General features: G+C 34.9%; 2 protein-coding genes across 3 annotated transcripts in view; one reads left to right on the top strand and one right to left on the bottom strand.

Annotated features, from left to right (window-relative positions):
- The window catches only part of LOC119828299, a 14,204-nt gene extending 12,708 nt beyond the window's left edge, over positions 1-1,496 (bottom strand). The window contains exon 1 of one of the 2 annotated variants that reach the window (XM_038350418.1): positions 1,205-1,496. In XM_038350418.1, the coding sequence (XP_038206346.1) occupies positions 1,205-1,246 (42 nt within the window). In that variant the 5' untranslated portion in view covers positions 1,247-1,496. The remainder of the gene's footprint in view (positions 1-1,204) is intronic. The other variant, XM_038350419.1, reaches the window with a different exon arrangement.
- An 8,125-nt stretch (positions 1,497-9,621) lies between these two features.
- Positions 9,622-49,235, top strand: LOC119840885 (zinc transporter ZIP11). The gene is made up of 7 exons (XM_038367662.1): positions 9,622-9,906; positions 9,982-10,216; positions 16,070-16,257; positions 16,735-16,925; positions 33,255-33,353; positions 41,547-41,705; positions 48,292-49,235. The coding sequence occupies exons 1-7, from the start codon at positions 9,799-9,801 to the stop codon at positions 48,368-48,370; spliced, it is 1,059 nt and encodes a 352-aa protein (XP_038223590.1). The 5' UTR covers positions 9,622-9,798; the 3' UTR covers positions 48,371-49,235.
- Positions 49,236-61,321: the final 12,086 nt, after the last annotated feature.

Below are 61,321 nucleotides of genomic sequence, written 5' to 3'. Positions count from 1 at the left end.
GTAATTAGACCACTGAAGAACCGCCATACTGGTACAAATGACCTAGTAATTTGTGTCACCATCTCCCGGTCTATATAGTCACAGATTACGAAATATTTACATGTATTATATTATTCTCAATTTCTCATGTATTATATTAATTATCTGTGTACATGCCAAAATCTTTGTTCGTTGAGTGGTTTCATGAAATACAAACGCTCTATTTTTAACATAAAATACTAAAAATACTAGTCCCATCCTAAAAATATTTTTATGTTTATATACAAATGTGAAGATAATCAGGTTCCTATTTATATTTCTATTTCAATAAAATTACAAGCAAGGTAAACAGTTTTCATTATTAATAAATAACAAAATTACCGTCTGTTATTTCCTGGTATACCATCTTTAAATTATAGAAAAAAGAACTTTTTCAAAAGCTAAGATTGCACTTATATGGCTGGGTTTTTATTCGCGTAACGCAATCTACGGAGCGTGAAATCTAATATCTTTCAATCACGTGTATACAATGCTCAAGTAAGTCCATTTGTTCATTTTACAGTTGTACATTTAATTTGATCACGATAGCCCGAAAATTTATTAACAAAATTACAGAGTACCGTACACTTTATTATGGATTTGGTGCATTTGATTGATATTTAATTACTAAATTTATTTCTAATTGCATTATTTCATCCGAATTTCCTTTTCGTTTCAATCGTTAAGAAATATATTGAAATCCGATTTGAGCTTTTAAATATGTACTTTATAGAGTCTTATATCTTTTACAAATATCATGAAAAAAGAAGGTATTATAATAACAAAATAACATATCAAAATTAAACAAGTTTAATCAAAATCGGTCCATCCGTAGAGGATTAATGCGATAAGCACATAAAAAGAATAATTCAATCTATATACTATAGAAGATATTTACTACTAAGTATTATAAATCTACGCATCTGTTTATAAACAAGCAATATGAATCAAGCAGAAACGTGCTAATGTGGGCAAAGCTTTCCACTTTGCGGTTAAACTCATCTCATGTAGGTAATGTTTCATTAGACGAAGATTGATGACACCCCATCATCTGGAAGTAGGTAACGAAGCTAATGCCTAGATTAGCCTTACTACAAGAATTTGCATGCCAACGGCGACAGTAAAAGCTATAACCTATTTGTAGTGCAATTTAAACTTTAAAGACATGAAATTTTTTGGAACATACCAAGTAGATGAGCACGAGAGCGCAGCCTCTGGCGCTCGTCATGCTTGCGGTCTGCCACACTCGAGCGCGGAGCCAACCGTTAATGCTATCTGCCCCGATTACCTTACTGATGCTACCACAAAATGTTGACAACGGATATTAAATACAATCACAAGTAATACAAGAACAACACAAGAACTGCGGAAGTGCGTGTTTATTTTCCCGCGCGATGCAAGCTAGCAGAAGCTTTTGCTAGTGCGATGCGATAGCGTACCGGGCCGGGACTGCACGGTGGTGCGCGCGCGCCTCCGAACAGTTAGCACTCGCCGGATGGGGAGGGTACCACCTGTACCCTACCGTTCTCACGACACGATCACTGATTCGCTTCGCAATTCGACAATCTCGTGATCTACATTATTGATTGGCGTAGGATTCGAGGGAACTAGGCTCCGTCGTAGATGACTGCGGTGCCGTGACATTCGCATGGAGAAATCTTCGATAACGCGGCTATAGGTCGGCGAAGGCATGTTGGATGCGAGGCGCCGCGATCCAACGATAAGATAACTAAATACACTATTTGTCCGAGCTCACTGGGTCTATCGATTTGATCCGTAATTATAGCGACTGTAGAAAGTCAATCAACTTCCCAGATGAATATCGATAAACATTTGATTCACTTACCCAAATTCCATTACCTTATAGACATTCATTGTTTGTTTCGCTGAACTGTCTATCTATAATAACCGGTCTAAGAAAATTATAAATGTGTTCATTCAGCAACATAAGAACAGATAATTAATTAATAGTAGGTAGTAGGTTTTACATTGATAATTTTTGAGAACACGCTCGGTTTTGGGAAATATTTTAAAGGTATATATTATTTTTGTGTTTTAAAACATATTTTTTCATCCGGCGCCACATAAACAATTAATTGTGAAACTAACTACTTTAATATATATTTGGGTACACTCATTTCAAGCGCATCTTATAATGTATTAATTAAATGGAAATTTGTATGCATCTTCCCATTATCTCTAGATCGGATGAAGTTTATGAAGCAAGAGCGTCGGCACTTGCGAAGCCATCCATGACAATGACCGCAGTGACGCCCTTTTTTATTTACCACATAACAAAGGTTCTACGAATTTCTTTAGCCGATGCTAATTATTATAACAATGTCCGTTCCGTATCTTCGGAATGATTTCCGACGTTTCGCAACTAAATACCGCAGAGAAAAAGCTTAAAAGCTTTTATTTTTCAGTAGCTACCGTTCGATAGTAACTTTAAGTTTGTATATATTGGTAGTAAATAAACCTTGATCATAACGAATAACATTTTATTTACAAGTAGGCAAGAAATATAAACACTAAAATTATAAAGTTAAGGACAATTAAAGTAAGCAGGTAGTTTTAACTATTACATAAAAACACAAACATATCATAGATAGGTAGATTAGGCTTATATTACAGTTTTATATTCAACTAGCTGCGCCCCGCGGTTTCACCCGCGTAAGTCCGTATCCCGTAGGAATATCGGGATAAAAAATAGATGTTGGCCGATTCTCAGACCTACCCAATATGCTTACCAAATTTCAGAGGAATCGGTCAAGCCGTTTCGGAGGAGTATGGCAACGAAAACTGTGACACGAGAATTTTATATATATAGATTATCTTACCAATTACAATTACTAAAAGATCGAATTTAATGAAGTATTAATTATATAGTATCTTAGGTATGTTTTCGTCTAATTCTTATATATAAGTTCTTCAATGTCATTTTTTTTGCTTTTTTGTTTGTAATTTCACCATGGAGTTGATTAACCTAAATTCACTGATACTCAGTTTTGTTTTAATCTGTAGTCATGGAATGATTTGATACCTTTTGATATCACGTGCGGTGATCAAGTTTTTAGTGGACAAATGTAATGAAAATTTAAATGAAAAGTATAGGTAAAGAAAATATATTTTTTTTTATTTCAGTATCTACTTTCACAGATTTATCAGTTCAATATGAAAGTAACAAAAAATAGCTTATTGTTTATGATTAATAGTTAAATTAATCTAGTTATTCTTTCGTTTTCATCGCGTGGTGAAATGTTATTTTCTATATTTAATAGCAATTTTATTCCAAAGAGATAATTTTTATGATTGCACGTTAAAAACTTTAATGATAACACCAGTATTGTAATGGTTACATTGATGTAGAATGTTTTATGTATAATATTTTATTGTTTTTGTCAGTGTTATGCATATGGGTGGTGATTATTTACAATGCCTTTGAAATAAAGACCTAAAATATCAAACCTCAACAAAGATGGTAGTTGAGTATAAATTTATTCAAAGTCACAAATACTTATCAGCACCTAGCAGTATGTAACAGAATATGAATAAGAATATCAAACACAACATTGTTTTAAAAATATGTACATTAAAAACCTTTTTTAAAAAGTAATTGTCATGTGCTGTGCAATATGGATGTTTTATGGACCTAAAAACAATCTTATATAGATTTTAATAAAAATTTTAATACTTTTCATTATCAATTCTTAAATATATAATCATGACCAGAGGAGCATTTGATAGAATGCTTTTAGTAAGTATAAGATTACGTAGATATTTACAATAAAATTGTTTTGTAAAATTAAAGCGACTTGGTTCTATGCCGACCACAATAAATTCAGATCACGTTAGCAAACCGAACTGTGGATTAAAAAAGCACGATATAAAAAATATGTTAAATAAATCTCTACTGATAATATAAGTGCGATACTAACTCTGTCTGTCTTTACGTCTTTCCTCACCCCTGATCTAATTTTTATGAAATTTGGTACACAAATAGTTCGAGTCCCGAGAAAGGACAAAGGATTGTTTTTATTAGGATAATCCCACAAAAACGGGAGCAATGCAGTGAAAATCGCTATTATTTTTTCTCGCACGCGGATAGCTAGTAGTCTATAAATATTAAACTGCTTTTACTAATAGTAATTGGAAACACGCCTGTGGGATCACATTAGAGAAACTATTATTATTAAAATATTTGCATATATTGGGTTAGGGGTCGTGAGTTGTTCCTCTAATTAAAGATTTTCAAACGTTGCATTTTGTGGCAGTTAAACTTTAACAGTCTTAATTATTTAAATGAAATAAAGATTGTATGACAGAGTAGAATAGGGTTAACTTACCAAGAAATAACATCAAATTCCATTGGAAATACGCGCATTAACTGCGATGCATTGATTGACTTAATGAGACGAGGGAAGAGTTGCGACAATATAATAGATAAGAGCGCTACTATTGTTGATAAGTTTCGGGGAAAATAATATAGGCCATATTAACCGACTAGGCCATAATACCCGAAAATACTCCATAATTTTTATCGGACCTAACTTTAAAACTTTTTTTTTTGTATTAATTTACTCATTTTTGAGTTAACTTCATGAATTTTAATTTTCACTACTTAAATGATATTACATAGGCTAAGCACATAGCTCAAAATATATAGAGAGAATAAACTGGTTATGATTTTCGTTTACAATATAGCGTCGCTATACAATGTCAATAAAATGTTCAATTTCCAGTGCATTCTCTGAATCGCAAAGCAATTGAAATCATTAGAGCAGCGCGTGCCGTCGACACGTTTTTGCCTCCATCACATTAGTGCGGTCCGAATCGAATGCTGTGATTGATGGCCAACCTTCCGCGTGCTCTCATGACATCACGACTATATGGATGCCTGGACCGAAATCGATATAAACAGTAAAACGCGAGCCCGTTACACAATCGCCGGTGTAATCGCCCATGCAATTATGTCTGCACGTTCGACACGTCATACATCACATCTTAATCAACATTTTTATTCTGAGAGCATTGCCCTTGAAATATGGCGAGCTATTAACCTAATGTGTTATACTTAAAACTACTGTAATGTACTGTAAATGACAACAGCTGGAACATTAATTTGATTTATTAGAGAGAAAGGTATGAACATGTCTTAGACCATATAGATTTCAATGGCGATTTAAATAAGGAAAGTAAGGTCTAAATGTGGTTATTTGGAACATTTCCGGCATTTAAATAAAATACGAAGAGAAACGAAGTGTTAAATTTAAGAAACAATCATGAGATTCTGCGGTTAACAATTTAGACGGTGTCTCCAATAGACGACAAACCGCGCAAACTGTTTACTTAACGGACTTCTCACGGCAATCTCGGATGACCGCTCGGAACTTTATTTCGATGATCGTATTTAAGTCAAAATGGGACAAGAATCAAAGGCCGGAACAAACGCACAAGTAGAACATCGAAAATTTGAATAATGACGAGCTAGCGGAATATTTCGTTTTTTTAACGCTACGGTGGCTGCGCTGACGGGGAAGACTAAAGATATACGCCGAGACAACGTAACGTACAACATTGTGATATCACCGTTATGAAGACGAACATTGAGGATTGGTCTTAATTTACCTCATTTTATTAAAAGTAAATGCTATTATTATAAGAATGATATATTTTATCAGATAAAATGCAGTTGTGCCTATAACTAGAGGATCTTAAGTACCAAAACTACAGCCAATCAAAAATAAAAGAGAGATTTAAGTAATGGTATTGCCGGCTGTGGAGAATCGCTTAAAAAACTCATTACAAAGTTTTAAAGATAAATTGTATTTACACTATTTATGCGTTCTAGGTCCGTTAATAACAACATAACCCAATAGATATGCCGTTTGTAGAGCATGCGGGATCAAGTGGAAACTTTGTATATTCCCTACTTTGTTGTATGTATAATAATACTTAGTGAGTTATCTGCAAAAGGCGTACTCGGGGTTGATTTTAAGCTGAATAAGAAAATAATGTTCACAGTTACAATAAGTGGGTTTTTGATCTGCGTTCTTGTGTTCTTTCTACATTTGCTCTTGCATATATGCAATATAGAAAATATTGACTCGAGGTTATAGATAATGCCGTTTATCTAAAACTATAGTGAACACGCGGGATCGCGTCAATTTATTTTTTTTTGTGAAAAAAAAATTGATATAAAGATAAATTGGTTAATAATTGCAAATTAATCGGTGGTAATGACCGTTTAAAATGGGTGATGCATATACTGCTTAAGCTCACCTGCCATAATAATTTACATAGAAAGCTGGTCACCTACGAGTCCATAAATAAAATTTTCAGAACCTAAATACCTTGCAAGGAGACAATCGACTGCTCTGTTTTAGTAGAAAAATCTGTACTCGTCTAAAGCCGGTAAGTAGATTGAGAGATTGTATTGAATGCCTTAAATCACTTTTGAGAGGTGAAACCACATAATATCAGTCGTTGTTGGATATTTAAGGATCTGCAAGTACATATACAGGATGTCACAGAATCAGTATCAGCGTATTTAATCAGCGTATGCAAAACTATAAGTTACATTGGGTACAGCACACTCCATGTGGGACATCCTGTATAAAATTATTCTAAATACGTGCGTTTAGTTCAATATTTCACTAAGTATCATCTAGGATGTTTTTGTATTTATAGAAGCATAGCAAAGCTTAATATTTAGGTATGTATATCATATAATATTTTTCATCGTAATAGTCACCTTTTCTTTCTTTTTTATTTGCATAGAAGGCAACGGAACAGACGCATTACTTTCGGTAGATAAGTGATCTGTTACCTAACTAGCTACTTTGTTTTTTTTTGTTCATCATTCCGAATCATTCAAATTTCAAGTCAATACTGCCTGTAGTCAAAATTTTCTCAACGCAACTGTCTGTCACACTACTGTTCTTAATCACATATTTTTACTGTGAACTATCGCACTTGCCACTTTAAGGCGCTTCCCATTTTGAAAAAAAAAACAATCTATGTTAGTAACAAGCTATCCTTGCGTGCATAAAATCTAAAAATGCATGAATAGAAGACATATGACTGCCACCATCCCAAACCAAACCAAAGTTGCTGGACCGCTTTTAATAGGCATTCACTGGAACCATTTTACTAATTATATTTCATTTTAACAAGACATTCTCGTGACAATTTTACGGGAAAATAAAGAGACCGAAGCCATTTACGCGGGAAAAGCTTCCAAGTGACCGTCGTCGCAGGTTAGCTAGTCAACGCTAATAATCCTACTCCTACACTAATCCTTCTAATATTATCCTACCCTAACCTACTTCCTACTAATGTCCTACTTCTTATCCTATCCTATCCTACTAATATTATAAATGCGAAAGTTTGTAAGGATGTGTGTGTGTGTTTGTTGCTTTTTCATGCAAAAACTACTGAACCGATTTCAATTAAATTTGTTGCGTAGATATATTTTTATTCCGATATTCCTATGGGATATGGACTTACAAGGTTACCGCAGGACGCAGCTAGTTTCCTATTTATTCTTTCTTTTTTCTTTTTTCAATGTTGCTATGACTACACGTATTTAATAACGAGATCTGATAGTATGCAGATATACTAATTATACCTATTAGAAGACATATTTTCCATGTCATGCTAATTATGTATGGGAATGTTAGTAATAGTTTTTATGTTACGGTATTAGACATGTTATCAAAGATACATAACGGTGCGAATTCATTGCCATTTATGGTTAAGGAATTGAATAGACCGTGTCTTATTAAAGTCTATCAAATAAAATACTCATACGCTAATTACTTTCAATGAGGTATCAATATTCTTTTGACGTTGAAACTCGCGAGCAGGAAAGAACCACTTGCAATCATGAACCAAGCAGATAAGTATTTTTCAAACTAGTTCATATCTCAATCAATAGATATATATTCATAAATTCGATCTATCGAGAAACATTTTGAGCACATATTATATTTAAAAAATGTTCGAAATGGTAAAATGAAGAAGGTACCTACTAGTAATGCTTTCAGGGGAACTCCGAAAATGAAAATGCGACAGCTCGTCTTACACATGCTATAAATAATAAAATTCATACAATTTCACAGTAATGAGTCACTGCTTAACCGCCGTTATAACGATACTTGTACGCAAAATATTAGTACTTTAATATGCACGTCATAACTAATTTAATATATACTTAATTGTCCAAACAGTTTTATCAAGAGCGGTAATCTGTCACGTAGCCTCTGTTTAAAAAATTTAGCCAGGTATAAGTACTGTTTATTTAAGTATAGTTGTCTGTAGTGTGTAGATACACATTGATTAACCTAATTATACTTATCAATTAAATGATAAACCATGTTTGTCGCGATAATTTATTCCAAGCTGTTCCACACAGTTTTATCCGTGGATGCAATCACGGCCCATCAAAAACATTGACATAAAATGAACAAATTTCCAAAAAGAAGTATTTCTATCTACACTACCTATAGGAAAAAGATTGTATTTTTAATTAACAAATTAATTAAAAAATTACTCTATTGGTTAAAAAAATGCGAGCAAGCAGCTAATTGCTTATCTGTACCATCATAAAATAGTAAGAACCATTAGATATTAATCTTACTGGCGATATTATAATCAGTCAATATACTGTCATAGACTACAACATGCTGCTTATAATTTAATGATGTTCACATTAATCACGTTCACACTAATATTATAAATGTGAAAGCTTGTTTGGTTGGATGTTTGTCCGTTAATCACGCTGAAACTACTGAACGGATTTTGATGACATTTGGTTTACAGACAGGTATGAGCTGAATTGGATGATAGGATACTTTTTATCTCGATTAAATCTCCCTTGGTATAAAACAGGAATATTAATAATAGGGCGTAGCTGGGACGAGTATCTAGTTTTTGATAAATGAAAAATCTATCAATGTGAAACCTTGATCCTAACCGACATTTGGAAAAAGTGAATGCTCGTGTAACGAAAAATAATGCTATTTTTTATAATATGTTTGCGTTAAATTTTAAGCATAATATGTTACCAATCACAATTTACCGAGAGTTTATAATATCGCGCATTGAATCTAGCCATTTTTGTAATGGAAAATTTTTGTGGGCTCTGGAGAAAAAGTACTTTGAATTACCACTAATTCTCATTCACGGAGATAGCAAATTCTACAGAAAAAAAAACATCAACATTCAACATAAAAAATGTTTCATACCATAAATTTTAACGACAATATTCTGCTTTTTTATTTTTCTTCATTTTAAATAATGTTTTTAAGAATAAAAAACATAATTGACATGACATGATTTTAATAATCAAAAACTGAAATTTTTGAATGAGAATTAATGTTTAAAACAAACAATTCTAATTCAAATATCATGTCTATTAATAAAATGTGATTATAAAGTGATGAAAATTAAATTAAAAAAAAATATTTATTATTTTAAATTCGATTGCTTATTAAAATCGTTCGTTATTCGAACCGACTTTACCAAGATAGTACATCACTAAAACAGTATTTTGAAGTTGACGTGAATGACGTCGTAGTGTCAAACTCATTATTTTGTCAAACAATAATTATGAATTAATTCAGTCAAACTTTATACGATAAACATGTGCTGTGTGGGTATAAAAAGATCGTAATTGATGATATAAATTTAGTATAAAACTTAACTTGAGATGTTTTATGTACATAGTACTTAACAAGACAACTATTGACTTAAAAACGTTTAGCCTATTTAGCCAAAATGTTACCGGGATACGGTGCTGTTACACAAGCCCTTTTGGGCACGCTTCTGACGTGGGGTTTGACTGCAGCTGGTGCCGGCTGTGTATTCTTTATAAGAGGGAAACATGTGAGAAAACATAGCTTTTGTTTTTGTTATTTAACTTCTCTGTGATTGAGTTACAATGATATTTTTCAATTCCAGAGGAAATTACTAGATGTGTCTTTGGGATTCGCTGCAGGTGTTATGACAGCCGCATCCTATTGGTCTCTATTAGAACCTGCAATAAAGATGTGTGAAGAATCAGGAATGTATGGTGATGAAGGACAATATGCCTTTTTACCTGTTGCCGGAGGCTTTTTATTTGGAGCAATTTTTGTCTTTGGCACTGACAGATTCTTGGATTATTTAGGAATTAATTCCACCAATATGATGATAAGTAAGTATTGTTTCTATTTTATATGCAATCTTTAAATATAATATTACTTTACGTTTACAAACCCTACTCATTTATTTAAAATTAAAATTCCAAGGTTGAACATTATTTCTACAAAATTTAATTTAATTAATAAAAATGTTAGGCAGTTATATAATTAAATAAAAAAACTTGATCATCATAAAATTTCTGCTTTAGTAAATGATTCATATACTTCAAAATACAAAATATATTACTTTAATTAATTTATTCATTTTATTTTAGTAGATACTTATGAAAATAATTACAAGAAAGTCAAGTGAAATTAAGGTTAAATTCTAATTAATAAATTTAAATTTATACTGATACCTAAAATATCTTGTCTAATTCTTAATATATTGAACCAATTGTGAACTATTGTCACATAATGTAAAGTTTGAAAAAATATATTTCTAATATTCTTTAATAGCGTTGGAATATCAGTTGTATCCATTCAGAACTTAGTTATATTAACTGAACTCTATGAATGAGTAGAAATTATGCATAATTAACCACTTGTCCCCGCTGCACCCAAATTTATACTGGACAATGAAAAAAATTCATATTAAGTTACCCCTTAATATGTTATATGTTCCATTAAATTTAAATTGATAAAAATACACCCTCAGCTACTTGATAAAGCTGTTATTTTGTAATGGTACAAGAAATTTATAAAATGAGATGAATAATTTTTGACTCAAATAGTAGAACACACAATCAAATTCTTCATGATAAGTCGAAAACATATTTTCACTTCTGTTAATCTTGTTTTGAATCTAAAATGTGAAGTGTCTCTTTTGTAAGATTTCTGCTTGCTTCATCTGTTATAAAACTTCAGAACAAAGTAAATGAAAACAATAACTTATTTGAAGTCTACAACGCCAGACCAAACATTGCCAAATATCTGTTGTTTGTTAAAGTATTGAAATTTAGCAATGACCTCTATTCAATGCAATAATCAATAACTTTATTAATAAATAAAAATACAATATATTTGAAACAGCCCTGTTAAAAAATAGGAAATTATTATATTACCTAAAATTCAAGCTAAAACAAGGTTATTATAAGTAGGTATAAAATTATTTATTTTTTCATTATAGATTCTTTGAAATTGAGAATAATGTATAATTGTTTTACATATATCCACAACAACATTGCAAATGTATCTTTTCTGTATATATAACCAACTATAATGTGATAAAAAGTGAAGTTCCTTGTCCCCTAGTGGGGTATGGGGCAGATGATATTCATATGTTTCACTGATCGACTTTCTTTATGGACAAGTAGGTGATCAGCCTTCTGTGTCCTGCCAGACCGAGATATTTTTTTGTTTGTGCATTCCCACCTGGAATTGAACCCAGGACCAGACCGGACACGCTCACATGTTAACCACTGTACCAAGAAAGTCGTTATAATGTGATAAGCCAGGACAAAAATCCTATCTTAATTGATTTTGTTCTTTTTTACTTCAACCGTGAGTATTTTTTTTTCTTGTACTTTAATTAGTACACATTGAATAGGTCTGGGTATCTGTAAGTAAGCTGAGATCTGGGATGATTTCAACTTTGATTGTGAGTTGCGAGACATACATGTATTATTATAATTAAACTGAGATCAACAAATTTCGGAGTTTTTCTATGTTGTTTTTGTTAACTTTTTTTTATCAATAGTACAAAAACATCCCATTACAGATAAATTACATCAATAATGTTCTAAATGATATTTTCTTGAATGATTACTTTTATGCATTGTTAATTTAGTTTTGAAGTAATTTAATATAAACTAAGGGTTTTTTTTTATAGATTGCAGAATATCTGTCGTCCTCATTTCTTTTTCGTTTTTCATTACCATGTTAGGTCATATATGGCCTGGCTTGGCCTTGTCTTAATATAGATATCAAATAAAAGCAAATAATTTAATTCTCAAACAGACTACCACACATTTACATATTTTTTGTATAAAGTTAATTTATATATTTTAATATATTTATGGCATAATTATATTGTGTAGTAAATAGTTTCATTTGCCTCTTTGATAAGGAACATTTACATTATGATACTGTTTTATGATTTTTTGTTTTAAATATTTTGTTTGTGTTAATTGATGTTGAGTTAATTCTTAACTTGACTTATAGCTTAAGAAAAAAATTATGTTTTTTGTGTAACTAGTTTTTGCACCTTAAATTGTTTTGCACCTTAAAAAAAAAGGAACAAGTCCAATGATTGTTTTCTTAAATAATATTTAATAAAAATAGGCTTGTGCAATATTTATCCTTTAATTTATATATTTTATACTTGAGGATAGCAAGAAAGTTAAATGTTAATATTGTATCCACTTAATCATAAATATTTTAACAAGGCTTAGTAGATTAGATAGATAATCTTTTTTTAAAATGACAGTATTTAGAGTGTTCTTATAACTATTTTAAAAGCCATTTTATTAAATCAAATAGTAATCACTTTTGTTAATGACTCAGCACCTGATTGAAGGATGAAATTAATGACCTTTATGATGTGTTCAAACAAAATTTTATTTACATATTTATCCCGTTTTTTTATATTCACACGAAATGATAGTTCCAATAGCTAGACGTGTTTTCTTAATGATTTAATATTAAACATATGACGTCTATATATCTATACCTAAGTAAAATTAAACAGCGTCTGTACATTGAATATATTTAAAAAAATGATTATTTAAGGGGACTTAAAAAAAGTAATAGATACAAATCTAAAAAAAAAATTGTGTCGGTTTGTTTGTACATGTTGATCTCTGGAACTTCTGGCCGGATTCGATTTTTTTTTTTGTTTAGGTATTAAGTCTAGGAAACTCATAGGCTATATATTTCGGAAATTGAAACTTCTAATTCAGCACCGCAACGGACCTGCTAAATTAGAAGAGATATTTAAATTGAGCCATAACAAGAAAAATTATACGTGATGAGTATTTTCTGTTGACGTATAAGAATCGAAGCTTTTAAATTCCATACGTGGAACTCCAAGAGCCGCTCTACGCTATAACATAAATAGAAATGATGTTTTAGCAAATAGTGTTCAGTCTGATGGGTTTTTATCTGTCGACTTATAATAATAGAGATGTAGATCATTTGATGTAGAAATTTAAACAATTTTAAACAAACAATTTTATTGAAAGCCTCCAGTTTTCCACGCTCAAGGGTCACCCGAACGAAGTGTACCGTACCCGGGACCAGCTAGTTAATATAAAGGTTGAACTCAATAATGCAATAACATATTGACTGTTTTAATTGTGTGAATGTAGAAAAAAATTTGGGAAAAATATACTACGCACATAAAGTGAAATTAATAATACAAGAAGGTTAAAATTTATGAAAAGAATTGGTGATATATGAATAGGTCATACCTATTACTATATCTTTTATAATATAAAGTATACTCGTACGTATTAACATTATAATATACTTTATTTCATGTTTATTTATTTAAATTTATTCAATAATTGTTAATTGTACTTTAATTCACATTGAAAAATAGTAAAGTTTGTTTCACTTAAAAACTTATGATATCGTAGTTAATGTCTGAAAAGCAGATAAGTAATGTGTAATTTGGTCTACTTTCTCATTTCCAAATTGTACTCTTCGAAGACATGAGTTCAATGTACTTAGATAGGTACATTTTTCAAGTATTTGAAAATACAAAGTCGAAGTATTTACAAGTTCATTGCAATATTATACCAAATTCTACGTGGGTTATGCGTGATGAATTATTCACACTAACAAATCCCCACTGTAAATGAGGAAACTGGCGTATTTTACTTGCAACTGTCGCGATAACCAATATCTCAAACCATATCTCTTAATCAAATGTGATCAGTTGTTCTCTCGCATACAAAGAAAACGAGATCCGTTTTATTTAATGATTTATATGATATCTTATCAAATATGTTTGGACAACTACGACTCGTGTTTTATAGTACTTATATTTTCCTAGCTGTGCCACGGTTTTATCCACTGACGAACCCATAAGAACAAGTAATTCCATGGCTGACGTGTTATTCTGGTACATAAGCTACATCACTGCCAAATATAACCAAAATCCGTTCATTGGTAATCGCGTGAAAGAGTAGCAAACACACATTCAGCTTCATAAACTTTCGCCTTATAATACCATTAGGATAGGATACCACCATACTTAACATAATATTTTTAACAGTCTCAGTTTAATAAATTATGATTGCATAACCATTAATTTTTATAACGGAAAGTAGGTATCATATTACATCAAGGAATTCCACTTTGTTATTGCTTATTTTTTGAATACGCTATCAGAACTTGAACGCAGTAGTAGAGGCCCTAGATTATCTGCCGATTTATAAGCAAAAACGTAAATTTTGTCACATTTGCATATTATGTCGATAAAATATGTGTGTATAATATACCGGTGTGTTTGATGAAGTATAAGGAAAATGGGGTCAAAACCGCGATCCATACAAGCTAATATAATAAATGCGGAAGAACTTTAATTTAGATACTTGTATTTTGTATAATATAGAGCATAAACATCTATCATATTCGCATCGGATATCAAAAACATGATTAATTTGAACTTAATAAAGATATTTCAGATCAATCAATAAAATGGACCATTCATATTCATGCCAGAGAATGCTTTGAAAGTAATTTATCTTTTGCAATTCGCATCTCTTAATTTCTTTGATCTATGTATCCCTGTTATCGTGAAAGCTCTCGACATTTGATTTACTGCCTATTTGCATTAGGCGATAAGTAGGCTTGTATTAATATTGTGATATAGATGAAGGTACCTGTAATAAATATAGCGCAATATTAATATGTATTTATTCGCAATCTAAACAAGGTGGCACATTTTTTTTATCAAACCATAAAAAACGAGTTATCTGTACTTTTAACTTTGTAACATTGTTGTGTGTTTGGTGTGCATGGTTTATTTGTGCTAAAATAAAAATGTTTACTTCGAATTCCGACTTCGATTAATTTTAAAACCGTAAGAGATCGGCCTTTTTTGCAAATTCGCGTGAACGATAAACTCTTATGAGATGATCGATAATGTAAATATAAAGTGTGAATGTTTTTTAATAATTTACATAGCATTTTAGTTTTTGTTAATTTCATTTTTACACGCTTTTTATTAGCTTCACCTGTATGTTTGTATGTTTGTTTGTATGTTTGTTTGTATGTTTGTTTGTTTGTAACCGACTTCTTTGGGCGCGATTTTGACCCACTTTAAACGGCCAGATTTCGTTCAAACTTTGTAGATTTATTGAGGACCGATGACAATACACTAATTTGATAAAATTATTCTATTTTTCAATTTGCAAAATATGTTGTCTATTTTTTAGTTCGGTTTTCTATAAAAGCGTGTTTTTTAGTTTTTTTAAACTATTATTATTTTTTTAAATGCACGTGCAAAGTGGCTAAAGCACGTAGGCAATTAGGCAAGGCGGCAAACTTCATTTACACTGTGTAAATAAATTAAGGCCCGCTTGTTTTACTGGTGTCGTATATAAAATGTTATCGGCGGGTCTATTACCATATTTAACAAACCGAATTGATTTTGTGCTCAAGCATCTTGTACAAGGTGTCACTTAATTTAATTTTTGACTAAAATTATGATGAGTTAATAAGTAATGAAGTACGAGGATTGCACTGTATTTATAATTAAACTATAAAAACTACAAAAATATTAATTGCATATCTATATCACAAGCGTAGTTTTCTTATCTTCCGATTTCAGAACAACGTATTGATTTTTTAAAACACTCTTGGCATCTTTCAAATATTCTTTTCCACTAAATATATTAATTGTAACACACACCTTTCAGCAATCACGAAGAGCAAGGATTCCAAAGAGAAGTTAGAGGACTTGGAAATGATGACGGCACTCAACAGGCGGCCGTCGAACCCCACCGTGGTTACCATGGAGACGCAGCCTGCTGAGTTCGCGGACTGCATATCGAATCAGCACACAGCACAGAGAAGGCGGGGCCATCATCATTCACAGAATTCCCTTGTGAGTATGATGATATGGTGTACTATGATTGCTGTGCACTTGCAGACATGCAAGCTTTCATGTCTATTCCTTTGTCTTTTCAATATAAAATGCAGTTTTGATAGCGATAATTTTAATTAATTAAGATAAATTTTATAAGATAATATTTCAAATTTCAATATACAGAAGTAATAACTTTGCTTTCAAGAGTACGTGAATTGAGTATCATGTTTTCATTGTGATTGACGTTTTACTTAGATTATAGAAAATGTATAGAAAAATCGCTTGACAATGTAAAAAGACGTGGAATTATCTCAACGCATATGTGAAATTTGTTTTATCGTCATTTTCTTGCATTGTACGGGTCTTAAATACAAACCCTTAGTCTATTATTGATTTTTGGCAAGAATTTATAATTAAGCGATTATATATGAAAATGCGGTATTTCATCAATCATACACCTATCGAAGTTCCTGACACACACGTGGAACGTTCCAGAAAAACGAAGTCGGCGAGGGAGACCGACGCGACAGCATCAGCCGCTCGCTGGAAGCGCGCCAGTCGCAGTGGAAGAGGATAATGCTCCTCGTCGTGGCCATCACAGTACACAATATCCCGGAGGGTCTAGCGGTGGGAGTCGCGTTTGGCGCGTCTGCTTCGTCATCTAAAGCTTCCTTCCAGAGTGCCAGGTAAGTGAAAATTTAAGAGCTTTTTTTTCCGGAATAGCCCGCTAGTCGCATCCCGGACGGTATTCCTTCTAGAGTTCCAGGTATAGGAAATTAACGAAACATCAAAAATTTAAGGAGAAGTTTTCTTCAGGAATGTTCTTTTATGTTTTAATGAGATGGCTATTGATATAAAGTTAGCAATCACTATAATTCGGGTTATATAATTTACCGCTTGTCCGGCCAGCGTGTCTAAGCCTGGTAGGGCAAAATCCCAAAGGAGATTGCCCAAATTACCTTTTCCAACTCCAATATAACAAACTAATAAGGATACTAAAAATGCCTTTGTTTCAAAAGTTGTTACGCATTTTCCAATAATGGCATACGTATATTCTTTGTGTCTGCATTAAACGCTAAATGAGTGAGTTATTCAAATGAATTTATTAGCTACTAATGTTTGTTAGTAATGTACGTTCAGTTACCCTTATCAATTTTATTGCAAGTGAAAGTTGTGATATTAATAAACATTTATCCCATTTAAGTTTAACATAGAGGCCAGCAATACTGATGTTGATGGTCGCATCGCCTCCCACTCATGACCCGATACTGTCCATCTGTTCGTACAATAATATTAAATTAAAATAAAAAAGACCCTGGTCAGCCAACTTGAATTTGAAGTTTGGTATAGTGTATATTCATTGAATAATCAAGACCTGTAATTTGACACTCATATTGTGGGAGTTGTAAAATAATTATTTGCGCCAATATTTAGTTGTGGCTGTGGTCCTTAGCCGATTTTCTTCAAACATCGCTAAGAATCACAGCAAGTATGCTGACTTTCAAATGAATACAAAATCACATCGATTCATCCACTTGAATGCTACGACAAACATAGACAAACACACTGATAGTCAAACTCATTTTCCTTTTTTACTTGGAGCTTCGTTAAAAACGAACGTGTTATATGAATTGTTTAAATTATGTTAATATAATTGATGTCGTTACCATATGTATATAAAAATTTATTCTTATGTACGTGTCAATGGTCCTTAGATAAACATTTTTTCTGCTGAGGAGACAAAAGTGTGATAATAACGGGGTAAGATTTCTTTCATTCCTATGCATAGTCTGAATTGAAATGCATTAAGCATTTTACACATACTAAAATCGAAATAAATTTTGTTATGCCAACATTTAGTCATGGGTACGGTGACCTTTATTGAATTGGCAAACAAAAACTTGTATGTCATTAGAAGACCTGAGTCACATAAGATATATTGTTTACGCCAGAAATATACATTTTGGTAAAATATTTAAAACATTTGAACACAATACTGACGGCATTAGTGTAAAGAATTTTATGATCATCACTAAACGAATACAAAACTAAATAAGAACATTACATAATATATCTGTAGGGATAACACGTGTAGATTTTTATTTTTATTTTAAAATTCATTCACGCCTTGTCGCACTAAATTTGCATTATTATTTGAGTGCCACTGATTTTTCCAAATACTCGTTAAGACCAAAGACAATGTGTCGTGTGCAATTGGTTATGTAAATATGGTATTATTATATTGTCTAATATATATAGTAATATATATAGTAAATTTTGTTATCCGCACCAATCCTTAAATTCGTCGGGAAAATTACACTGCAACAGCAATCATGAAACTATGATTTTCTTTCTTAATATAATCGAGTAATTAAAATTTATTAGTCTTAAAAATTATATTTGAATTTCATTTAGTATATGTTATTTTAGATGATAACGTTTCCAAGGCATCAAATATAATCAAGCCCTCTTGTTGGGTTTGTGTCGAATTCCTGCTATATAAATGTTTGATTAATGTTTTCTATTGCATCGTAAAGAGCGCCATCTCGTAGTGTAATAAAATAGTAGTAGTATTCGACTAATATTTGTCAGTGTCAGAATCTCCTAACATCACGGCCATCTATTGACGATTGCAGAAACTATTTTGTTATCGCTATTTGACTTTAACTATTATTGTACTGTTTCATCCAATGTGACGATAGAGGGCAGTAGTAGTAGATGTCGTTACCAAAATGTACCTACTTAAAATTTCACAGACATCCTTGTATGGTATTGTTGGACTTTTCCATAGATAGGAATTTCCTATTCTAGATGTTATTTTAGTTTTGCACAAATAGTTGTCATCTGTTTTAACTAATGTATAGATGTAAAAAAGTTTTTTACATTTTCCAACTTGGCTATTATATAAATAAAAAAATCTTACAAAATCCATACACTTCTATTGATTTGCAAACTTCGTAAATATATCGAAAACAATAACGTTTCAATGCTATTTAACTGTGAAAAAAATAATAAAAACATTTCAAAAATATTTAACGAATGCGGTACTAGATAAAGTTTAACATGTAAGTTGGTCGCCATTTTGTTACGTCAGATGTAACGCGAGGCACCGGAGGGCGCCGGCATTGGTGCAGGAATTTCATTGATAACTCGGAGCGAGCGGGATGAAACTAGTTGCACTATGGACCCACCGTTAACTGGATTCCAATTAGTAGTTTGTGCGTCGTAGGGTCACATTCGTTCCTTTGAAGAAATTCTGTTGTGCGCTCCGACACGTTCGCCTATGGCGTAGTAAACGAATTACGTTCCAAATTTTGTTTCTGGGCTTATTTGTTGCTATCGTATTTTAAAAGTTTTGATGATAGCGTACACTTTATTTGAGTATGAGAAGCCCTCTAGAGATGACCGTTGGCTTAACAAAAGAGTTTTATGTCCCCTAAATATTCGCGTTTTACAGCAAAATTGTGAGATAAGTATGAGTTCTAATAATTCCGTTATCCAAATACTAGTTATCAGAACAGTTAGAACAAAAGCTCCCAAATTAAACGTTACCAAAGCATCAGGAAATGTCGTCAGTCGGTTATCTAATGGTATTTCTGATAATGGTTTGTTTGGCAGGAGCCGTCGCACGGCCACTTAGTTCGGGGTGATCCGACTGGCTAGAGTTAATTTCGAAACGTTTAACGCGCTGTGTCAGTGCTAATTAAAGCTGACACAAGCTACTGGTTGAAATTCTTTTCAAATGTTTCCGTTCGATATGTGAAAATTATATTAGGTTGGTATTACTTTTTTGTAATAAGCCCACAGGTGGTTATTGTGGGTAAGCTGTTTTCTCTTTATCAGAGTTGAGTTCGGTATGAAAGAAAATAATGGAACATGTTAGATTTGATGGCATAGATTAAACATTTTCAAATTATTTGATACGATATAATGAATGAAGTCGTAATAAAGACATGTAGAAAATGCACTTTGTTAAAAGCGTATTACGAAACTAAAGTATGTTGTAATAAAGAAAATATATATACTTAGTATTTATATGAAAATTTGTAAAACACTGTCGCCATTACCATCGACATCGTTATGAATGAATACAAGAATAATTTTCAAAGTTTTTCCCACATTACCTTAAAAGGTATTAACATTGCAATCGTTTATTAATTCTAATCAATGAAATCACTATGAAGGAATGTCGTCGTCATTGATTATGGTCTCTGCCATGGAATTTCATACAAGGTGAATCGGTCAGTTAGTCGATATGACGTTTACGTTGAATCACTGTTATAATCATGGTAATTAGCTGAAATATTTATAGTGTTCCAATCTCATGAAGGCGGATTGTTTGTTTTTAGTTTGGATTTCATATTTTGTACTATATTTGTTTACGTGTTAGTCATTCGCCTTGGAATAAATAGTTAATAATGGAAATGAGACACCGTTATAAGTTTGATAGTGAACGCTTTTATGCTATGAATTTTCCTGAAATATATCGGATATGCATCTCCCTTGCTTGATGCAGCAGCCTGTTCAAACTGTTTTAATATAGATGCTATGGTTGAATTCTTAATAATAATCGTCGCGATATAGAGAGGGTTCAGTAAGTCCAAATTTAAAAAAAATCTTTGGCATGGTTAAAGCATAGCCAGCACAAATGATAAGAATGCTTCCCTAACTAATTATAATAATAGTATAATAGATAGAACTCTTCTAAATATAGAAGTTCCCTCTCACATCCGATCATCTCGTTCAAAACTTTTCAGCCGTCTCATACTTAACTTTATAAACTCTTTGCTGTTTGTCGTTAAGAAACTCAACTCAACGGCAATATTTTTTTACTCTGAAACCTATTAAGCGTTGAATTTGAAGACAGAAAGGGCGATTTGTGAAAATGTTAACATCTATACCGCTTTGGAAGGAACCGGACACAAAAATATATTCCGATACATCGAAGACTGTAGTTTCTTTAGGATGAAAACAAAAACAAATCGTACTTCAGTTATTGATCATTGACATGATTTCGTCACGGAACAGTGCTGGAAGAGGCAAGGAATGTTGGTGTTAGCGACCAAATGTCGTGTCGGGGGCAACGACCCGCCACCGCCAGACTGCCGACACAGCCATCCGATGAAACTATTTCACTGAAAAATCCGGCGCGCCGTATCATTGAAGTCAACCTTGACGATTTGTCGCGTCGTCTGCGTAGCCGCGTGGGTGCAAGGCCTCGTCCTAGTTCACTGAATGATCGTAAGCGTCGCTACGATTTTTTGTCTCTAGGACAAAGAACTCGCTGAAATATGTTCACAGTTTCTTGACGGGAATGTCATAATAACAGATAGCAAGCAAACTCAGCAAAGTCCCAACCCCAACAGCGTTGCGTTCAACGCTTAACATGTTATTACAGTGCAATGTTATTTGTAACATTATATTAACGCGTATTGACTGAAGGGATTGCACTGAATATGGTTTAGCTCCAATCTAAGAAAAAGAATGTTTAAGATATTAAAAAGAATGTTTTAGGTATAGAGGAGAATATTAAAAACAAATAAGCGAACATGATTGTGACCTAAGCTTACTGAGCTATGGGTGATAATTATCACATATCTGCAATTTATTTACAAATTAACTGTACCGTCGATGAAGTCTTGATATAAATTTGACTGTTAGTCCCAATATTTCAGACTTTATTGTTAATTATATACGAAAACAGCTATACATGTGTTCACACTTCTTTAACACGTGTAATTTGTATGTTCGCAAGTGCCTTAACGTATAGAAATTGTCAACGCAGAAATATGCGCATAATTGAATTATATCTTAAACATAAATTTACCAATATAAATCGCTAAATAAATTGTCGTAAGTGCCAATTATATTTATCAATTAGATTATTTTTTTTATAAAAGGTTATTTTATTTCAATTCAAAATATACTATAAGTTTAGGTAGATGTAATTTATACTTAATTGATTAACAAATAAATAATTTAAAGTACCGATTTCCGTTTTCAGGGTTTTTTCTAAAAATTAACGTCCGTATCGAAAATTAATGTGTGAACATAAAATTAATTAAATAATAGCTTATAATAAAAAGATAAAACATAAATAGCATTTGATGATTTATGTAAAGGATAATTGTAATTTGTTTTATTAATGTTTTTTTTTATTGAGTAAAAGTACAAAGTACTTTCACAGTTGACGTTATGCAAATGAATAACAAAATTATTATTTTAGCTGTAAGCAAAAAAGCTCTTCGTTTCATTATTTTTATGAAAGTTCTACGTTATAATCTGAGAAGTGTTTACCATCCTCGACATGATATATACCTATTGATACAAATTTAATAAACCAAAAATATCGATTGTTAAACAACAATTAAATATTCAAAGTGGTCACCACATCTAAACAATATATTGGTCTGTATGAACGAATCAAGCAAATCTTAATGAAAGGATGCTCTCACAGACGTTTGTTAATGCGATAAGGAAATTGACAGAGGCCTGTTGTAGTTAGTTGGCCGTTCCACGTAATCGTACAGGTAAAGTGACCGCGGCGTTGCATGCCTCGAGGTGGCCGGCGAAGGAGGGTGGCGCCCGAGCCCCGAATATAATGGGAGTCGGCAACCGCTTTGTACCCACCGCTGTTATTATGCAGATTAACACCGGCGGGAATTTGTTCAAATATCGTAACAAGCTCCCTCCCGGCGCCGGCGCCGATCGCGCTCTTGTAATTTACGATTCAGAAATAATCTGCCTTCACTCGACTCAATTTTGAAGCCATTTCGCTGATTTTGTGTTACACCCCGTTGAGAGGAGTAATTGTGGCCGCTCTCAATGGATTTTTTACGGTGATAGCGATGAAATTGCATTGGTACTTGTATTGTATGAACCGCGTTCAAACTGCACTATAAGTATTTTGTTTATTCTCATGAATTTTGTTTGTGGACATTGGTAGAGATCTTGAATATGGGAGACTAGTAAGTACGCTTCGGCAGCTCGAAAAAGAAGACCTAAAGTCAATTCTTTCCTTATCGTTTACTCCATAAAGTGAACAACGCATTAGCTCCATTGCCAGCTTTATCAAATAAAAAAAAAACAAATTTCCATGTGTATATGTATAAGAGTATACTTGCAACATATCGAATCACTTATATAATCAATTAAACAACGTATAAAATGAAGACATTCATAGGAGTGAAATTTGCAACAGAAAACCGATTGAAGGGTACATTGAAGCTGATAAGTGTCGAGTTAAGAATAAATGTTGGGAACGGAGCGGGAGGGACGCGAGGTTGTGTCCGGTCGCATTCCTCCTTAGCCTCCGAGCGCCCTCCCCCCTCTCCCGCCTTACCTCCTCCCCCGCCTCTCAACTGCATGCCGAACTTTCTGCCGCTTTCCCAACAGGATGGAATGCCGCCTAATTCCTACAACACGTCTACTAAAGTATGCTATTTTATATCGCCGTCGCTTTTATATCGTCAGATGTTTGATGGAGTCTTTTTGTATGTTGGTATTTGTAAATATTGTGATTGTGCTTAGTGTATGTAGAAAATTTTGTAATATGACTGAGAATCTAAGCACTATGACTAGTTTAATATTAAAGATTTCATCCCTGTTCTAATAAACTCACATATTATGACTAAAATATTGCCATTGCTTACAAATATGTATTTATTAATGATTAATAAATTATTTGAAGAAAACTACGGAAAAAGTGCGATAAAAGTTGTGCAATTTAATTTCCTTCAATAGACCTGTTCTTGTTTCCGCCGTAGAATGTCCTTATGCCGAAAACGTTAACGGCACGATACTTGATTTTCTCAGTACATTCTCATCCACTCAGAATTTGTTGTAAACGGGTAAAAGTGTGACATAAAATTCAGTCGATGCACGTGTTTTTACACACGCGCGCCCTGGTGCATGACCCCGGTGGAATGTACCACGTGCACTAGCCAATGGAATGCGCAACTGTTTACATTTTGTTTGTTTTTTCTTTGGAAACAATAGCTTTTCAAATTGTTCAATATTCCTTTCTGTAGTAGCCCTGAATGCCGAGTCGCGTAGGTCTTGTTTAACCTAAAAAATAAAATTTGATTCACATTCCTGAGTCTCTGTACTTACTTGCTCTCTCTGTACTACTTGTTTTTTAATTAAATGAATTTTTAAGTTCGAAACAAATTGCAATTGATCGTGATAAAAAGTTCAAAGCTGTCCCCGTACCTAATCGCATAAATGTATGCTTTATTATATTAATTACACAGTTAGTTCTTCAATGACCTCGATGTTTAGTTTCCTTGTCTAGATTAAGCGAGCTTTAATTAAAACCTTAAGCGTTACCTATAAAAACTATAAAATTGGACAATTCGTTAACCAGAAACGAATCAAATCAAACGTACGCATTCCGCGATTCGAGTTCCGCTCTCGAAATAGTAGAGTTTAGTAAACGGAGTGCTCATAAAGCGAAGGATATTAGGAAGCAAGGCACGGCATGCCGGAAAGCGTGTTTCCGGAAGATGTGCGCTGCCGATGCTCTAGATGCGCTTTTACGATTTCCTGTGCGCCCGCGCCGGACGCCGCCTCCTTACCGAACGGCGCTAATGACTCATCTACCATGATTGGAGCCGATTCATACTAGAAACCCATAATCGGCGTGATAGTGACATTATTGTAAAAGGCACAGCCCCGTATTAATAGCCCGAGGTTTCGCAACGTGCCAATTTCTATACCTCTCCTATTCGTTAATCGAGAATAAACCTTTAACTTTAATCGTAATCTTGTTCGATACATTATCAGATAAATTTTTACAGCACACTTGGCGCGGTGACATTTATTGTCCACTCTCGAGTTGCAAACTTGCAAATGTGCAACAAACAACGCCGGTAACTGCATGTTATTGATAAAGCGTGTATGGCGCTTGCGTAAACGGCTTCAATTAAATGTGCATTTCCTTTTTCATAGCTAGAATTGCATACGTCAAGTGCATTTCAAGAGAACCGAGAGGCTGATTATATAAGCCCGTCGTTCGTCACGGCAGGCGCCGGGCGCGTCAGCCGTGCATATTCGTACGTCATTACGGTGCCAATAAAAGCACCAATTATTTTAACCAATTGCAGGGTATTACGTGTTCCGAAATGAAGCTTACATTACTATAATTGATTATAAGTTATTTATTAACAAATAAAATACAATTAATAAAAAACGTACGTGTAGTTTTGTATATTGATTTTCTTGATGTACAAAATTTGCTGTCTGAATTTCGAGTCGAAGACTTGACGCAATGAAAAGTATCGTCCTAACTATTTTTATTACATTACATACGTACGTAGGTTTTCTTATTCATACAACATAACTTTAACCAGAAACATGTACACTCCAATCTCGTCGCAGATTGCAAGTTATATAATAGCAATAACTGCAAGATAAACATAAATAATTTTAAGGCTTGCCATGTTTTGTATAGAATAATTCCATATCGATGCATCGAGAAGGTTAATTTATGAATCGATTAAGTTTGCCGAGATTTGGGCACAAGCCTGTTTCATTCATGAGTTCAAAGTAAGAATGATACAACAGGCTATTTCAAATTGTTACGGAAAATACAATATTCATTAATGAGAAATACTTGAGTCATGATTGTTTATACTGGTTCTTGTTTTATGCATCGTTTTACCCAGTAAGTCTGTGAATACACTTAACATTTTGATTGAATTTTATCGTACCTATGTTTTGATGAAGAAATTGTATTTTTAAAATTTAGTATTCATATTTAAAATTGCTTCTTTTTGCTATGAAGTGTTTATAGTTTTCATGGAAATGCTACTATAACTTTACAGAAGTACAAAGGTGTAACGTCTTCCTTAAACAATGTTCGGATGCAAATGACAACATTGAATGCGAGTTATTTGTTAAGCAATTCTAATAAAGCTAAGATTCTGTGGTGTATTTTCAAGTTGGCGATATTAAAGTATCGGCTGGAGAAGCAGCGTCTAGACAATTCTATGTCAATTCAGGAGTATTTTGTAGTTGTACTTACTTCTACTTTACTACTATATAATTACGGCTGCTTACGTTTGTGATTATACCTAAAATTTAATTATATAACTTTAACCGGCGCCGACACATTACAAGAGAGTGAATTTTTCATAGAGGCTCATCTGCGTTCAAATAAATCCAAAGATGTCGCTGATATTAATCCTAGTTGGTAACCAATTTCCAATCGTGTGTCCCAAGCCTAAACGGACAGTGATGGTAATAAGTAAATCTCGGTGGAAGGTCCCGACTCCGCCCTTGACGTACTTGATGAATGGATGAGTAATGGCTACGGCATTTTTGCACGTGTCTGTTTACGACCTAAACGTGGAATGTTATTCGCATCGCCATGACGCTATTTGATGTATAAAATTACTGATTATATTATGCATTTGTATACGTATAATACTGTTACGGTTAGAAGTAGGCCCCAGACCACACGCTTTTGGAGCATCGTTGAATATTTATTCCACATTAGAAGACGTGGCAACTTCTTATGTTGCATATGTAAGCATTTCGTGAATTTAGGTATTTGTTATAGGTTATTGATCTTGTAATAACAAAGGATAAATGCTCGCCTATATGAAATTATCAACTTCCAAACTTTTGATGAGCGTATCATTTCGAAGTTAGCAAGCGATGCATGTGCTAATATTTTGTTTGTAGCGAACATACTTAACATACGTTTCATTCCAAATATAAATACAAGCCAATTTCAGCAATTGTCACTACATATTGATAAAACGAGAACCTAATAAACGGTGCCAATTAGTCCTCGAAGCACAGGTACACTAGATCGTGATTAATACTATCGAGTCATCATTGAAGCTCGCTAGGAATGTTGCAGGAGCGAAGGAAATCCGCATTGGCGCCTAGAATGCGTTGTCATACTTACCGTACTTAGGTGTACTTTGCTCTGTGATATCATACTTATTTGCATATAGGTGATGTTATCGATGATCATAGTGCGACATTGTTCTTGTGATCCTCAGTTCCTGATTGGACCAACTGACTCAGATATTATATGGAGATCAAAGTTTACGTACCTATGTTTTGAAAAAAAAAAACAAATATTTATCTACAAAAGTACTTATTTATAACTATAACTAGCTATTCGCCCGGCTGCGCCTGGCTAGATATTGTTTTATACTCAAATGTAGCCTTTGGGGAATACTTAAATTTTTCAATTTGATCCAGTACTTTCGTAGCCAATCCAATGCAAACAAACAAACTAGTTATTTAATTGCAATAAGTACATTTTATTTTTGTTACTTCCCGGTTTTTTAAATATCATTGCTATACAATTATCTAGAATGAATTGTCAGTATTCGATTAAAAGGAGTAGAAATAAGTAGCATTTATATGAGTAAATTTATAGAATGGATATGTAAATTTACTAACAATAAAGCACTAAGCTAACACATTATTTTAAAACGAGACGAGCGAAATAATTTCAACATGAAGTGTTCATGTCTATTTAAAAGTGCGATCACCGTTACATTTCCAAAAATACATATCATAGACTGTTTAATGAGTCATTTTTGGCGAGATATCTCTCGTGCAGACAAGACGACCTTCCTCCGATTCATCCTTATTTTTAATCAGAATGCGGCTGTGTTTACATCTTTCTCTGTATTGTGACATTTTTGGCTAGCCTCCAGTTTGTGACATTGAACAAATTGCCCACCACGTAATCAGCTATGCGACTGATATCATAAGTAACGCAGGTCTTATGAAAGCCCTTGAATTCTATTTCGTGCCCCTATAAATTTCCCTTTGCTTTTTATAATCGGAAGCGTCCTTTTAATTTTTTATCTTCAGCTTCAGAATGATCTCGTCATTGAATAATCTAGAAAGGCCACTTAATGTAGCTGTATGGCTGTTTTCCTTAAATACATTAATGTTTATATTTTAGCTTACAATCAATAACAGTTTTGACACAACAATTGTTTAGAAAAGTGCTTAAGATAGTTAAGTTCTCGACTCTTATTTGGCATACTTTTAAGCGGATATGAATCAGCAGAACGAGCTCCGCTCTATATTGCCGCTTTCAAATAACTGCTTGGTGAAACTCAAGCTGTAAACGTTAAGGATAAAATGTTATCACTAGCATATGCCTAAACATAAGGTTGAGTAATATTAACCTGTTTCAAGCTTGCCGTCGTCATGTCCAACCACATTCCACTTACTAGGTAATATAATTTTGTACTTGGCAAATGTAGCTGCTTTGTTATACGGATCCATTGTAGCAGCGGATTTGGGCTAAGTTTGTATGCGTTATGAATACATTTCCTTTTTCATACGATGTCCAAACCGTTCTTATCTTCAACGAGAGCATAGTTGAGAGATTGCATGCGGCCACAACAAAAAAGGTAACGGTAATGCACCGAGCCACCTGACTCGATAAACAACCTGTGTTTCTCACAGGAAACCGGCGATCGATCAAATCACACCGGCCGTATGCAAACAAACGCATGGGCAGATATGCTAAAGGAATGTTCGGCGGACGGAGCCGAGCCGCGGCCGTCGGATGGAACGCAGCGAGTCCGGCGTCGAATCCGTGCGCGTGCTTACGAATTGCATTCCCATACAGGGTAACGGCGCTCGATTTCCTTTCTCGTTCCGACCAAAGGTCTTGTACAGTCTCTCACTCGCGCCCCATGAATGGAGGCGCCATGGAATGCGGTCGCGTGACGTGCCCGGCGCCGACGCTGATCTTGCTGCACTTCAACATAGAACTAGTTTTATTTCATGGGCTTTGTACTTTGATATTTCAATCGATATCTTAATGTATATCTGATGGATCTCTTTCATATGGCCGATGCGGCCGGTCGTAAAAAATTTAATGCATGAAATTCTTTATTCGGTGAAAATAATAATAGATTTTGCGATGTATACGTAACTGAGGGTGGGCTGAGGATTATGATTTGAGCAACTTTGTTTTTTATTAAATTTACTTAATAGTCACACACAAGGCCCCCAAAAGATATAAATAGTAACTTATTCACACTTAACTATAGCACGATCGACAAGAGATTGGCGAAACTTGAGTCTCACATAATATACATCCTATTAATGCAATGTTGTTTAACGACGTATCTTATAGTGAGTGAGAGTTTACTAGGATGGAAAAATACAGATTTCTTTATTTCAAAAGTATATTTTTCGTTGTCTACGAAAAATTTAAGTACCCCAGAAAATACTTATATTATTTACATTATTTTCTTTTGCACGGCTTTAAGTAACTTATAACTTTGAACTAACTAGTTCAAAGGATCTTATCATAATGATTTTATCACTTAATATACATACGTCGACCAGCTAGGCAAAGTTTATTTATATTTAGTTAAGTTTATAACTGAATCAATTATGTACCTATATTTAATTCACTTTATAATTAGAATTGCGAAACTTATACAAATAGTTTAACTGTGCTTGTAAAAGTCAAAAACTGATTACCTACTAGGTAATCAATTTCAACATATTTATGATTATTAAGTTGTTAAACAATATAACTTTTTTATTACATAGCTACCTTATTAAATGGTTATTTTATGTGATTACCTAAAGTTCAAATCTTAACATTGTTCTTAGCTTCTAATAAGTGGACATAAATTTTATGGGTACTGTACACAAATAACATTCTAATCAATACATACTAGGTAAGATTTTCTGAACTTAAATAATGAAGATCTCTTATTTCCTAATGCCAAACATTTATCGCCATTTAGAAACAAAATATGCGAAATAAACGAGACACCGTTTCTATGTTCGCACGATTGGCTAACCATATCGCAACGCAAAAACATCTTTCACCGAATAAAATATGCAATGTTAATCGAAGTGGAGCAGCCGGCGATCTCTAGATCTCTAGCAATGCAAGAGGCTGTTGTTGGTCTCCCAGCGGAGCCCCGCTGTCTGGCAGCGCGCTCCCCCCGCGCCCCTGCAGGCTGCCTGCACTCCGCTAGATACCTACTCTCCACAGCCACCTCGCGATACCAGTTACCAATTAATCTATCATGTTCTATAGAACCAAATGCACACGACATTTATGTACGTTGTACTCGCCGAGGTTAAGCGCGCTTTTTAGCTATCGAACTTTCTTTGTGGCGATCGCTTTTAGCTAAATAGTTTCTTTTAATTGGGTAACTGTTCTCGCTTAACGTATTTCATACGAGGCCTATGTAGATAGATAACAGAACTTTACGATACGTTGTTTTATTACCATGTATACATTTGCGGTATAACGTGTTATTAATCAAATAGTCAATTTGAAAGTATTTCGTGTATATTGCCTTAGCGCAATATTAGGAGATTTGTATTGAATGTATTTGCAATGTCGCAGCCGTGGCCTCAGCTTAACCCGTAATGTTCGGGTTCGATTGCGGCAACCGCAGACGCGATGTCGCAAGCGCGCGATGGTAATTTGGGTGTCGCAGGAGAAGAGAGAGCACGGGAGGTCCTGCAGCCGCTGCGGCTGCGCGAGGCCGCGGCATGAATGGAGTCGTGGTATGTAGGTCACGGTGTCGTCAATGGGCCGTCGCGTCGCAGGGCCCCGCGCCGCGCCGCGCCGCCTTCCGCGCCCCCATCCCAGCCGTGAAAGTTGCCACTACTTTCGCGACCGCCGCCGCTAGGCCGCACGATAATTTACACTCTGTTACTCGAAAACTAAGTCAGTTTTCGTGTGAATGTATCTCGAACATTCACATCCGCTTCAGCATTTCGTGGTCGCTTCTGACACTTTTTGCGGGGAGCCGCGTCGTGAACCCTACCGCTCTCGATATAAAGTTTCGAATCGAACCGACCAGTGGAATTCGGCCGCGCTGTATGCTCGCGCTCAGGAATTCACTTCCGGGTAGGTCGGAAAGTGAAATGGTCTCGTCTGTGATGTAATTGGAATTCGGATGTATCCGGAGTCAGCGTTACACCGTTCACTTACAAAATTTCTATAGATTGTTGACATAATAGGTTACGCGCCGCTATTTCGTTACATGCTAAATCATAGCATGGTTAGCAAACTGTTAATAATTGAACATAAATAATTGATTTCTTATAAGCTACTCTCCGATGTTTTGTTAAAATTAATTGAAACTACAATATTTACCGCTCATTGAACCATGATAAGTAGAAAATTAAGTTATATTGCCTATATTTTAGGTTACAATTTAATGATTCACAGAAACTTCAATCTTGGCACTAACCTATATGAAGAGTTTAATTAATAATTTAGGATGCTTTTGCACGCTCGACATGTAATTAAACGATTTTATCAAACTATTATAAAACTGCTGACTATTTAAATTCTTTGTTGAAGTTAAATGCGCTATCGGCATTTGGGACTCCTCAATTTAGCAAAATGTACTGGTATTATATTTAAAATACCTATGTTTATAAGTATATGTATAACAGAACATAAATCATGAAAAGGTAGCACTTCATACGGATAATATTATTGGGCTATAATTACTAATTGCACTAATTTTACCGTTTAAATTATTGGAGTTTATACCCAAAGTAGTGTCGACTTTCTTTGTATCGTCAGTCAACTCCACATAAGTCTGACATTTCAGTTTGAGATAAAACTTTTATCCTTTTATCTTAGTTCAATAGAGCTTACTTTTTATTTAATTACAACGAGGTAAAATCTGTAGTAAGGAGCCCCTCAACAGTTGATCAGTAGCGGCTGCGCGTGCGCCACTCGTAGCGGACAGCTTTCACCGAACTCAAAGGCTTCGCCGCGCATGTTTATTAAGTTAACCCTTTTAACAGGTATTTCCAAGTTTTCCGTTTACGTCGCTATTAGTGCCTACAAATATTTTCGGTTGTCGACTCTTTTGAAACCCAAGATATCTTATATGTACAGTTGTTTCTCATTAACGCTTTCTAGAAAGTTGGATTGTGCAGCTTCGTATGTTCGGTGGCCTTGATGAAACTCAGCTTTATTACGATCTTTTACATTTCCAAGCCCTACATTAATGGAGCCATTATAATCGCATCAATGTTACGCTGTTTACAATAGGAATATAAGCTTTTAAGCAGCATATAATTCATAACAATGTGCAGAAAAGGATATAAGCGCTTTAAAATTCTTAATCTAGAATATGGTCCTTTATGTAGCAATCAATACAATACAAACTAAGAAACATATTCAGAGCCAGCAAGGGTTGGCTTAAAGCCGACATAACCTTTATCGTAAGTCGTATATAGTTTATTTATACCAGACGCAGCGAGACCTCCTTGATAAAATTGCAAACTATGATATAATCTTACGTAACATGTACTCGTAATGACCTTTAAAAGGAATAGTTAAGTTTAACGGTGACGGAGGCTATACAGTTAGCATTCCTAGAGTCGGAGCAGGTGCAAGCGAGAAAGCTAGGGAGGAACGCCCTCTTGTGGAATGTTATTGCATTCCTTCTGCATCTAAAACGGTACCGGTAAAAAGAAGAATTTCGTAATCGTCCGAACTATTGTTGGATCCTGAAGGGGTCAGGTATTTGGGTTATTTCGTGCACGGACCGAAACGACTATTTTGTTGTGCCTGGCCTGAATTAGCGCAAATATGTGTTCTGTGTGATGATCAAAATTATAAAAGGTAGCCATATGTGGTCAGGGACTACAATACAATACAACAACAACATCTGTTCTACTATCTCAATTGAAACGCATTATTATATGAATTAAGAAAAGACAATATTAGAATGAGAGTTGGAAAAAGAAAAAAGAACTCCTAAAACTTATTAATTACACTAGACTCCAGAACTGCAAACAGACATAATGAATTTGCCTCTTTGATTGAATACGATTTTTAATTAATTAGTTATGATATTTCCAATGGAAAGAATATTTCTAAGTTTGCAAATCTTATATTCCCAATGTGAAGTCATGACTCTCTCAATTTGTTTATTTATCATATACATATTAGCATATTTATTTTAGGATTTCACGTGAGTTTCGAGCAAGGAGAAGTGATTAAGAGAACTATTTTGTTGCAGAAACTTGGCGCTAGGTATTGGCATCCAAAACTTCCCAGAAGGATTGGCGGTGAGTCTGCCGCTACAATCCGCTGGCTTCTCCGTGTGGAGAGCTTTCTGGTAAGTTCTTTCGTATTTTTAGGAATTAGTATAATTATATCTGTTTGAAAGATACAGCTGTAATGTTTTTTCATTATATATGGTTCGTGAAGGAAGAACATAGGTCAAAAGATTCTTCGAATAAACCATAACGTACTTGACGCAAAGATCGACAACAAGAAGTTGCTCGATGACCGCTCACAAGCATTTGGTGATACATTCCTTTGTAATAAAACACCACCAAAAGTATAATCGAGTCCTTGTAGATCAGGTTCTACACTTAGTATTGTTACAGTACTGAAGAAGTTGTTTGATCATGGAAGCAAAATATTATTGTTTTCTAAATAATTAGTTTTAAAACATATTAAAGTGACAAATACGAATAAACGAGTGCGCAATAGCCGGCAAGCAGGAGCTGAGAATGCGCGTCGTCGTTAGGACGGATGCCAACGCAGCCAGACTGGCCGACCCCATTCCTCTTCAGGCTAATTCATTTAGCGACCACGCTACATTACCCCATCAGCGTTTTAAAATCGCTGATGGTTATCTTTATATTTCACTACTGATGTGCTAAAGTGTTAGCGCATATGACGTTTTTATTGAATTGTTGTGTGTGATTGCAAGTGGAGTATAATGTGTCCGACGATTAGGTAGGATCCCAACTGTTACGCGGACATTATGTATTATATATGAAGGACATTTCTTTGGCGTGATGTACGAATAATGTTAATACGAAATTGATATAATTTATAAAGTGTCGCTGGTGCTATTAATCTATGTGTTATAATTATTTAAAAGCGTCCCTTTAAGATGTTTAGATAAAAAGGTTCGAGTTTGTTAAAGTTTTATAGTGATTACAAGTTATTTTTGTCTAGCTTTTCGTGCCTTATTATGTATGAAAATACGTACATAATCTTAAATTCATCAATTTCTTGCTATATATTCCTATAAATAATGTAGACATCTTGTGATTCATATAGCATTAATGAAACAACGCTAATACATTGAAAGGACTAAACAATATTAGCTTCAATTACCTTTTAAATTTAATAAACTGTATCTGCCATACGTACCTATAACAATAGCACGAGCAGCCTTTTAATTAAAATAGTATTTCGCAAACAATATGTCTAAGGCAGGTGGCACATGCATCTAAGTCACAATTTACATTCCTAGCCGGGTTCAGCGGTGGAATGTTCAAATTGTCAGAGCAAAAGGTTACACGTACTGACGTGTGTGGTACGTGCGCGTATTGTAAATGTTACCAAATAGGTAAAAGTTGTAAATAGTCGCATTCCGTGTTGTTCTCGGAAACGGTGGCGCCAGCCCGATGTGGCCAGGGCTGGCGCGCTGCACTATTGATTCAATGATATTTCTACTATGATATTCAATGTAAGCAGGGGTTGTAGTTAACTACTTAAATGTATGTTGTTATGTTTTTAAATTATAGAGAAAAAATGCGTTTACGTAAAAAGTTAGCTTTAAAACTTGCCATGGTAGTCTACTTAATTAAGTACTAAGAAAGAAGTTCAAATAAAACTACTGTAAAATCTAAGATAGTAATTTAAAAAAAAATACGTTGTTATAAACAATTAATAATAAACCACTAAGATACTCTTTTCTTATCTGTATACGTATAAAAATGTAGTTTATTTAGAAGTTAAAATATAAACAAGGGAACGATATCAAGTATTATATATTTATGTCGTCTTGTTTTGAAAGTCTCTACAAATGAACGGGTAGCCCTACAGGCCGTAGTTGTGAAACGTCCCTTTACAATAGTGGATATGGCATATTGATTGTGTTATCTAATTTCCAACGGTACACGTGCTTGCTTCGCTGTGTGCATTGGCGTGTACGTGTGTGTGTGCGTGTGCGTTGATTGTTGTTACTATAAACACAAGGAAAACGTGAAATAAATTCTTACAGCCTTACCACAAAAACTTAGACATATCTCAGACAGATATTTGACTCATGTTTAGTTAACTGATCAAAAATGTAACGCAGGTGAAGGGTAACGTAAATATTGTTTATGATTATATGAATCAGACGCAGACATATTTTTATAATTCTATACGTAGGTGTTTAAAACTTTTTCGCAAGCATTCAAGTTCTTTGCGTCTGACATATCGTCTGTAATCGTTGAAATGTTTAGTCAATAGGATACTGCTGTTTGCTGAATAAGAATGAAATAATTATTCATGGAAATTACACTCTAAAAAACCTTAAAACATGATAACTTGTTACAACCGATGCGATATCTATTTGAGATGGATGTTTTCAGTATCTTAGTACTTTATTAATTCAAACAAAACGTTTATTAAGTAATTCGAGTAGGTATGTTCATGTATGGAAATGTCCAAGCAACCTGGATTATAGTTTAGAATGTTTTTATTATATTTCACATATAGTTTCTGCACGCAATACCTATGTACCTCAAATGTAGGTGTTATTTGTTATACCAAAACACGCAATTCAGACACGAATTTAAATATTTGTGTCAACTAACGTGATAAGTTCACTCGAACACCGACGATAAGTATCAAGTATTTACAAATGGTCATTTATTCGCGACGGCACAGATTCACAGAAGTCGTAGTAACAGTTCAGTAACACCGCTGGTCGGCGCGGAACGCTGAATTCCTTGTGCGGTATGTGGTCTGTCTTCCGTTACGGCCGGCCTAGTTAGCTTTGATAATATTGTCCTCGCTGACAACTTTTTGAATGCCTCGGATTCTTTTTGCGCCGTTCCGTTGTTTGTCGACTTGTAACTGTGTTGTACATGTTGATCACCGTCGTCTGCACGGTTCCGAACAACATTGTTGGCTCGAAACATTATGTATTAGATCGCCTTTTGTTTTTTATGGTTTATGATTTCGTTAGTAACGTTTTAACGTGCATAATAACGATCAAGAAACGAAGCGGTTAAGACATTTTCTATGAAAATTACTTCAATTGATTTGATAATCAACAGCAGTTCTCAACGATCATAAGCATAAATTATAAATATTTAAACAAACGATTTCTTAAGCACGCTAATGCAGCGTTCCGGGCGGTGTATATTAAATCTTATACGCGAAAAAATTACAATTTTAAAAACGTTGTACATAACAATTGTTAGGAAGCGCTAATGGGTTGAATATTTCGTACAGTGGAGCGGCTACTCTTTCGGTAGGAGCGGCGGGAATGCGCGGGTGGGAATGTTGTCCGATCCAGCCACGGGAATGCGAACGACGACCCCGGCTCCCTAGTACCCTAACACTAAGGCCCCAGAAAGAGCTGAATCGCCGCCTGTTCGCATTTTGATTACATTGCGCCGTATATTTTAATATGTTTTGGCACAATGGATACTTGGATCGCTTTCTATGTTAATTGCGACACTTCGTTGGTTATACCGCTACTTCATAAGTGTTGTTTGTGTTAAAAGCATAATTTAATAGAAGTCTTGTATAAATTATCGGAAATTGTCGTAGCAAAAAAAAGTTTACCTTTATAGAATTAGAAAAAGTATTTGCTGCTTCTTTTAAGTTGAAAGATATTTGGATTTCAATCAGAGATTTTCTACAAAATATGTAAAATATGTAATATATGTATAATCTATTTAACTGTCATATTACATATTTATAAACTGTTATACAGAAAATCTAAAGAATAAATGAAGACACTTTCGATGTATGTATTGGGGATGAAGCTTATGATACCCCGATAATCTTTAAAAAAATAATAAACCCCTACTTTCCATCGTACGTGAACAGCTGGAAAGATTTGGTAAATAAATTTTTTGTCTTGTTCCTTATTGGCAGATAGGATCTTATGAGAGAAAAACTTAGGAAGTTTTTGTGTCTGTGGTGTCCACCAGTTATTATTAAGATTTTATAGAGATTGGCCATTTAAGATTATGTCAGTGTCGTTTATACAAGAGCGAGTTTAACCCAAGAAATTTAATTCAAATTTACCCTTTTTAAACATACCTATATACATTGTGGTCAATTGATACTAGTTCAATGATCAAATTAAAGAACAGTTTAAAAGATATGTAAACTTTTAAAGTCTCGAATCTCGTTTGATTAAATGAATAGCTCACATAAAATTTCTCAGCTAAACAGCAATGCCGTAACGTGTGTTAGTGGTATAGCAGACGGCGTAAGAGGAGTAAGTAGGTAGGTCCGAGGAATGCAACAGGCAGGAATGCGGGCCAAGCAAGAAATGCCGTCGTTTGCCGCGTGCTCTCCGCGTGGGATTTGTTCGCAATCGACCCATCGCAAATGCCCTGTGGCTTCCATTTAATAGAACCGCGATCCGAAACATACGGAGATTGCTCGCTGCGGAGTGGCAATGCTTGAAACAATTGTCCCCTTTAGACTCGTAGGACACCCAAGATAGCACTTATTTTGTTACGAGAGTATTTTATTGTAGCTCGGTATGGATTATGAAATGGCTGTAGGTGTATTTACATGTAAGCATAAGTGAGCTTATTAATTGGATTCTTTTTTATCGATATCATGCTGTATTTGCAGTTTATACTATTTAAGCCTTATCACTTCATGTCACTGAAATTATTGGGATAACATTTGGTACCGAGATAGTTTGAGACCCGAGAAATGACTTAGGCTAGCTATCATCCCGGAAATCCCCCGTAACAGGTAACATGGGAGGAAAACTTTACTATGACGCCGCGGGTAGTAAGCTCGTCTGTAATAAATTATTTGTCCTTCTAGCAATCGGTACAGGTACGTAGGTTCTTACTAATTGGCACAACTCTCTCGTGGGGCTTGAATCAATGGGCTGATTATACAAATATTTTCGTTGGTCAATTCCAAATTACAAGTGTAAATGAATGGATAAATGTATGACATATCTTACTCAATAAAGTTCTATTTTGTTGTCTATCGTGCTACCGCCTCTTGTGTACTGTATCGCGTATAGCGTATACTCTATTGATTTTTAACTGAATGATTCAAAATAATATCAAAGATATGTTAACAAAACACATAACATGGGATATGTTATATATCTCCGTATACATCTATATTGCAATTATTTAATTATATTAAGAAAAAACACTACGAGTTAATGACCTCCGTTACAGATAACTTTTTGCTTACGCTTTCAGTCTAGGATTTTTGTGTTGTAGTCGGTGCAGAAACTTTTCTAAATTGTTCATGTGCAGCTTTCAAAGTTCAAAGTTTTATTTTTATTTTTTTTTTAATTAGTGCATTTTTAGGGTTCCGCATCTAAAGAGTAAAACGGGATCAAAGACCAAGACTTCGCTGTCTGTCAGTCTATCTGTCCGTCGTCCGTCCAACTGTCACCAGTCTATATCTCATGAACCGTGTTAGTTGTTCCGTTAAAATTTTCAGAGACGATTTATTTCTATTGCCTCTCTATATACCGATACAAATAATGAAGACATCTAGTTTAAGCAATGACTGCTATGGTTATATATTTGATGGGTGATTTGATTTTTGACAGTTGCTCTTCAGTTTTATTGTATGGAACTCTTAGTGTCACGAGTCCGACTCGCACTTGACCGTTTTTTTTTACAATGAAATATTGTTTTGCATGCGAAGGTACTGCTGGTATTGACAGTTTTTGGAAAATAATCTATAGTTACTTAATTTTGTTAATAACATGTAAATTAACTTTACATAATGAGAATAAATTACTTTTTAAATAAAGCTATTAAACTTAATAGACTTCAAGTTCTATTTAATGCTACGTTAATATCAGTTATATATTATAGCAAAAACCTCTTTAACATTTACGAATGTTGCATATAACTAAATAAAAAAAAGAAATCCTTCTTAAATTATATTCAGTGTAGGTACAAAAACATGACAAGCCACAGGGTGAGGTGCGAGTGCGGCTAAGTAGACATAAATGTACCAAAACGTGTCGTAGTATGGCCACTAATGCGAATATTGATTTATAATTTATAAGGTTTTTGTTTATTATGACATAATCAAATGAAGCGGTACGTCGATCCATTGTGTAGACAATGCGTCTACAGAACATTTCTCACCGCATGCGCATGACTCACAGTATCGGGCAAACATCACGACACGGACCATATAGGATCGGTTCATCATCCTACCGACATATCCATTCCAATTGTGTACGGGCACAGCTGTCTCAGAGTTCTGCGAATCTAATAAAGTAAGTAAGCAGAGGTCTTTTTCGCTTTAGAGCATCTCGGGTTCATGTATCGGCGAGTTGACATGGCTCCATGTGTCGGGTGCGTGGCGATGTGGCGGCGCACTTAAAGTTACAAGTTTGCTTTCGTCATAAATAAGTATTTCGTCAGCTGCTAACTGGAGTCGAGAAAGTTGTCTATTTGGAAATGTGTATTGCGTGTGGCGATGTGTCGCTGCGGTGCCACGGAGTCTGGCGCAGCGGAGCGGCGTGCGGCGGCGCGCTGTCTGCGTGCTCTTCCGGAGCGCACCCGTCCGACCAGTCGCAACATCGCCTCGGGCGATCGGCCTTCAAAGTTAAATAATTAAATCGAGAGAGCGATGCCGCGAACGGCCCAGAGGCCGCAGAAGACGGCGGAAGGCGCTGCCAGCCTTGGTGGCGCTGTTGTGCGCAATCGCGGCCGGTTTGCGGTGCGCACATCGCCTGCCACGCCTAATCTTCTCGAATGCCTTCCTAGACTATTCAAACGTATTACTTTTTGATCGATGACGTCCAATTACCTACTCATGCGTGGGAAAAAATTTGAGTCGAGGATTAATTTACATATGTAATATGCTTTGTCTGATAAGTAATATTAAATAAGTTATTTATTTTATCGGATAGTTTGTGACGAAACCAAAAAGTATTACATTGGTAGTTCGACACGTCGTTCAACACGAAACTCACTCCCAGCTAAATCTTCAAATTATTAAGCTGTTTCACGATGTGCGAGTAGAAAAAAAAGTTGTAAAATTTGGTCTCTTAAATACATACGAAGACGAGGATCAGAAAGTTTGTACATAATGTTTGGGCTCACTACAGATTTTATTTAAATTCATGTTAGTTATTGAGTGACGGGCATCCTGTTTTATGTGTTGTCGGCGGTTCAACAGTGAGACGATTCTGCGAATCAGTGGATATTGTCGCAAATTGCCGCTTTCGCCGCCCGCTGAATAATGCATGCGATAACATAACATCACGTCGTTCGCCGATCCGCCTTGCCGTTCACCAACATAATGTCTTCGTCACACATACTACGGAACAAAGACTACCAGAACTTGTTACATTGAGTAGCCATGTAACGACTAGTCTACCTACTAAAACGCGTGTACCTGTATATGATAAAGATAATAATATATAGTCTACATATCATTGTCTTTCCCTACGGCTCATACAATTTGTGATGACACTCAACCTAGGTATGATATAAACAATTCAGTTTATAAATAACCAACACTTAATATTGTCATACTACGTTGGTATTGTCCCGTGAAACATGATTTAAAAGTTTAATCAGTCACATTACAAACGTAGTAGCATCGTCCATCTGAAGAATCGTATTATAAGTTTTTCATGTGGTGATGGGCGATCGTTTAGCATTGGGGTACGGTTATGGGTTGGCTCGCCATCGATGGCGGCATTTCCCACAGCGGCGGCTCCTCGACCAGTTCGTCGGAATGTGGTCGCGGCACCGGCCTGCACTTTCACCAAAACAATTCGTTAGCGGCCTCCTTCGCCACCGCACCGCGTACCGCATACCGCCACCCCGCACAATCCCATCGACTTGCTCCTACATTTGAAAAACAAACGCCAACTGTAAACTCCGCTTAACGCGACTCTATCGAGGAATTTATAAATGAGTCGCTATTGTCAAATTCAGTTCGGCGGTAAAATGACGCGGCTCCTAAAATTCCAATGCATAATCTGACGACATTCTGTTTCTTTCGAGACTTGTTGAACATGATTTGGGCCTGCGAATTCGAAATTTTCCATTAGCTTTGGTCACGTCTTATTCGTAAACAGTCTGTGTGCCATTACTGGTCCGAAGTTGCTTCATTTAAGGAGAAACTGAAGTAGATAATTGATGTTCTTGGAAACCTAGGTCTGAGCTATAGTAAAAGTTAAACTCTAGCACCTATATTTTAGTTTCATTTGATGAAGTGTCTATATTCTTTGTAGTTCTTCACCTTATTGTGGTGCATAATTAAGCCTTGAATTTACAACAGTCGATAGATAAACAGCTAATAGATTTTTTGTCGACAGGTATGGCCAGCTATCAGGTATGGTGGAGCCAGTGTTCGGGGTGCTGGGAGCAGTGGCGGTGGCGGCGGCGCAGCCCGCGCTGCCGTACGCGCTGGCCTTCGCAGCGGGTGCTATGATCTACGTCGTCGCCGATGACATCATCCCTGAGGCCAATGCTTCGTGAGTATAGCGGACATGTGAACTGTGTTGATATCGTGTATTACAGAAACCACCAGGGAGATTACAGATATAATCAGATATAAAAAAACTAAAAATGTCATGTTGCTATTCATGTAAACATTTCATAAGTAGGTAATAGATGTTTCAATCGCTCATACGTATGCTTTGATAAATAGCTTGCATTTACAAATATGGCCACCGTGTCACACATTGGTAACCGTCGAAATGTCGCACTCGACATTTGCGCATATCCTTTGAGCGCTACAGGATGTAGTCCTTAACATATATTACTTTAGGATTGAACAATTAACATGTCCTTGAGAATGACCCAAAAATACGAGATCGAGCGACTCTTTGTTCTGACCCTTGCGAGATGCGGCCCTCGGCCTGGTTTTCAATGTCAGTACAGACGAGATAACGTCCTTTATTGCGTCTACGAGTAATTCGAGCGACATTCATTTCAAATGCTCTCATAATGAACGTATAATAATATGTTTTCATAGATACATATCGAAAGTCCCTTCTTCAATAATCTACGACGCAAAATCTCCCCGCGCGTCATACGAGACCTTGTCATAATTGGAGTGACAAGGGTTGTTGCTTACATTGTCCGGTGCTTCGACAGATTGCGATTTGAAGAGCGCTTGTTAGCGACGCAATCTTTGAATCCCGTTAGGGTTTGCGAACTAATAAATGTACTTCACAGACACTTCCCCTTGGTAACAATTTGCTTATTGTACTTTAAGGATTGTCAAAACCAGTCCTTCCCTTCCGACAATCGACAGGCGCGCGAAGAATATCGCGGCGTTTTATTTACCAGCTTTTAGCTTTAATGCTAATAAATTTAACGCTATTGCTCTATCAGTGATTAATTCCGCTCATAATTTTCCAATTTATTGATCTTATTGGCATTTCTTGCATATTTTCTCACGGTTTCGCTGGAAGCGGTCGGTTACGTAACGCCGAAAGTCGGTGTAAAAATTCGTCCGATGTACTGACAATATTTTGAATTTTATTAGGTAACGGATTCGCACATATAATTTATTGTAATCGAATTGCACGGATCGTATCGATTATTTCCGTATCAAAACTCATTCACACGAAGAGAGCGGTCACGTGACAAATCCGATTTTACTGATACATAAAATTTATATGGGTTTTAAAAAAGATTTATCTTTATACAATCTTGAGTTGCATACGGGATGTATGCAAACCTTGCCTTCCAAACCTCAAAACTGCTAACGATTTCTTCTTCATAATTCATCAATGACTAAGTCCAAATCTAGGACTTGCCAGACTTTTTTTAAAGTAAAATAAATAAATAAAAAATTACTAATTTTCTCAAACCGCAAGCCTGGATTGTACGCTATTGCTATGCTATTATGGGATGTTGTGGTATTGTATTATGATTATATACTCGTCCACCGGCAAGTTTAGAACACAGATGTCATTGTGAACGTGTCAAAAAGTTTAGATCTCGGCGAAGTTTCGCACAGTGCATCTAGCACAATAATTATGGGCACGTTGCGACGCAAATAATATCGTCCAGAAATAGCGATCGGCCGTCTGACACCCTGGTAGCAATGCGGCGCGGCGCCTTACACCACACACGTATACTGCATATTATGTATCTGTATATGCTGTTATATTGTTTATATTGTTATTGATAGTAGAAGTATCGAGCTTTGTAATTTGTTAGGACGTTACCTCGCGTTTATCCAATAAGCGAGGTAACGTCCTGGTGACATCAGTCTTGTAGAGTTATAGACTAGATACTGGATTACCTCTGAAATATTTCTTATTATTACTTTGTTAACAGAGATATAACACATACGCATATTAGTCACGCATTTATATACTTGCACAGATTATTAATACTTAGTAATTTTTAAGTTACTAAAGATTAGAATTTGGTTAATATTGATTGTTATGATATTATGATATTATTGATATTTACATTTTTGCTAATTCTGTTGAGAATTTTAAATCTACTGGCATCAGACTGCATGCTGTTTAGAAGTGTTGTTTTTGTTCAATCGTAAGAGATGATCAAGTTGATGTGTTAACTAGATTCTACGAATTGCAACTACCGCGAAGTCAATTACAGTACGGAATAGGAATTGATTGAATATTGAAGCGATTGGATGACAAGCAGACGAAATCGTCACTACACAGTGGCTATTGAACTTTACTGTCATGTTATTATCGTGTGACTGCGTAAGTTTAATTTTTTAAGTGTAATTTTCGTATAGTATTCTTCATATGTTATAAAAGTTATTTGTAAATGATATACACTGCATTGATGCATAAATTGCGTTTTTCATAAATTTGTCACGTGATTTGTTTTATCTTACTGGGGGCTTGCTTGCTTATAAGACCGGGACGTGTAGAGCAAAAAATGTTGTTACTGTTTATGATGAGATAGTGTGCTTCTGATAGATGTATATGTGCATTTAGACTATTTTATAGAATACAATATTGTTTAAGAATTGTTTAGGAATTTTTCTATTTCCATCACGGCATCATATATTAAGAAAATAAAACTCAATATCGCTTTTATTACCACACATTTCATTTTTATTCCGCGCTATAACTGACTAATAAGTGTTTGGTTAAAAGTGATATGGGCGACATAACATAAATTGACGGAGATTTGGCACCGGTGATGCAGCTGTCCTCACACCGTAAATAACGCTATTATATTCATATTCTCCCAGTTTATCGTTAAGCATATCTATATAATTACGAGTGTCGTACACGGGTCGGCGGAGTTGTTAAACTCGCGCGGCTTTGTAGATGAAAGAATAAATTTAAATGTGATGATTTAAAACCGCGTTATGATATTTGTTTTGTTTGATGTCGGTGCGTAGGCAATGCACGTGTAACGTTTAACAGATAAACGTGTGTGTGCGCCGTCGGATACGGCGGCGACAAGTCTATTTGCAGCGGTCTCCGTTCCCGCAGTATGAAGTAAATTCGGTGCACGCGTGGGTTTGCCACCGTCTCGCCACTGTCAATAATAATAATTATATAAAATAACGCATTCGTTGCCGGGATAAGGCCGGTGACATCGTTCTAGTTTGTCTAAACGCTGACGTCACTGTCTGGGAATCCGGTGCGCCGGCTCCCTGACCTACCTCCAGACATCGCGAAGCGAATCCTGGAAGGATTTTTTGGATGCCTCAACTGTCAACCCAAATAGTATTTTGAACGAGAAGCACTGGAACGTCTTTTCTTTACGGCCTTTCACATTAAATCTTAATACACCTTTTTCTTCGTAAATTTCTAAGTGCTTTGTAATGCCGAATGAATTTAAAGATTGCTCGTCTTAGTTTTACTTAATCAAATACACAGAAGAAATTGCGATCTATGTCCACTAAGTTGTTATTTTTATCAGTAGTATTTTAAATTATGTCTTTAATCCCCAACCAGCAAAAATATCTTTTGTTTCGTAATCCTTGTCACACAATTACACTAAATCTCGGGTGGCTCAGCTAACTCTTCCTAAAATGTTTCTAAATAGAGTTTGCGTTCATACGATTTGTAACTACTGACGACATTGATAATATTAGGTTTCCAAAAATTAAAAAATGATAATATAATCAAAGAAAATATATTTAACCTACCGTTTTCTTGTTTTACTTGCATACAAAAGTAGAAAAACATTTTCTGCGTGTTACATAATTAATTGTCTTTGACCGCGTATACGATGATTTTGTTAAATTTTGCAATTGCCTAAAGCAAAAGCAACTTACCTTGAAATATCTTCAAACAAATAACCTATGCATACGAGCAAGTCATTGCATACATAGTTTGCTTCTGTTTGAGTGGGAAATACCCTTACGTCGATTCCGGTGGTTCACAGTCAAGCTAATAAGTGTTATTGTTATATTCATGTAGATAGGATGTAAGAATAAGACATTGATTATCCTATTTTACTTCCTACTAATATTATAAACGCGAAAGTTTGCAAGAATGTATGGATGTATGATTGTTACTCTTCCACGCGAAAACTACAATACGAATTTTGATGATACTCGGCAGTAATGTAACTTATGTACCAGAACAGCACATAAACTACTGATATATTTACCTACGGGACATCCGTTGCAGAAATCTAAATAAAGTATGACGTTGAATTATAGGGTAAAAGAAGGTTATGCTAAGAAAATTTAGGGAAACACATGTATAATAGATGTTTATCGCTACTGGTATTTTGAAATTCAATGATTCGGAATGACGAACGTTAAAAGAGTTGTTAAGAAGAGTGATCGATAAGATAAAAAAATTAAATAGAAAATTTTCGGAATACCGAGTATCGGAAAATTTATGTGCACTTTGGAGAATCCCTTAATCGCAACATTTCTATAGTTCTAGCAATGCTTTAAAATGTCAACACGCTTATATAAAAAGTTGGAATTTGCATCGTTACATTTGGTGTTTTTACGAAGTTGCCTAAACTTGGTCAAATGTAAGTGTGATGTCAGCAATCGAGGTTGGTATGTAGGTGCGTTGCTCAGCTGGTGTTTCCCGCTCCATACGTGATCTGCATACTGTTGCCTGCCAAAGAGTTATGTTACTAGAAGAAGACATGCGTATAAATAGACTTGAGCAACAGTTTGTGGACAGTTTTAATCGATGACTGTCTAGTTAACTCTATGGCGCGTAGCTTGTTTCATTGCAGTATTGTAAAATAAGAAAATAACTTCTAATTAATACTAATATATAGTTTTAACTGATTTCTGTTTTATTTAAATTAATCCGTCTAATTATACATTTAGTATTTTTTTTTAATCTCGATTCCTCATACGTTTGTATTTAAATTTCTTATCTTCTTGATCAGTATCCTTTTGAGAGCCTTGATCTAAATTTATCGATAAATTTGTGGGCATATATCTAGAAAGTTTGAGTTTGAAAGCACACAATATAGCCTAAATAACTGTAGGTTAGTCATGTCTGCTATTGATAGGATTTTCAGTGGCTTATGCTATTACTCAATAGAATGCTGATATAATGCAAATTGCAATGATGCACTACATTGCGCTCCACATAAGAATGGCAGAATACGCGCCCTATCATTAGCAACAATGTCAAACGCACATGCAAATTCGTACGATCAATATACAGTGTGGGTGCCGGATGCCTCTGTTATTTTGCAGAGGTTTTTCCTTATGTTGCAACTAAATTGCATGTGTCGGTTACGTAAGCGATCTTTTTACCGATGGCACGTAAATTGAGTAGTTTATGGCGTTAAAATTGTACGAATAATTTGAATAACTCATTTGTTATTTTTAATTGTATACTTAAGTTTTAAGCCTTTGGAATTTGCTTATTATAAATATATAAAATGCGGACGAATCTCAAATTTTATTGTATTTTTATTTCAATAAGGATGAAAGTGAAATGAAGTATCATGTAATTTGTAATTCTTTATTTCATCCGGTGTCTTGAAGAAGTTCTAACCCAAAACCTCAGTTGTAGACTTTTGGCATGAATAACGAAATTAGGCAAAAATCGAAAACAATTCCTCAGAGCATACCCACCGTTTTTGGTAATAAGCTATCGTACACCACAATCGGTGCTGTTAGACGCGCGCTCGGATTAACAATATTGTCCGGCTCAGACGACATGCAAGTGAGTACGGGGAATCGTTTTATTATAATGGCTCATAATTCCAGCTAGAGTCCCGGCGTGCCGTCAATGACTATTGTTTCTATAAATCCGAGTGCGTGAGACGCAAGCGCCATTGCCGGCCTTTCCGATATCGCTCTGCTGGCTCCTTGATATTCTAATGTTGTCGCGTTTCTCAATGGCTCGTATGACGACTACGTTTAATAACGGGCCGAGCGTATGATGTGTGGTGCCATTGTGAGCACCTCCGTGTCAGTTTGACCACGGAAGCATTAAATTCGCCCGAGCCACGCTTGCAAATGAAGATAATAAATATTTTACGTGTCTGAATTTAATTTATAATGGGGATTGTAATTGCTTCGGCGCTGTGTTGTATGAATGGTGTAGTTAGTTACGTTTTAACGGAAAAATTGAGTTGACAAAAAAATACGTTTGTAATTTTAAGTTCCCGGTTTTTATTTAAGCATATTTTGTTGATAAAAAGTTTAATATTTGTTACCTAGACTAGTTTTTTGGTTGAACAAAACGAACATACATTACTCTAACCGTGACGTTAAACTGGTTGCAAATTCAGAGATTTACAATGCACAATGTGTGAATAAATTGTTGTATAATAAATGAATAGCTGAGCTAACAAATTATTGTATTTTTTTCGGCTATCTCGTACATGTATATTTTCCATTTATCTCGACTATCTTAAAGATAAAAATGCAATAGACATACAAGACAGTTATGTTTGACTTATAAAAGAGTGATTTTCAAGTTTATTGCCGAATCTTCTCGGTAGACATATATTCCGAATCGGTGATAGTATAAAAATAAACTACTATTTACACACCACACATGCATTTCTACATGCGGCTTCAGCGCTTGTTTTTGCTGCTCCTAAAACCCTCTAGCTGGTTCCCTATAGAATCATATTGAGCTACTTTATTATTATATATTTTTGTTGCAGCGGCAACGGGAAGCTGGCTACATGGGGCTGCATCATTGGCTTCTTAGTCATGATGTGTCTTGACGTGGGTCTCGGGTAAACACGAATACCCACACACTCACACCGTGCCTTCCTTCTATGTGTTTGGGCGAGTTATTCATTAATTTAGAATTTTGTCAGACCTATATCGTGCATTTATGTCGTCAACTTTTTGAAACTGAAAGTTACGGTTGAATCATTTCAAAGAATATGCTTTTAGGTAATTATTATTATTTTTTTTTGTAAATAGTTTATAAAACTTGTTTACGTACGTATTGTTTTTATATTGCGACAAGTTTTGACGAAGCCTTATACCTACGTGTAAAGGATCTAAATCATTTTTCCTGTATTAACGAATAAGTTGCCCAATTCCAGCCGTGTCAATGGTTAAACGATATTTGCCAAATTCTGTACATGATTATGTATATAGTTAAAGAATAGACTAGATATTTAGTATATAAGTACTAATAGATATTATATAGCACTGTCGCACAATACGGATTCCAATTACTTAATAAGAATTATTTGTGAAATTATTATCGTTTTTATTGCCATAACATTGAAAGTATTATAATTTATTTGATGTATAATGAGCAAATTATTTATTTTATTTACAACTTGACAAGCTCTAGAATGTTCGAAACGTTCTTCAGTGTTGCTGTAAATAGGCTGTAGAAATTTTATTTATTTGACATGAATAAATTATCCTTTGATATGTTGATGTATTTGATGAAGATATTGTATTATAATTGTATGTTCGAACTGCTCATAGAATGAAATCCCTGGACTGTACAAAATTTGTATGTACTTACGAAACGACGTTAGGTTTTGTCTGAGTAATCGCGTTATTGTGAGATGTGTAAAAGACATAGAATAATTTAACGAATTTGTTATTTTATTATTTTAATAAATTAAGCATAAAGCATTTTATTGTATTTTTATTTTACTTTCCTTTGAGATATAGTTAGATTAGAGTTAGTGGGACACTGAATGAGATGCATTCCAACTTCGCACCGGGCACGTTTCATGAAAATTTAATAAATTTACGTATGAAGACATTTTAATGTCATATGGACACTTACACATAATTCTTACTGCAACTTACGTGACTTATTATTACGAACTTATTTTCCTAACAAATATTGGACATTAATTGTGCTACTTCCGTTTCTTAAGAATACATAATAATTGAAACAAATTTATAGCGAATAATATAAAAATAACATTTATTCATAGTGGAATACTGATTGGTGATAATGAACTAAAAAGATGGTTTGTCTGATGGTAAGCTATAACCACCGCCTATGGACGTAAAGGATTGGAAAAATATTGACGACGGGAATAAGAGAATGGAGAAATAATGAGATGGGTGAGGAAGAAAATACGGGCCTCCAGCTCGTTTTGTTCGTGGGATTGTAATTCGTGCTGAAGCGTGCTCGAATTAGAATCCCATTCTTAATGAATAAAATGCAATACCTATAGTTAGAGATTTTAAATAGCATTCTTAACTTCAAACATACGCATACACTTTATTTAATTATACTTGCCGCAATCGCATAAACGGCTTAAGTAACATTTTTATGGCCATTTTGCTACTCTTTAAAACAATTTTTTGATGACAACAAGCCTATTAAAAAAAAATTATAGGATTTTACTTCAGCCGTTATGCTCTCGTGGCCAGATTAAAGGTAAAATAATTCATATTTATGATTTAGAACCAAACCAGTCTCAGCGATTACTAAGTAATAGAAACATTCTATTTAATGATATTTTATTCAACATGAATACAAAGCCTGGAGCCCACGAAAATCTAATTTGAATGTACTCTAAAACTATGCAACTTATCCCTAAATTGTAAAATACATTTAATGGTAAGTATTACACTGAACAAATAACTCATCCAAGATAACCAAACGGATGACGTGACAAACTGCAGGAATTGCACTAGAAAAGAGCAAGCAAGGGAGCCGGCGCTCGCGGCCGTTGACCCCGGCTCCCAAACGCGACTCCCGAATACTTGCGCGTACGCAGCTGCATCGATAACACTAAATGCGCTCCTGCTGCCCGCTGTCTGTTTCAATAACCCTTGTTTACTGAATATGTACTAAATTGTGGGCAATGAATAACTTGTTTTTTCTTCAAAACGCTACTTTTATTGTGTTTTTCTTTCTTAAACAGTTAAGTTTAATATTTTCTAGTCACTATTATTATTGATACCTATTTTATTTTTATACATAAATAACGCTTAGATGTTATACTAACTAAATTTGCCTTTACCAAGACCACTTACAATTAGAAATCAAATGATTAATATGGAAAAATTACGATAAGGGATCGATTTGAGACTCGATGTTATATTTTACATACAAGGTAAAATGCGAAAATAAGAAAACAATTTCGTATGAAGTATACATAACTTAAATCGTAAGGCTCAGTCAAGCACTAGTACAAATACTTGCGCATACGCAGCTGCGTCGCTAACGCGAAATGCACTTTTAAAAACGTCTTAATGTTCCTTAAATGTACTGTTTATCCTTGTGTACACATTTAGAATTCTAATTATCTGGTCGCTAAGGTTCCTTAAGGGTTTGATAAAGTATGAAAATAAAACTTTATAAGGTTTGATCGACCTATGAAATTATATGATTGTCCATGTTTTTGTTGTAGGTCTGCATCGAGAGCTAAAGGAGTATCCATAAGTGTTTACTACCACGATATTTTCGCTATTACATTATATACATCTACGGAATACTTGTGAAAAATATCACGTAATAACGACGGGCTATTTTTCCACTACTAATTACGTACATCATATATGTAGCTGGTATATGAAGAATAGTAAACAAGCTGAAAATAAACAAGTTTGATATTGAAACAATTCATTTATAAACCCTGAAAATACATGACTCAGTATATACACATAAGGATCAAGGATAGGATCAATATCGCCAAAGCTAGCCGCAGACAGCATCCAAACTATCACTCGGATTTAGGATGAACACGTCATTAACTAATTTCTATTGTCAGTATCCATATTTTCGTGTGTTTACAGAAGCATGAGTGAGTGAGTGGAATGCTATAAATGGGGTATTGAATAAAACAACTAATATGAAACAAAAGTGCTTGTAATCTCACTGTAAAGTATAATGACATATCTACGCTAAATTGCTTAGTTTCTTGAGAGGCGAATAAATAACATAAAGCTAGATGCTATATCCAGAACTTCTAATGAACATTGCGTCTGCGTTTTCGTGGACTAAACTAAATAAAGCTATGTAGGACTTTATATAAAGATAACTAACACAAAATCAATGTTTATTATCTCACACAAAAACAAGCAAAGCCCGTGATTTCATTTAATTCTACTCACTAAACAGTTATTGTACTTTACCCTATCTCTTTGCCTCATATATTAGCTATAAACTACACGAACATTGACCGCGCCCATTTATCAAAATTATCCAATAAAATAATATGTATAAGGAGCCAGAAGGAAAATTCATTCAGTTAGTTAGGAATATTAAGATTTACGAGCAGCGGTGGGTCGAAATTTTGTGAGTACGTTTGGTACGCGTGATTGTAGAGTCGCTATGGAAATTATTGCCTTTGTTCTTGAATTGACACTGTGGGGAAAATATGATAGAGATTTATGTGATCTCAGTAAAAAAAGATTAACTGTACACGTTTTAATAAGTTTCGGTGCTCAATAAGTCCGATGTTTTGATGCATTTCTTGGTTTCAACGTAAATGGTAAGATACAATAAATAAGATCAATGTATTCTAATACCTGTACATGTGTCTTAGGGTTTTTAGATGTAGTGTATAACCGGTAATACATTTGAATCATCCTAATTTTGTCAAACTGTATAGAGCCCGAGTATTATAAAATTTATTTACTTACAGCGATATGATATCGATACCGGTCGTAAACATCAAATAAATCAGTGTAAATATTAAAATGTGTACAATAACAATAACGCAAAAAGTGCCTTGTAAGTGTTTCCGTTCAAAAAGTTGTGTCATCGTCAAGTGTATAGAGTATACCGAATGGCGAGATATATGGGGCAGTACATTCGATCGTGTAATGTGAAGCACCTTCGGGCTCATTTCCATTCATTCGGTGTTTGTTGACAATGTGTCGGTGGCGGCGGGCGGCGGCGGGCAACGGAGGGCCGCGGGGGGCGGGGCGCGGCCGCTGCAGTCGCAACTGCGCGCCTGCGCCCCGCGCACGTTGCACTGCGCCGCGGCCGCACGTGCGCTGCGCCGCCGCCTGCACATCCCCGATGACGACCCTTACCTACTTTACGTCACCTAACAGTAAGTCATGCATGCGGTGCATTCTCGATACGACGCATGCCCGTTCGCCGTTTCAGATTCACCGGCACCAGTGACGATCGCGGCGAGTACTTTCATCGCGAAATATGAATCGTTTTTGTGGTAGATTCACGTGGATTTGTGGATTTCGGTAAATTGCATTTTATTTTCTGTCGTTAAGGCTCACTTTTGCACGAATGACGGGGAGTGATTTGCAATTTGCGGCGTAGAGCCGCGGTCGGAAGTGGGAACGCAGCGTGCACCTGCCCGTCACGCTGCCTTCCCGACGCCACTTGCCTTATTTTCGTTCAGCCTGTAATTTATTGTCTATATCTTTTACTGTGTTGTATACGTAAACAACTGCAGCAGTCGATCTTATTTATGCGTCTTGAATGCGCGTAATTACTTATTTATTTGTAAACAACGCACAATAACAAATGTGTGTACTTACGTACACTAATTATGCATTTATACTACACGACACTACTGCATTCAAGAAACTGAAAATATAATGTTTTCAAATAAATTCCTTAATGTTAAAAGCTCCACACAACTTTACGTGTTATTGAGAACGATGGGATCATTCTGACTTCAACGTTCCACCTGAGTGGGATTTTGTTTTGATTATTTCTATTTGTATTTGGACGCCATTATTAGGTTGTTGAACGCCTCATTTAAAGTTGTTTGTACATAGAGTGTTTGTAATGTTATTCATATTTGAGATAACTTTGTTGCTTAATTTGCTAGTTAAGCAACCTAGCGTAACGAGCTTTCGAATTGTTTAATATTTAATAAGTTGAACCCTCCCTTTGATTCTTTGAAAACTCTACATATAATGGTAAAGTATGAATGACATTAGTTGTATGTTCATGCAAAAATTAACTCTATAGCGTACTGCTGGAAGGTCGAATTTAAATAATTACAAAATTTCTGAATACGGGCGTATCAATAACAATGATTAAAGAAATAATAGCAGAAAGTCTTAAATAGTTTATGATATCTAGTACTCTCTTCAATAATAATGGGAAAGAAGCATTCTTTTTATATTTTTGAATTATTCTACTACAACCACAATAATAAAATTTGTACACCTAACCAAGTTCGAATAAAAATTTTACTAAGCAATTATGTACTTATTATTTATTCATATCACCAGTTTATGCAACAATAAACTGTAAAATGTTATTATTAAATATTTGAGGCTGGCTTCGAATCTGCGTCTTCCACCATAAATATATAAAATAGTCATATAGATTTTTTTGGTATTCTATATATTTTTACACAATAACCTTTAATTTTTATTAAATCATGAAGATTAAAATTTAATGTTCTTTTATTGAGGTTTGGGCATGGAGAAGAGCCAAACAGACAGACAGAGTTACTTTCGCTTGTATAATGAGTATTAGTAGGGTTAGAGATTATTTTGGAGGGTGTTTTTGTATCTTGAAATTGCACAATGTGATGAGATGATTTAATTTTTACGTCGTTCATCAATCAATGCATCATATGTTCGTTAATATTGTGAAACACAGTGTTGTAATGCTTTTCATCTTAAAAACATATTTAATTTAATCATTAAATTTTTTTATTGTGGGAGTCGAGCACGTTTCGGCACGAATTGGGCCAGCTCGCACCGGGGAAGTACCACACCCCCACAGAAAACCGGCGTGAAATAGTGGCATGCCACTGTGTTTCGTACGGTGAGTGGGGGAGCCGGAGGCCTGTTTCCTTTTCCTCACCCGTCCCAGTCCATTCCTTCTTTCCAGTCGTTAATCCATTCCTTTTCCCTTACCCCAAAAAAGCGGGCAGCGTATTCGCAGAGGTCCTACCTTTGCGAATGTTATGGGCGGTGGTGATCGCTTACCATCAGGCGAACCACCAGCTCAGTTGCCCGCTATGACATAAAAAAAAAAATAATAAAAAGAAAAAAAAAATAATAATAATTAGTAATTTCTCTTATCGTCACTCAAGTCCACTTGATGTGCAGAAATTGCATTGTCTAAAAGTATATATTAGAAGAACAATATATATCATCATACGTATCATTGTAAGCATCCAATTGTTAGTAACGTGTCCTATTTAAGGGCACACTACAAATGGATAGTCTCAGAAAGTTTAATATTTATACTTTTATGTCACAAAGGGAAACTGAGCTGTGTGTGTGCGGTGGTTCGCCTGATAGTAAGCGATCACCACCGCCAATGAACATTTACATAGGTAGAGCCGCAGCAAATGCGTTTAAAGAGGATTGAAGACAGGAATAAAGGAATGGACTGGAAAGGTAGCAAAAGGATACGGGTCTCGGGTCTCCCATTCAACGACCGAAACACAGTAGCATTCTACTATTTCACACGGATCATCTGAGGAGGTGTGGTACCTTCCCCGACGCGAGCTGGCCCAAATTGTGCTGACGCGGGCTCGGATCCCACACTAATAAATAATACTCTCAGACTATAAATTTCGAATGTAAACGGTATAAGAAACACTAGCGAAAATACATATTAACGATGCGTTTATATATGTTCTAGATTGAATAATTGAATTGAATAAAATTGATCACTTCCCATGCAAAACATACACGTGGAAGAACACACGTCGCACATTGCAACTGATCTCGATATCATTGAGAATGCGGGCTTGAGCAGCTATTAAGTACACCATTATATAATATAGTGGACATATTTTAATGATTATTAAGAAACTGAATAATAAACAAACTTATTCCATTCGATGTCAATTAGGGCTCTTTATATGGGATCTCATTTTAAAGGCATTTTCAATGTGTTGGCTTGTTAGAATCGTATCGAGAGAAATGATACTAATTTTTAAAACGTACGTAATTCTTTCTTATTTTATAAAAGCTAGAGGTCCGGACGGCTTCGCTTGTACATAGTGCACTCAGAGATCACAATATATATCCAACGGTAACGGAAATAGTTTTTGAAGTCGGTCCAGTAGTTGTTGATATTTACGAGTTCGATCAATAAATAAATCTTTTTGGCTTTATGTTATTAGTATAGATATAACATAAATTTATTTCACAACTTCACCAATGTATGTGTTTAGAACAATAACTTATACTGTATTGGCCTTAAAAAACATTTTAGATTATTTATTGTATGTATACTTGTATATTTTGTAGAGTTAGAGTGTGTAGAGTATGCACGTTTTGATAACAATAAGTTCACAGTTCAGTTTGAGCCCTATAAGTTCATACCAAATGTAGAGTCAAATATCGCATTACGTCTCTGAAGAAGTTTCTATAGAATCTATGTTGTTATTTCTAAGCAGTATATATTGCAATTCAACTTAAAATAGGAACGTCAATGACCTTTATTTGTAAATTTCGTATGAAATAACTTTTCAAAAAATACTATTTACTTGGAAATCTACTTTGCGTTTCAATAACGGTTGATTTAATATTTTACGTCTCTTACATCAAATTTAAAAACAAACGTTATTCATAAACACAGATTATTAAATCGTTTAATTTAACACCTATGGCGTCACAAAATTGCGCAGAAATCATAGTCGAAGATAGCCTGGGACAAAAGGGATGGGACAAAATATACTTTCAATTCACACAACAATTATTTTTTTGTTTATTTGATCCATATATAATTATATTAAAGCGCATAATTCCATATATATTATTACTAAACTCTATTATAACAATTGAACAGATAGAGTGCGCAAATATAATCGTATTTTGCAGTTGCCTTATGGCTTATAACACAGCTTATAGTATGCATTAGCATTCATAAAGGTACGTAATTACCGTATTGTCTAGACTGGAACCGCGATCTATGAATTATTGAGACATACATTGGTTCTTACAACGCGAATGAACTGGGCTTTCTAATGGGATGCGGGTTTCGAATTAAAATGCTCCTATTAATAAATTGTTTGTGAGAAAATCGTCTAGCTTTGTTTGATAGTTAGGTACTCAATTACCTATATATAATTATGTCTAAATTGAAAAGTAAATCAAATTTTATAAGGCATTCGTGCTGTATTTTGGAGGGAAAATAGTATTTAATCTATTTTTAAATGACGTACCCAAGTACTACGGCTACAGACTATTAAAAAAAAGCATTTTGCTTCACCACTTTTTCCAGTACATTTTTGATATTTATAATTTGGAATTTCAATTTCAAGAAATCGAAACTTGAGTACCAAAGCTCGACTAAATAGATAATTTGAAATTAGCTTTTATTTGTGGCATGAAAAGACAACATCACTTCCCGTCAAAGGAAAAACAGACAGTCCCGAGATAAACCTTTTCCAACGTTCTTTTTCAGTGTTTCACCACCATAATGGCTATAAAATCGCTCCGTTGCGATGATTGCATTTATAATCAAGATTGACAAAATAAGGAATGTCCTATTTGCCTAAAGGAAAAATTTCTCCCGCGGCCCGATATTACGTCACAGCATTTTATATCAGATGTTAAATTCTGCGCTAAAGTAAAAATCAAAGAAGAGAAAATATTTAGCAACACGAACATCAATCATTGTTTATGGACGAAGTGACGCGGCGGGTTGATGACGCACTACGCGTAACCGCACTTCGCGTAAATTACACCTAGTGGACCGTACACTTTCTAGCCATACACCCTTCATAGACATTCAATATGCTTACGTTGCGTAAAATACACCTAGTGACGAGTACCCGTGTACACCTTTTGTATTTATTAACTAAATATTAATATTATTTATTAGATATATTGGGAATCATTTTTTAATTTGCTAATTTTTTTTGATTAGCTAGTTCGTAATATCAAACAGTCTTTTATCGTACAGACATGAACTAAGAAAAGCTAATGAAATTAATAAAGAGAGGGTTCAAACAAACTAATTGTAATTAATAATATTAATGGGTATTATATTAGGGTAAACTGTATTATATTATTTCGCTTAATTGCTAGCCGCATTTAAGTTTTTCAAATAAACATTTAATAATTAATTATTTAATGGCACATTTCCACTGATTATTAAAAATTGCTTGTGGTAACGAAACGAATGAAAAGCAATACTAAAAATCTACAGAAGTACATTGCGGTGAATAAGCGTCAAATTATTGCGCCCGTTATTTCTAACGGCGCAATGGACTGTATCACTTCATAATGTCGAGCTAAGCTACCAAATAACAGGAGAATTATCAAATATTAAACTATCGTTGACAGAGTAATTTGGGAATGCTTATGGATAAAGGATTTTTTCACATGGTGCGGTCTATATAATAGTAAACGCTTGTAGTAGTTACTAATGTTACTTTTACGTTACGTTAATATAATTTTTTATAATTTTTGATGTAGCTCCAGCTAGGGTAACTATATTATAGTTACTACGGATCTAACGGTTTGCTACAAAATTCAATCGACTACAATACAAAACTATTAAAATAAAGTGATACACACAATAACTATTAATTATAAGAATATATTTTGGAGTGTATATTTGAGAGGAAAATTAATGAAATACATTTTCAAACAAGCTCTATATTAGTTAAATTAATTTATTTCAGTATAAAATTATTTGGCAAACATTAATGTACAACATTGTATAGACAGAATAAAATGAAAAGTCAGTTTGTCGCGATAAGGAATGTACCCGTTGTATTTTTAGTCGCAATAAAGCGAACCGCAAATGCCAATCGAGATCTATTAAAAGTCGATCGATATTTAAAGTAACATTGTCGACGAAAATATCGCAAGATCTCGTCGCGTTCAGTATCGCGTGTCGCGGGCGACGCCGACGCTCGCCACTTGTGACTAGCGCAGCGCGGTACGCCGCTCGCAGCGACATCGTCGTACATAGTTTTTGTAAGTGAGCCATATGTATTGTAGCGCATTGCGTTCTAGCCGAGAGGCGATAATGAGGAGTGCAATGGTGACGTCACGAGGCGCGCGGGTGGCGCGGGGCGGCGCGGCGCGGGCGCGGGCGGGAGCGCGAGCGGCCGCGGGCCGCGGGGGCAGGGGGGACAGCGAGCCGCGCGCCCGTTCATTGTAGTTTTTCGATTATTGTTTAATTAGGGCGAAGCGGCGGCGGAGCGGCGGCCAGGGGGCGCCAACTAGCGGTCCGCTTTTCCGATTTGCGTTCCTTTTTCAAATTCATGTCTTGAGTTTGTTGGTTTCTACGTTTTGCTATGTAGGACACCGTTGAACATGTGTAAGATAAACTATGAATCTTCATTTGCTATATATATGTCACGGTCATCGTTAATTATGTCATTATTACATTATGCGCTCATAAATCAAATACAGTTTGTAGGAAATAACTCTTGTTATCAATTATGTACATAATATAAACAACAATACAAACTAATCAATGCTTTAATGAAATTACTGTGTAATTCACATGAAAAACAATTTTTCCTTAAATTGATTATTTAAGGAAAAATTGCATTTCATGCGAACGCATTAGAGGAAATAATAGTATTGTTAATGATAACATTTGCATTATCTTTGTCTCTATACTTCTACCCTTGATTTAACCGTTTAAAGTCGCCCCCCAAACAAGTGGAACTAAACTAAGTAATTTCTTAATTTCTTAAAGAGAGAAGATTTCATTGATTATCTAAATAATTACTATTTTTGCAACATAAATAATAATACAATAGAAAAAGTAACCTAACGAACATACCTCAACTGAAAAACGGCAACGTATAAGTGCGAAAATAACCTTCAGACGGTACGCAAGTTGAGCGCATCTGGGCCGCTATCTACGGGCGGCGACCGGGGGCCCGCGGGGTGGAGCGCGGGAAACGGCGCGTCAACGAGCGGGCCCGAACGAGGTCGACGAACGGGGCCCCGAAAACTACGCAACCCCTGCATTTTCATTTCGATTCATAATTCAAATTTACGAAATTTTTATTTTCTTTTTTTTTTCTTTTTTTTTTTAAATTCGGAACGTCACGTCTCGAAATCGAACGTTCACAAATATGTTAAAGTTTTTGAAGTGACGTAAGAATGATGTAAACACTAGACAATAGACATTGCTAAATATTAACTTCATTTATTCTTATTCTTGTGTAGGTACTAGATTTCACGTGTATGTTAAGTACCGAAATAAATAAGCTTGATTCAATAGTAATTTATCTATTATAATGTAAAACGTTCATATTTCAAATCCTAATAGGATCCAAATAGGATCCTCTTATTTAAATTAAAATATTTCTTACGTCATAATTTTGGTAATATTTTTAGAAGTCTGAAAATTTATAAAAAAAATTATTCATATAAAAAAGAACTTGCTACCTATTTTTGAGTTTCAAATTCGTAATTTAATAAAAAAAACTCGTTACAAGGTGGCTGAAAATTATTTCGATACTGTATCTATGATTATATTTGAGTACATGAAAGCAAATATGTTTATATGCCATCGCCCATCATACTTATATATTGTAAAATAAAACCAGAAATAATCGGGAAAAAGTCATGTTTCACATACATTTTTTTACATATAATTTTGAAGATGAATACGTACTTTATATACAAATTATTTTTGTGAAACTTGAAATAATTTATAGATACACAACTTTTAAATTTACGTCAATTATTATGCTCGGTAAATGTGTATACAATAATTTCCTGTCTTAATTAGTACACTTCTATTTAATTTAAGTCCGCATTATAATTTTTTCATCATTTAAAAAAAAAATTGTAATAAAACATCAGAATAAATATATTTTGACAATTAAAAATACATTATATATTATACATTTCAAATAATTCGATACACCTAAATACTAATAAAATTTAACATTTTATTTTGCATTTAATGTTACAATTAGTTCATAAACCACGAAATAACATCTTCCATGTACCGAGTTATTCCTGTTCATTTCCCTCATACATTTCCATGAACTGTTGCCGCAAAAATAAAATCGCCTAGTTATCGACGAAAGAAAACATTTAACGACACGCCCACAGCGCGACGACGCTCCGGCAATAAAAGGACCATTAATGTCGATTCGCAGTTTTTGACGTCGAGCTTTGTTCACGGGCTCACGTGATTAACAAACAAATATTTCTTTTTTTATTGTAGACGCGCTGAAGGCGACCTAGCGTATGAAAAATATGTTGTCGGTGCTTACTTTCTATATAGATAGTTTATAAAAATATATCACAACAAAATTATAAGAATTGCCTTATCACCAGACCACTGAAGGAACAAAAAGTTTCGCATCCCGCAAATATAATCTATGGTTATAAAAAATCTCTAACCATACATTTTTTACTCGACCATTTAAATTTTATTAACTGTAAATAAATTGCTCGAACGTCATAATTAAATACCAGAAATAGCAATTTGTCTATTTCAACATTTTACATTGGATACAAAAAGGTGAAAAACGCGAATCTCTGATAAAGGATGTCTTGGAAACATTCCAGCCGATGAGTAATGTATTATTATGAGTTGTCGTTGTATGTGGCGAATGGACGCGCGCGCTCATCGATAGTATCCGGGCCAATGCCAGCCGTACCTAAACTAGAAAAGTATTGTCCTCGAATGTTCTGAGCGATAACCGCAAACCGCGGAAACGCGAATTGCGACTCTACCCAAGTAAAGATAGAGTGGATTTTAGCGGGGTGCGCGCCGCAGAGGTTGCGCGTGAGATATGTGAGTGAAGTCGCGGCATGCGGGTCGCGCGGCGTTCTCACGCTTTGAATATTCCTGCTCCCGGCTTGCCCCCC

The sequence above is a fragment of the Zerene cesonia genome, chromosome 7 (assembly GCF_012273895.1).
Source record: "Zerene cesonia ecotype Mississippi chromosome 7, Zerene_cesonia_1.1, whole genome shotgun sequence".
Taxonomy (NCBI): domain Eukaryota; kingdom Metazoa; phylum Arthropoda; class Insecta; order Lepidoptera; family Pieridae; genus Zerene; species Zerene cesonia.
This window is presented reverse-complemented; position numbering and strand designations above follow the sequence as displayed.

Excerpts from the sequence above, each read along its gene's own strand:
- LOC119840885 (XM_038367662.1), top strand. The coding sequence starts at position 9,799 with ATGTTACCGGGATACGGTGCTGTTACACAAGCCCTTTTGGGCACGCTT. Across the intron at positions 16,258-16,734 it reads ATCATTCACAGAATTCCCTT|AAAAACGAAGTCGGCGAGGG; the intron begins GTGAGTATGATG and ends GGAACGTTCCAG. Across the intron at positions 16,926-33,254 it reads GCTTCCTTCCAGAGTGCCAG|AAACTTGGCGCTAGGTATTG; the intron begins GTAAGTGAAAAT and ends ATTTTGTTGCAG.